Source organism: Lactuca sativa, chromosome 5 (assembly GCF_002870075.4).
Source record: "Lactuca sativa cultivar Salinas chromosome 5, Lsat_Salinas_v11, whole genome shotgun sequence".
NCBI lineage: Eukaryota > Viridiplantae > Streptophyta > Magnoliopsida > Asterales > Asteraceae > Lactuca > Lactuca sativa.
This window is the reverse complement of record NC_056627.2, coordinates 50,543,639-50,615,727: the sequence shown is the minus strand read 5'-3', so window position 1 is coordinate 50,615,727 and position 72,089 is coordinate 50,543,639. Positions and strand designations below refer to the sequence as shown.

The following is a 72,089-nucleotide window of genomic DNA, read 5'->3' as shown; positions in this document are numbered from 1 at the left end:
CTTTCCACACCTATCCAAACTTTCCTCAGCAATCCTTCTGAATCCTCCAAGTCACTTCCTCAAACTGGTACCCTAAATGCTCGCTAACAGCGCAAACAGACCCACTAAAGCATGACCTAGGCTTTCCTAGGTTCCCGTACCCACCCAATCCTCAACTGTTGAAAGATTCCTAGTAATGTCAACTAGCTACCTCATGAATATAGCCACATGCAACAAAGATCAGATAATCCTTCGAGTAACATACCTATCCCTAGAACGGTTGGAATCAGACAAAAGTTGCGCAATAGGGTCAAGTCCATCACTCTGAGATTATCCGGCATGTGTCCCATCTGACTTAGCATATTCACTTAGTAGCTAACTCACATCACTAAGAGTCCCACAAAGCACAAAGCGAACAACATTCTAACCATCATATTCCAATCAAACCTTTATATCCTCTAATTAGGAATTTGTACATGCAGTTCAAAGGCTCACAAAATTAGGCATAACCTAAACAAGCTATCCCATCACTAACTGATTAGTACTATCATGCAGCTCATCAAGCACATGCAGTAGGCATATAAGGCATCTTCCTAGATCCTTAGCCCTAATCTAGCATGCAGTTCTCATAATCATATCAGATCATAACATAACATGTATGAGTATCTTGGGGAAAACTTACTTGATCTCGGTTGATTGCACGCATCACACACTTTGTTCTTTCAAAGTTCTGTTCTCTTCTCAAATTCTTTTCAAAATTCTTTTTATAAAAGGGTGTTACTTTTGAAAATTTTCATACCAAGTCCTTAGTTTGAGTTCAGACACACACGGGAGTGTGCCCGAATCCCTCAAACCATGGCTCTGATACCAACTTGTAACATCCCAAAAATACAGGCCAAAAATTTCATTTTTAAATATGTTATTATAAAACCAACAGTATAATAAAACATCCATAATATCATGTCATGTCAAAACCAAAGTATAAATAATCAAAACATGTTATCATAAAACAATATCATAGTGTAATCCCAAGAATCTCATGTGCGGAAAACCATAGTGTGATGCGCTGCGATCGAGCCGACTCCTTTCCTTTAAAAACGAAGTACCTGAAACCAAAACTGAAAACCATAAGCACGAAGCTTAGTGAGTTTCCCAATCATACCACATACCACATACCATACAATTACATAGCATATATACTGTCGGACAATTCTAGGGGGGCCGACCTACCGGGTCCAGCCATTCTGGGGTGCCGACCTACCCATGTCAAGCCATTATGGGGTGTTGACCTACACGTGTCAAGCCATTCTGGGGTGCTGACTTACCTGTGTCAAGCCATTATGGGGTGCTGACCTACCCTGCGGTCCTAACAACCGAACTCCGGGGACTATTTCATCCCTACTACTACTACTACACATATCATAACATAATCATATTGTCAGGCATATCTTGATGGGGTTCACACAAAATAACATCCTATGTGCTCATGCAAACCCTAATGTTTAGATCTACGCTTCTCTATTGTACATGCAATTCATCCAAGACTTGCAAACCCTAGATTTAGTGTATATAATTCGAAATTAACGTAACAAAACAGATCTAGATGATTACCTCTTCTTGAAAGCTTGAAGCTTCTTTTCCTTGGAGCTTAGAGTCACAAATGTCACTCCTCTAATGGCTTAGAAACACCACAAGCAAGAGGATGATCTTGGAGAGAGGTTGGAGGCTCTAGAATTCGGCTCTGGCACTCTTAGGAATAGGGTTCGCCGATTTCTGAAGCCTAAGGGGTCTATTTATACTTGTGCTGCTAGGGTTTCAGTCAAAACCCTAATTGGATAGCTTAGGCCTTAAGCAGTCCAAAGAACCTTCCAGAATAAAGGCCTTGGACAAAATTTAGATGGATTCCCACTCTAATTTCGTCCACCGATTCTCATCCCAAATCAACTATCACACAATTGACAGTTCCAGTCCCCTTTATTTAATTAATCTCTTTTAGCCACATAATTAATTCTTGTCTAATATTAATTAAACTATATGATTTATCTTTTAATATATTAATCATATAACATATTAATAAATCATAATAACCTCTTTATTCATAAATTATCCTCTCATGTTGCTTTGGTGAAGGCAACCTAAAATGACCATGCACAACCGGGTCAAGTACCTACCAGATATAGTTACGGGCTTAGACACTAATCCAACAGTCTCCCACTTGGATAAGTCTAGTAACTAAAAATGTAAGTAAAATCCGATTAGCAATCGTAACTCTCAAAGACGCTGTCGAACTCTGATCTTATCAGTAACCTGTCCTTTAGATAAGGGATCGTATAATCCTCTGTTCTAGATATCGTGCGGACAATTACATGGAGCATAGTCATACTTATTGTCCAGCAGTTTATTTCTTGATATCAAATTCATTTGACATAGAACTTAATTGAACACATCAATTTAGTCCTGACCGGGCCCGACACATAAGTCAAACCAAATCATCGAGGGGCCCTGATATCGCTTTTACCCTCCTAGGATAAAAGGAACATATAAACTTCGACTTATATGCATTTACTATCCACTAATCAAATCATACACAACAATGCGCTTTATAACATCAAGTTACCAATACGTTTACGCATTATTAATGTACAACCAATCATCAAACAACAAACCATATATCTAGGTTCTAAGATCATATGATATTATCGTCTTGCGATCACTCGTGATAAATTTCATAAAGTGATTCCAGCAAGCGTGGGTTTATTCCAATGCTCAAATCAAGTTCATAAGCACTCATGAACATTGTAGTAAATTTTTGTTATGTCTAATACACTTTAGACAATCTACACACCAATTTCTGACAGTCTTCATTCATACCTACTTCTAACATATGAACGACCATGGACCGTTCGAATAATCTTATTATTCAGGAAGTCAAAACATGCAAAGTGAAACATTAGGTAAACAATTAACATAAGACAGTAACTTTACTCATAAATAATACCCATTTATTTAATCATCGAATGTTAATTAAAATTTATCTATTACACGTTTCTAAGCTATCTAATCTAAACTAATATCGTCCTTCAGCCCAATGCTCCCAGCATGCTGCAAGTGCATAACCCTACTTAGTCCCTTCGTAAGCGGATCTGCTGGTTTATCCTCTAACGATACCCTCTTCACTACGAGGAGTCCTTCTTCCACCCGATGTCGAATAAAGTGATATTTTCTGTCGATATGTCGAGATCTTCCATGATCCCTCGGTTCCTTTGTCAAGGCAACCACTCCTTCATTATCACAGAAAATTTCCATAGGCTCCTGTATGGCCGACACAAATCCAAGGTCTCCAATGAAGTTCTTCAACCATATTGCCTCCTTTGACGCTTCGCTCGCTGCAATATACTCTGATTCACACGTTGAATCAACTACGATCTCCTGCTTGGAACTTTTCCAAGTCACTGCTCCTCCATTAAGGTTAACGACCCAGCCTGACTGCGAACGGTAGTTGTCCATATCGGTCTAAAAACTATCGTCACTGTACCCTCGCACCCTTAAGTCATCACTCCCACCGAGGACTAGAAACCATTCCTTGGTCATCCGAAGGTACTTAAGAATATTATTGACTGCTTTCCAATGCGCTTTGCCAGGGTTCCCTTGATATATGATGACCATGCTCAAAGCGAAGGCCACATCAGAGCGAGTGCAAGTCATAGCATACATAATCGAGCCAACTGCGAAAGCGTATGCTACTCGGCTCATTTCTGCTATCTCGACTTCGGTACTCGGGCTTTGAGTCTTACTCAACTTGGCATTACTTTGGATTGGTAATTCTCCGTTCTTTGAATTCTCCATACTAAAACGTTTTAGTACCTTGTCCAAGTAAGTATTCTGACTAAGTCATATTAGTCTCTGATATGTGCATAATTAGCTATATATTTAGTATAGATTTTCATGATTTATTAGCTAATTATTTACATATTATGGACAAAAGGTACTTAATAGTGTTCAAATTATATTTGCAGTCCAAAAGAGAAGCTCGGAAGCAAAAGGAAGCATGAGATACGATCGGAAGCTCGAGAACTGAAGAAAAAAGGAAAAATGCTAAATCTTGAAGCTACTCGGCGATTAGGGACGTCTACTCGATGAGTACATACGAAGATTCGCGAAGCTACACATGGAGTCCTTGCCGTATACGGATTCCCCAAGGGGACTCGCCGATTCGGTTGTCTACTTGACGAGTAGCCCTGTTTTGAGATATCTATAATTAGAAGCCACAAATCCGAATTGACTCTCTCTCTGGCTTTTGGGAAACTTACTTGGCGACTAAGGAGACTACTGGAGATCTGAAGAACGTGAGAAGAACCTGAATCCTCAAATCTAAGAAGAATAAGGCAACTTAGGTTTAATTTTCCACTTTACCTTTGAATAGAACTATGTCTAGCATGTTTGAATTCGTTTTTAGGCTTTTATCAACTATAATCATGAACTAATTTCATTATTTTTTGTTTCGGGTAGACAAGTTGCTCCTATGGATTAATTTACTATTTTAATTAATTGTTATGTGGTGAATTTTGTTAAATAAGCTTGTTAAAGACCCTTATGCATTAGCCATAACTATTTTTTGTTAATTGCTAAGTAATTAAGCTGTATAAACATCTCTTAATTGCTTATCTCATATAATTTATGTGAACACATTGCTATATGCCTAGGAATAGTGAATATGACACTAGGATTAACTGGAGAATGGGTAAATTAATGTGTGAGCTTGAGTGGTACACCATCATCAAGAGGTTAATTGAATCACCAATTTAATTAGCTAATTACAAGTCTTATTTAACCTGAATAATTAAACTAGGAAATTTGTTAGTTTAATCACTTGATCACTGCTTAAATTAATCTATTTTCTAAGGATTGATAATAACGAATGTGAATCTAATCACCTTACTCGGTAGCCAAATAACAATTAATCCATTACATTACCATAAAAATTAACCATAGGAGTAAATGAGTTGAACCTAAACAGAAACCCTTTTGATCATTGAATTTAGTTGATATTTACGTGTTTTCAGCTGTTAGTTAATTAGTTAAGTTTTAGTGAAGTTTCTAATCTTGAAAAACTAGAGAAAACCCCTCTATTTTACTAATTCTTTTAGATAATTCTAGTAATTAGATTAATTTTCGTTCCCTGAGTTCGATACCCTACTTGCTAACTTATATTACCAATTGACTGGTCCACTGCCTTTTGTGTGTCAAATTCATAAATAAAAAGTAGGTTAAAACTAGTTAGTTTAACACACATCAGTCTCTTACTTCTGTTTTTCACTATCCTTATTCCCATAATATGTCCTTCATAGCGAAGCACTTCCCGAGCAAGGACTTAAACTCCTGCAGTGTCGGGATGTCGTTTCCTATGAGTAGTATATCATCGACATACAATACGAGAAAGCTTGCTATACTACCACTGGCTTTGACATATACACATGATTCATCCTCGCTTCGTAGAGAACCAAACTCTTTGACTTTCTCATCGAAACAAAGATTCCGTTTGCGAGACGCTTCTTTTAGTCCATAAATGGATTTCTCAAGCTTGCACACTCTATCGGGATGCTTCGAATTGACAAAACCCTCTGGTTGATCCATCTAAACATCTTCAGCCAACTTTCCATTAAGGAAAGCGGTTTTGACATCCATCTGCCATATTTCATAGTCATGAAATGCAGCAATGACCAACATCAACCTAATAGACTTTATCTTCGCAACCGGTGAGAAGGTTTCATCATAGTCAACTTCGGGAGTTTGAGTGAAACCCTTCGCAACTAATCGCGCCTTATAGGTGTCGGTCTTCTTCTTGAAGATCCATTTGCACCCGACCGTCTTACGACCTGCTACATTGTTAACCAAATTGCAAACTTGGTTGTCATACATAGATTGAATCTCGCTATCCATCGCCTATTTCCACTTCGCACACTCTGGGACTGTCATGGCTTCCTTATAGCTGTTAGGTTCATTCAAATTCAATAGTGTACTGTCACTAATGAACGTATCCCCTTCTGTAGTAATATGAAAACCATAAAACTGGTGTTGAACTCTAACTCTTTCGTAACGTCTAAGAGGTAAGGACTTGTCAATTGGTTCAACCGGAGTTTCCTCCTCGGGTTGAGCGCCAACATTAGAGGTTCCTTCATCGCTCGACTCTTGAATCTATTCAAGATCGATTTGCCTCCCACTGTCCCCTTGGCTTATGAGTTCTCGCTCACGGAAAACCCCTCTCCTCGTGACGAAGACGACATTGTCACTCGGTCTATAGAAGAGATATCCAAAGGACTTATGCGGGTAGCCGATGAAAATACACCACTCACTAAGAGGTTCGATCTTGCCGTGAGTCTTTCGTCTTACGAAAGCCTCGCAACCCCAAACCTTAATATGTGACAACGAGGGAGCTTTCCTTGTCCACATATCGTGAGGTGTTTTGGCAACCTTCTTTGTAGGGACTAAGTTAAGGATATGGGTGGCAGCCTCTAAGGCATACCCCCAGAATGAGATAGGTAGTGAAGCACGACTCATCATGGAACGAACCATGTTTAGCAAGGCTCAATTACGCATCTCAGCCACACCATTCACCTACGGTGTCCTAGGTGGCGTCAATTGTGAAATGATTCCGTATTCCTTGAGGTAGTCGTGGAATTCAAGACTTAGGTACTCTCCACCTAGATCGGATCAAAGCATCATGATTTTCCTTCCCAACTGATTCTCCACTTCTTGTTTAAACTCTTTGAACTTTTCAAAGATTTCTGACTTGTGCCTGATTAAGTAGATATATGCATATCTGCTATAATCATTGGTAAAAGTCACATAGAAGCGGCTCGCATCCCTTGTGGTGGATCTAAAGGGCCCACACATATCGGTGTGTATGAGATCCAATAAACCCTCACCCCTTTTACAAGTGCCAGTGAAGGGTGACTTGGTTATCTTTCCAAGTAAACAAGACTCGCACACGTCATCATCCCTAAGGTCGAATGACTCCAACACTCCATCCTTTTGGAGTTAGGCTATGCGTTTCTTGTTGACATGTCCAAGACGGCAATGCCACAAGCAAGCTTTATCCAAACCATTGGATGAATCAATGATAGCTTCATTTTATTTACTTCTTTTTATAGTTTATTTTAACATATTTCATTCACAATTTAGATAATTTGCATGCATATTTTCCTTTTTGTTATTTTATGACCACTTTCGGGTACTTTCGAGTTTTGTGAGCTTAATTGCAGATTTTAAGGAGACTAGAGGAGCAGGAATGTGCGTGATCTTTTGGAAGCATTTAGACTTAAAGGGCAATGGGGATTTCGTGCTTGATGGCTGTAGAGGTGATTCATGGAGTGGGCTTGTCAATTGCTTGAAGGCGTGGAAGTGTTTAACTTTAAATTTGAAAGGGCACGGGAGAATTCTTGAGTGTGCAAGATCGACGTTTAGGAGTTTGCGGAAGTTTTGAGTGATTTAGAGAGACAAATTGGGCTCAAATTGAAGAAATTTTGAAGAAAAATGGGCTAGAAGCTGATTGGACTCGAACTGGGCCAATGGATTAGTTGTGGGGGCCCAAGACTTGAAGAAGCCCAAAATTCCGTTGCAGTCACGCGGCCCACATAAGATTCCCTGCGGCCCGCTTGGTTTCCTGAAGGGGGCAATTTCGGGATTTTACCTAGAGCTCTATATTGGGAAGGTTGGTGTGCCTCTTCACCCTTATCTTTTACATCCGATTTGGAGGCATTCTCTCTGGAGTTTTGGAGCAATTTGAAGGACAAAAACCTTGAAGAACTTCATCTTTTCTTCTCTTGATTATTGTCAAATGTTTGGTACAATCTTAACTAACTTTGTTTTCTTAAGTTTAGCCATGTTTGGCTAAACAAATCTTGGTTGACTTTTTTGTTGAATCCTTTGAGCTTTTGTTGAATGTTGAAGAATACATGAACTTGTTCTTAAATCTTTATGGAAATGTTTGTGTTTTAACATATTATCACTACTAGTATGTTTTTATTCATGAGTTTAAATATGTTTGTGGTGATTAGTTGGCTAATTTCTTGATTAAGTAAATGATCCTCAAATTAGCAAGCAACAAATGATTTTTGTGTTGTTTTTGTTTCACACAATCATAAAAACATTTCCTCCAACATGGTGGTGAAAGCATTTGACCCATCTTGGATTTGGTGACTTTTTGGTTCTTAATGCTAGTTGACTTTCACTAATTACATGATTAATGGAAATTGTGACTTTGACTAAGGAAATTGTTATGAGCTTCTCTAACCATTTTAACAACTAAGAGAAGTCTAGGTAATCTCAAACTTCTTGGATTACTATAGCCAAATTAAGGATTTAAATCAAAGTATTGCACCATTGGATTCTAATGATATGTTCATCAAAAGTCAAAGTGATGAAACATTAAGTCAACCATCTCTCCCTTATTGATTTTACATCAAACTCTTATTTTTGTTGAAATTGTCTCTTTAAATCATAGTTAATTCTAGTTTGTTTCAAGTATTTCAAAACACCAAAACCCACCATTTTATTTTTTATTGTTATTTTACAAGTATTTTTACAAAGAGATTTTTCATAGAGTTATAAATTGAACCAATCTCCGTGGATTCGATCCCTTTACCACTATACGCTATTTTAGTGTGTAATAATTAGGGTTATTAATTTTGTTGGCCTCGACAACCACCAATCAATACACAACACATCATTTCCTAAGTTATCTAAAACCATCACATTTTCATATATTCCATTACAAGGCAATGCTTCAAAATAAAAGACACCATTAAGATAAGCATTAATAGAACCCTTTTCATTATCAAATGAATATCTAAAACCTTGTCTATATAAACCATGAAATGAAATGATGTTTCTTGCCATATCTGGCGAATAGCAACAATTATTTAAATCTAATCCTAATCCACTACTGAGCATTAAAGAGTAAACTCCGATCTTAGTGACAGGCGACGATCTTCTGTTCCCCATGATCAAATTTATCTTCCCATGCTCCACGTCCCTATCTCTTCTTAGGCCCTACAAATCAGAACAAATGTAAAAACCACATCCTGTATCAAGTACCCAAGAAATGGAATGTGATGAATCATTAGATTTAATAGTGTAAATACTTGCGTAGGATGGCTTGATCTTCCCATCCTTGATTGCTTGCAGATATTCTGGGCAACTTCGTTTCCAATGCCCTATCTTGTGGCAGTGGTGGCACTCTGCCTCCTTGGGGTTTGAGTTGGGTTTAGCAGAACCAACTTTGGTTCCACTAGAAGAGGTACCATCTTGGGACTTTCCCTTGTGGTGGCTCTTTAAGGGAGCCTTCCTCTTCTTACCCTTCCCTTGCCCAATTACCAAGACAGGGGCAACAGCAGGAGTTGGAGTCGATGCAACATACTTATCTTTGAGATTGCTCTCAGCAGTCCTTAGCAAGCCTTGGAGCTTGCTCAAAGTGACCTCTTCCTTATTCATGTGGTAGGTCATGCAGAACTGGTTGTAGCAGGGAGGCAAGGAGTGAAGGATGATGTCAATTGCCAGCTCTTCATCAAAGTTAACATTAACCTTTAGCAGGCGATCGACATATCTCTGCATCTTTTGCATATGAGCGGTAAGGGACTCTACATTACCCATTCAGGTAGTGATCATCGAAGTGATGATCTCGTACCTTTCTTGCGTAGCGCTCTGGTGGTACCGGTCCAACAAGTCTTGATTCATTTCATAGGGATACATGTCCTCATAGGACTTCTGGAGTTTTGCAGTCATAGCCGCCAGCATGATGCAATGGACCTTCGTAGCATCACGCTCATGGGCCTCAAAGGCCGCGATCTCTTCAAAAGAGGTAGTGTTGACCTTGATTTCCTTTAGCTTCTCATCGATGAAATATTCTTTGTCCTCATAACGAGTGGCCATTCGGATGTTACGGATCCAATCATTGAAATTGGACCCATCAAAGATCACTCTCCCACACAAGTTAAAGAATGAGAACGAGCTGGATGAATTTGAGCCGGAAGCATTGTTGTTGAAGTTCGACATCTGAAAAGGAAAAAGAACAAAGTTTGATTAGAAATGAATCCCCGATTAAACACCCAAATGAGAAATTAGGGCTAGGATCCAACAACATTATTTACAAATTAGAAGAGGGATGCCGTAATCTAACAAGTAAATAATTTGAAGATAAGTGAATGACGATTCACTAATTCTCCACCATGAAAAACGAAAAAGAGATTAAGTTTTAAATGTATTGAAAACTCCTAGATCTTTTGAGATTCATTGAACTTTTCAATGGCATGTTTAAATCTCGATATGCCCCTCAAGTTTGTGATTGGGATGTCGAGGATCACAAAGCAGGTGTGAATAACCATGCAAATATACATGGTGCCCTCATTGTTACAATCACCTATTTGATGTGTCGGTTAACCACACACGCTCTATCGAACTATGACAAACAATGAATCGCCCTTTCCCACCTTTTCTTAGAATCCAATTAGTGTGCCGGCTAACCACACACGCTCCACTAATGTCTTAGCAAGGGTACAAAGTGTAATTTCATGGAATTGCATCAATCCACTGGAAGGTAACTCACCTCAGACTGCTGAAGTCCTGCAGACCCAACCCTAGCTGTTAGATGACAAATTCCTGAGCTGTCAATAATCAAAATAACACCCAATTAATAATTAGGTTCCAACTCATAATCATAAGTCTATGCTTGGGGTAAAAGACTGCTTTACCCCAATCTTAGCTTGATCCAAGCCTAAGGCCTAATCCAAAGGCCCAAAAGTCAACTATGGGTCAAAGTCCAACACATGGCCCAATTTTCCAAATTGGGCACAAACCTTTATAAGGTCTTACCATAAGGCCCAACCATTTAGTCCAGTCCAACATTCAACATTCTAATGGAACAATATCACATAATCATAAAGGCTCAAACTATGGCCCATCTATGGCCCAATTTTCCAAATTGGGCCCAACTCCTCATATGGGCCTTACCTTAAATCCCATTAATTATTCTAGTCCATTTGCTTAATCTTGGATGGCCCATTAATAAATCAATCATCAAGGCCCAATAGGAAGGCCCAACAATAAACCCAGGTGAAATTAGGGTTTCACATAAAATGCCGATTAGGGTTAAGTGTTTCTCACTTAACCCATTAAGGACTTAATCCATTAAGTCCATCACTCTTCTAAATAAATCATATGGTGTGATTGGGCTTAATATACAATTCTATTCCAATGGCACAAATGTGGGTCCCGATAAGTCCAAGCCCATAAATCCAATATTCGGGTTTTCTAAACCCTAATTAGGGTTTCCAACCCCATCTTAGCCTAATAGGCCCAATAACTAGGTCTTCTGATCAATTACGGTTCATTAGGCCCCTTAGTTACATGTTTGGGCTTTTAGGTCCATTAGGGCTTTATTGAGACCATTAGGGTTTATTAGGCCCATTAGGGCTTTATTGAGACCATTAGGGTTTATTAGGCCCATTAGGGTTTTAGTCCCTTTGTCCAAACATTCCAAACGAGTCAAAATCCAAACAAGACACACTGCCACCCAACACGGCGGCCGGTGGTGGTTTTGACTTTCTTTCCATTATTCCATTTTTGTTACAATTTGTCACACCCCAAAATCGGAACGACGGAAACGTTCTGGGGCGGAGGACGTCATGTACAGTATCACAACACAGAATAATAGTAAACAAGCAGACAACATCATCCCTTGCATTAATAATATAAATTAACACAAGTGTGTTCTGTACAGTTTATAAGACACAAAAAAATAATGAATCAAAATAAAATATGAGTCTTGAAAGGCTCCATCTTCTCAAAAGCTAGCCTCGGTACCTATCTATTGACGACCTGAGAATACAAGTTATTTTGAAAGAGTTTATCTGCTTTAAAGTTGGCGAGTTCCTAAGCATTTTAGTGTCATTGTTTGTATGTAAATGTTTGTAAGCATTTGAATGTATGAGTTTGTAAATGTTTGTAGTAATTGTTTGTATCTCTTAGAAAATCCTATATTTTCTACTAAAAGTAGCTTTCTACCAAGGCATCAAGCGTGATGTGTGTTTGTTCATTGTAAGAGTGAGTATTCCTCCCAAATGTGAAATATATTTTGTACATTATTGTTTATGTGAAGATCACAAAGTAAACGTAATGGGGAAAATAATAAGTACTGTAGTTTTATGTTATAGTAACTATTGTTGTACTAACTACCTTAAACTAATTGTTAATTAAGGTATAATGTGATATAATTTGTAACCATACTTGATCGACTTAGTAAAACACGACGCACGAAGACGTCAAAATGGTATGACAATCATCACCCGAAGACCTGCAGGTCCTACTGTAACTAGCAACAAGGTGTAGGACGGTTAGGCCAGTATAAATCTATACACGAATCCATGCTCTCCCTTCAGAAGACTCTGCTTACAAGACGAGCCATGACAAATGCCATTCCCTGAAGTAGTGCCTCACACTTATGTTATAGTGTGTATGTATTGTATGTACTAGTGTAGTGTATGTCCTCTCTGATTCTCATCATAGTACGTTTTGTCGTATATTATATAGTGTGTATGAATAGTATGTACTAGTGTAGGATCCCTCTTTATAGTGTATAGTATGTTCTCTCTGCATAGTGTATAGTATGTATTGACTCATGTATGAACTGACTCTTTGTATGTTTCTTTGTACTAGAAATTAGCAAGTAGTATATCCCTAAACTATACCTAATATAGTTTACTAGAACTGTTGTTTGAATGACTTAGCAAGCTTATACACCTTTACTACCCAAAATTGTTGGAACCGAAGTAAAAGCTTTATATCCATACATATATACATAATATATAATTAAGGATCAAAAGACACTCGGACAAACAACAATGTACTCTAACTCCACAACCAAACAAGGAACATGAATTAAAGCGAGTTATCAGTCCTAAGTCCTTCAAACCTTACATATATAACTATATATGTACTGGACATGGTTTTTTACAGTATATAAGTTTAAAAAAGTGAAAGTAATGGTTTGGTAATTAAGAACAAGTTTCATGATAAGTTTAACATGTAAAAGAGTTTGATAATCATTTTGAAGTAGTTTTGTTGACAAAACAGTTAGAAACATAGTAAATCCACATGCTTGATAGTTATAAAATCACATGTGATTGATAGTCTAACTAAAGTGATTCAACTTGTATCCCCCCATAAAGGCATTTAAAAACATTTAAAAGGTTAATCAAGGGGTATGAACTCACATGTAGTGAGTGATGCGACTGTAAGATCGGTTTAGGAAGTTGAGTGTCAATTGCGGACTTGAGCACAAACGAATCCTATCAACCATATAATGACATATGTATGTATACAATTAGTGTTAGTGACAACTAATTATTGAATTGGGACCACCTTAGGGACTAGTAAACACTTATATTGAAGTGTTACAACCATAAATGATTGTATATAAGGGGTATATGGCTAAACAAGGGAGTGTATGTTCAAAATACACCATTTGTGTGTGTGCGGACGCACACTCCCCATGAAGTGTGTTAAAATGAATTTTAAGGCCCTAGGACTCATCTAGTAAGGTTTCTTTCTTCATACTCTAGGCTTATATGGAGTTTATTTCCATTTTAGGACCTAAAAAGGGTGTGTATGGTTGCACATGGTGTGTGCAGCCAGGGTGTGTGTGCGGCCGCACACTCCCTATGAAGTGTGTTAAAACACATTTTAAGGCCTTAGGACTCATCTAGGAAGGTTTCTTTCTTCATGCTCTAGCCTTATATGGAGTTTATTGCCATTTTAGGACCTAAAAAGGGTGTGTATGGTTGCACATGGTGTGTGCGGCCGTATACATGGTGTGTGCGGCCGTACACTCCTAGAGATTATGAGAAATGGCATTTTTCCTACATATCTTCAAGTGTTGGCATATAACAAGCTACGATAAGTGTATGCATGATTTAGAGGCTTAGAAGTATGGTTAAACTCCAACAAGTTTAGTATGTGTTCTTGGTGTTTTTGAAGATCTAACACCAAAAATGTGTTTTTCATGGATCAAAGTAGGGAAGAAGGCTAGATAAGTTCAAGTATCATCTAATCAAAGGAAGGATTACTTACTTTTATGAAGATCAAGATGAATATTTGGATGGTACTTGAGAGAGAAATGTGTTCCATCTTTGAAGGAGTGGGAAAAGTGTTCAAAAATGACTAAGGGTCATATTTATAGGTGGGAGTGTGTGGCTGGAATGGGTGTGCGGCCACACACTCCATGTGTTGGAGTGTTTGGCCCGAGTGTGCTTGATATGCATCGTGTTATTCCATTTCTATGCTCCTACCTTGATTGTACTAGGTTTATAACACTTAAATAGACCCTAAATAGTGTTTAAAGATAGCAAAACGAGTCTAATTTTGATTGAATTAATCTATTGTACAGGATAGAAATTTCGGGTTGTCACACAATTTACAATTCCAATATCCAAAATAAACACACACACACACACATAACCACCTTATGGTGACCCACGACGACAGATGATGGTGGTGGATTTTCCATGAATTCCGGCCAAACATCACCACATACATCACACACACACAAATTGTTCACGTTCGCAAAGGAACCCCGCCACCCACCTGGTGGCGTAAGGCGATGGCAACATCACAGGAAGGCGGCAGAAGCGGCATTGACGACGGCAATGGGACAGTCGACGATAGCGGCATCGAATGTAGTGGGAGAAGGAGCGAAGAGGGTGGGCAACTCCCACCGAAGACTGCCGCAACTACGACAACCCACAAAGAGTCCCCTGCGGTCCCCCACTACCATGGCGGCTGCTGGTGGCGATAAAGTGGCGGCCATCGGCAACAAAACGAAAGGAAGAAGGAAGAGAACGGTGGCAGCGAACGGCGGCCACAATTGCGCCTATAGCCGGTGGCAGCAGCACAAACAACGACAATCCTGACTATAATGACACCTCACGACGACTTTTGGCTTTGACGACGATGGCGGCGGCGGCTGGAAGGAGAAGGGATCTATAAGGGTGGCGACTGCTCATGTCGTTAGGGCTAGTGTTTAAGGGTCGGTGATGTTATGGCTATATACCCCGCACCAATCCAAACTTCGTCCCATGTTGGCAGGATTGGTCCCTCCCCATAAAATCTTCTTTAACTTAAGTCCAACATTTACCCTTTAGCCTCGATTCCCATAAATTCCATTCATAATTAATCCAACAGTTACTAAATAGCCCCTCCCATACAATTTATTTTAAAATGAAGTCCATAAGATACCATTAAACCCTTAGCTTCCAAAATCTATTCAAATTAAGTCCCCATAATTTACCAAGTTGTCCCTGCCTTCACAAATATTTTACAAAGCCAGTCCGAAACTTACACTATTAACCTCCAACTTCCAAATTATGACAGATAACTCTTCGAAATCAACACCTTGCTATATAATTATAAATTTTAGGGCTACGATTCATTCATTAATTTCGTCTATTTATTTATTAAATAAACGGGGTGTTACAGCTCTCCCCCACTTAAATTAGATTTTGTTCTTAAAATCATTCATTACCATTCCTTACACGCCTAACTACTCAAGTAACATGGTCACCATCCTAGGCACACCCTATCCTTCTCCGGGGTAGCCGTGAGCAATCTTCGCATAGCCCTAAGATCCGCAAGTGAACAAATTCCTCGCAATAAGATCACATTACTTCGTCTGAAATTTGTTGTCTCAAGATGGTCTGAATCCCTGACAGAACACTCATACTGAATCATTATCGTTGAATCTAGTCCATTTATACCTCAATAGGCTACTCAACTTCTGATAGCTCGAGGTTCCCACTGCAAAACTGGTTCATAGACCTAATTATCCCTGCAGATCACTTATACTCGGCATAGGATCAACTGTGTCACAGCCCAAAACCGAGAACGGCGGAAACGTTCAGGGGTGGAGGACCTCATGTGAAGTATCATAACAGTGTAAAGTAGTAAACAAGCAACAACATCATCCATTGCATTAAAAGTAAAGTTTTAATACATGTGTGTTCTTTCATTGTAATAAGACACCAAAATATGTAATCAAAATAAAAGACGAGTCTTGTCTGTGCTCCGTCTTCTCAAGACCTGGTCATCGTACCTGTCTACTGGTGACCTGAGAATACAAGTTATTTTGAAAGCGAGTATCAGCATAAAGCTGGTGAATTCATAAGTATTTAAGTGTCATTACCCTGTTTTGGAAAGCTGTTATGAATGTCATGTAAATCTTTGAATGAAACATTTGATATAAGTATGAAAACCCTAGAAAATCCCATATTTCCTATTAGTATATGAGTAGTCTTCTACCAAGACTCAAATGTTTTGAAAGTAGTCTTCTACCAAGACTTGTATGATTTGCTGTAACAAAGATGGTTTTCCCTTTTTCGACTACTATTAACAATATAGAGTCTACCTCATCGTTTATGTGAATGTATCACAAAATAAAAGTAATAGGGGAAATATAGCCATATAAGTATTATCCTTTTGTAGTAAGATAAACACGACATCGCGACTGCCGAAACATATTGACCTTGAATATCCGTAGATGTTCATTTTCCTCTGTAGCTAACAGCAGGTTGGAGGAATGGTTAGTCCCGTAAAGGTACCCCTAGTATAAGTATTAACCGTAGGCATCCGTAGATGTTCATTACCTCTGTTGATAACAGGTGGGTGCCATAATGGTTAGTCCCGTATAGTATCCTTTTGTACTAGGATAGACAAAACTAAACTACACGTATGATATGTAATAGTATCTAGGTACAAGTATCCATGTAAGTGTATCTCTTCATATAACATTTAGTATAGACTCATGAATGAACTGACTCTGGTGTAATTCCTTGTAATAGAAATAATGTTTTGTATCTCCTAACTATCCCTATAATAGTTTTACTGGAAGGTAATTGATGTCCAAGAAGGTTTATACACTCTTACTACACAAGAGTGTGGGAAAACTAAATGAAGGATGAAAACTATCATATCAATACACACACACACACACACACACATATATATATATATATATATATATATATATATATATAAGAACATAAGTGTATAGATATAGTTTTAATCAAGAAGATGAAAAATGGTTTTGTAAGACATTTAAGAGTTTTGAACAAACAATATATAACAATGACTTGATGTCATTTCAATAAACATTTCAAAAGTAATACATTTGATAACAAAGTATTTTTATAATAGAAAACCATTTTTTGCATCACATTTTGAAGTATGTGAAATCAACTGGATGAAAGCACAGTTATAAATCACATGTGATTGATTCATTAACATGCTGTTTTCTACTTGTATTCCCCCCCCCCCCCCCCCCCCAAGTAAAACATTTAAAATCATTTAAAACATTGATTAAGGGGTATGAACTCACTTGTAGATGGTGGTTTGGATGAACTGAATGATGTAGGATAGCTAGGTGACAAATGAAGACTTGTTCACACCAAATGATCCTAGTTAACATATAATCACACATATATGTATCCAATTAGACTTTAAAACACTAATTGACAAAGTTAAGACATCCTAAGGCATGTAAAACACCTTATATAAGTGCTACAAGTCATAAGGATTGCATCTAAGTGCTAAAGGACCTTGCTATTGTGTTTGGGGTTCAAAGGTAAACTCCTTTGGAGTTTACGGTTTTCATGACCATTACCCAATGAGTTTACGGTATTAAACTCAAGGGTTTACAATCGTAAACTCCTCACTTTTTGACCATAAGTTGTTTTGAGGTTTTACAAGTCCTTTGAAGCATTTCTACTTGATGGTTAGGCCTTTGGAAGAGATTAAGGCATCATTACACTCCTTTGAGGAGTTTACGGCCCCAAGGCCATTTCCTTTTGGTTTTACCACTGTAAACCCATATGGAAAGTGGTATTTTCATGTTTTCAAGTCCTATGCTCATCAAAGAATGGATCCTTGTTAGTTACTAAGGCATAGGAAAGGATATGGGTCATTTATACATACTTTGGGGTGTTTACGGTTTTGGGAGCTCCCCAAACCGTAAACACATATAAATGAGAGATTTTTGTGCTTTTCATGTGATAAACACATCAAGGAAGGATTTAGACATGTCCCTAAGGCTTGTGAACGGACTAAGGCACCCTAAGGCACCCTTTTGCACCTTACTTGGTGTTTACGGTTTTGGGAGCTTCCCAAAACCGTGAACACCTTGTTCTTGGTGTTCTTGGGACATTTCCTTGATGTAAAGATGTATAACAAGCTTTATAAGACTCTTGGATAGAGGTACTTACTAAATGGAAGCTTGAAATGAGCTAAAAGTCCAAGAACACTAGTGTGTGTTCTTGGTGTTTTGGAAATCTAATCAAAACATGAAATTTAATGGATCAAAAGATGTATAATCACTAGTTGTTATGATATAACAACAAATCAAGCCAAGAAGTACTTATGTTTTCGGGAAATCGGGTGAAAGACGGGATGGTAGTTGAGAGTGTTTGGAGTTTGCTATTGAGGTTGCAAGTAAGAAATGAAGTATTTCGGGGAGTAAACTCATGCTTAAGGCATGAGTTTACGGTTTTTGGAGGGATTTACGGCCCAAACATAAAAGTTTGACCGTGAATGTCTTAACTACGTGGTACTTGCGGTTTTGGAATTTCAAGACTCGAGACGACACTTCCTTTCACCCGTTTGTTTAAAGATTAATTATTAAAATAATCAAACGAACTTTAAATTTGCCAAAAACAAATGAAAATGAACTTGACTTATAAATTGAAGTGATTGACTTTAGGGTTTGACCGAATGAAAATTTCGGGTTGTCACAAACTGATCCTGCTGTGAGTGGCTTGTCACTTCCCAATCAACTAGCTATTATGTCCGTACTTGCAACCTAAACACAAATTCTAACACTGCCCAAACGTTGAACTGTCCGAACACTGAACTGCCTGAAGCAGTAGGTTACCTCATGGCTACTTTCCGAAATCTTCCGAGACCTACCTGGTCTCATATCGTTCGCCAATCATCTGAAATATCGGGTTCTGGCCCAGCTGCAAAGCCAAAGGACTCCCTACTTAGTCGCCTCACATGACTACTAAACGGAATCCTTCTTTGGAACTAGTTGCCACTAGTTATCATGCCACTGTGGCTCTAATCAACTTTCTAATCTAACCAATGGGGTCCATACGTCGAATCCTATCATCATCAAATCCAAGGCTAAAAGTGATTGCCACCTAACCGATGGTAACCTTATATAAAAATCAATCTTATACAGTCCATTGCTTCCCTGATCCCATAACTATAGTGGCGCTCCTACAGTCTTATCACTGTCCCCACCAGATCTAATCCATTTGGGTAAATCCAAAATCCAATCCATGGATTTCCATATCCTCACTGCTGCACCCGAACTGGTGGGTACTACTGTTCTTTCTGCGTCCTTACAACACACTCATGCTATCTACCAACCTAATGAATGCTACGACTACACCTGCAGACTTACAACACTCTATCACTATCTGGCTACTAGTGATTGGTACGGCTACACCCGCAGACTTACAACACTCTAATACTATTTGACTGCCACTGAATGCTACAGCTACACCCGCAAACTTACAACACTCTAACACTATCTGACTGCTAATGAATGTTACAGCTACACCCGCAGATTTACTACACTCTAACACTATCTGGCAGATCATATTATATGTTAGTATGATACTGATCTAACAGATCATACTAGCATAACATATCAGGATAACAATCCAAAAGGTTCGGCCTTGGTGCCTTAGACCATTGAGTATAGTGAGGAAAACTCACCTCACAAATGTTGAACCGAAGTGATAAGTTTAAACTCTCGAATCACAACCACGAACTCCACCACCTATATTTACCATTAGACCACTTCCCTAAATTTCCTATTTACTAAAATACCCCTAAAAGTCAAACTGGTCAACCCTTAGTCAAAGTCAAAGTCAAGGTCAACAGTCCATGTTGACCCAACTCGTCGAGTGTAGCTTACTGACTCGCCGAGTCCTTCCAGAACTTGAGAAATATTGAAAACCCCAGTTAACTCGCCGAGTCCATACGTGTCCAATGTCGGGAAAACCCTAACTGACTCGTCGAGTCGTCTTACTGACTCACTGAGTCCATGCAGAAACCAAAAACAGGAACCCCTATTTCGACTTGTCGAGTTGACTTATGCACTCGTCGAGTCCCTTCAGTCTTTTTCTCGTATAGACGTTTTTAAGCCACCCTAAAGTCCCAAAATGCAGATCTAACGTCCTAGGGTATGGTTTCCACATAAAGTTGCAAACTTTACGTGCATGCATGGTCCTAAATGTCAAAACCAAGTGAAATGGAATGTTTAACCCAAAAGGAAGGACCTTAGCTTTCCAAATCTCATAACTTTATAGCTATAGGGACCAAGGGGCGTTTAGATGTGAAGTTACAACTTTAGATCTTGCCCCAATACTCGAAATGACTCCCAAATGTGCTAAAGATAGCCCTAAACCCAAAATCACTACTAGAAAACAACCTTTTACGACACGTAAACCACGACACTCGTTAATTTAGGTTACGCAGACGAGAGTGACATTAAAAAAGTGTCATCTCTTCAGAAAATTTAAGGATTTAGGTCACGCATTATTGCGTGCCCTTAAATTAGTGTCATAAGAAAAAAAAATTAAAAACACATAGGGCGCTGTATCTTAAATGGGCCTCCTCTGTAGGTGTCGCTTTATAATTTTTATGAACACGCGTACCTTAGTTACAAGCGGGAAAAGAAAAGCTTGCTACCCTTTTTGCCCTAAGCGTTTTGACGTATCTTTCATTTTGCTTTCACTGTTGTGCGCGCAACTTCTCAATCACAGATCCAAGGTTACGATTTCATCTCCATCTCTCGACTTCATCATCTCAATCAAGAAAAAAGGCTTCTAATTTCCATTCATTTGCTTCATCTCTGCTATGATTTCACCTGCTTCATCTCGATAGTTTCTCCATTTATCTCTTCTATTTCAGTTTTTCTCAAATTAGGGCTTGCTATTACCAGTCGTAATCTTCCTGATCATCTTCAACTTCTTGTTTAACAGTCGTCATCAATGGCAGATTACCAAATTCGTTGCTATTCGATTCACAATCATCTTTGACCATTTGACTACCCGACCCATTTTGGAGTCTTCAGAATGGCTACATTGTAGTGGAGTCGCAACTTGAAGCATCATTAGGAACCACCATTGATTCAGAATAATACTCGCTCATGGTTCGACAGTTTGGCAGATTGAGACGAGCACGAGGACCATACATGACTTGGGCAACTTCATAAGCTATGGCAGCTTCAACTGCTGACCCGAAAGTTCCAAGCCATAATCGACTACCTCTATTGGATTCTCGAATCTCAGCTACCCATTTACCCCATGTTCGTTGTTTTACACCTCTGAAATTACACCTCGAGTTCTCAGGTCCTCTTTTACCTTTCATGCGACCTTTCTTTGATCCTTTTGCAGGAACTTTACGTGTTGGTTTAGCTTTTTCATCTAATTTATCGATCTTCTTGTTGTATTCCTTCCATTTCGCTAGAGTTTCTGCTACCCCTTTTGGGCCTTCATGTCTAGTTCGTGATTTTTTCTTTCTGGAGGACTCCATTGATGAAGAAACTTGAGTAGAATGAACCATTTGTGTGTTTCTGGGTTTATTTTCATTCCAATTTCCGTTGAACAAGTCGGTAGTTTCTCTATTTATCTCTTATATTTCAGTTTTTTCTCAAATTAGGGCTTGCCAACTGTATGATGAAATGCCTGAGAGAAGAATTACAACCAAAAGTGCATTTTGATTCCCTTTCAAACACTTCAACTAACTGACCATATTACCCTTGTGGTAGTTAACTTTTGTATCATTAGTGAACTGAACTTGGTTCTCTTTAATGTGCAGACAAGGCAAACTGCTCTCTTTTCTGCAACTCAAAAAAAGAAGGTAAAACCTTTTTTCATACACATTTGTATATTTTAACTGTTTATTTCATTGTTTAAATTAAATCATGATAATATTTATTTATTTATTTATATACTTGTTTCTCAAGTTGAGGATCTTGTACACCTATATATCATTTCAAACTACTCCAGTGTACATTGATGTAGATGATGGGAGAACAAGAGTAAGCAAAATATTCCCTTTTTTTGTTCACTATATTTTTGAGTTTTCAATTAGAAGTTATGTTTATACTTTATAATATGATACTGTAGACATGAAATGTGAAAGTGATGTAAATGATGAAATATGAAAAAAAAAATACCTAAGACATCATCAAACAAGCGTTTTTCTTGTGAGGGGTAGCGGTGGCGAACCAACTGAAAGTATATATCAAGGTCAGAATAGTAATTATACATTAGTAAAGAGGTTGATTGGTAAAAGGTGGAAAATAAATACCTTAGCTATATCTTTAGGAAATTGCTCTGATGTAAATTGACCAAAGTAGTCAACATATGCAGTAATTTGTGCCTGGTTATGAAACACAATGAAATATAAAACCACTGTCTAAATATAATAACACTTTTTTAAAAACTGTATAACTTCAAATTGCAAAAAAAGGCACTGATTATACCTTATGTTGTTGCGTATCTAGAGGGGGAGGCCAAAACAGTGAAGATAATCATAGACCATCGGTCCACCTGGCAGATGTGGTAGCCATCTATGAAAAGACTAGAATACCTTCTGCTTTCTACTAATATTAGCAGAGAGGGATATGGTGAAGCTGCGAGCTTTGGTTTTTCAATCTGCTAACAATCATCAAGAATGAGAAGATTGTAATTAAGCATCATCATGTTTCGTACAACTTTTGTTTGTACCCATCACATCAAAAGTTAAAGACTGGAGCGCTTGATCATCACCACCGCTAATAACATTGCAAGAAAAGCAAGATTCACAGCCTTCTCCTCCTCTAACATCTGAAACATGCAAGCAATTCACCCCCTACTAATGTGCATTTTTACAACATGCAAGCCCCATATCAAAGTCTGGATACATGTTGCTGATGCATCTAGCTTTGTTCAGCCAGGAAGCATGATTGATAGGTACATTTACTTGTCTACATAAAAATGATTTAAAGAGGAGACCTTCCTATTAAAGCCACTTCATGATGAGGTACTTCATAATATTTTGTACTTTTTTTACACGCACACTGATATTTTTTTGTTATATGTTTCACACTGAGATTTGGTTCCATCAATTATAGGGTTTTTCAATCTATGTTAACTTTAGATGGATAACTTAGTAATTTATGTATTTATGGTTTATTGATTCTTTTGAAGACAGCCACCAATGGACTGTGCAAGGAAGTTGGATCCACTTGGCAATGTGAAAGAAATGAAGATTACAGAAAGAAGAAGTCCTTTTCTCCAGAGTAAGTATATGTTTGGGTCATAAATTTTTTCAAAATATTTATGTTAGTATTGATTTTTTTAAAGTGCTTCATAGTTTTCATACGAAACTATGTACAGTCAGATGTTATAACTTCATTAAATCCGAGTATCTAATTGTTCTAACATTGCAGGTTATTATAGATTGTGGTTGTGGAGGATAAAGTTGCTTATATCAGTCTTAGGGTGGTTAAAGGTAGTTATAGCAGTTATTAATTTTTATGCTCTTAGTTTTGGTTCTTAAAATGATAGGATATCAATTAGGGTTTCTCTTAGTCGTCAAGGGGGTGGTAAAGGATTGGAGGAAGGGACTTAAGGTCCTTTAAATAGGGTGAAAACCCCAAAAATTAGTGTTTCATCTCCTAACTCCTACTCATCGAGTTCGGGTCCTCCGACTCGTCTAGTAGATCCAATAATCCACGCGGGCTTACCCGCTTCTACACGACGAGTTGGGGGCAACCAACTCGTCGAGTAGGTCCATAAATATGTCGTATAATGCTTTAAACTTGTACCTGGGAGTCGGGGTGTTACAATTCTCCCCCACTTGAACTATACTTCATCCTCGAAGTCTGCTGTAGTGAACAAGTCTGGGTAGTGCTCCCACATCTCTGCCTCTGGCTCCCATGCCCACTCGGATCCCCTCATGTGCCCCCACTGTACCTTTACCAAAGGTACCTCCTTGTTCCGTTGAACCTTCATATTCCTCTCTAGAACATCCACTGGTCTCTCCACATAATTCAGACGCTCACCGACCTGTATATCACCTAATGATACCACTGCCTCCTTATATTGTCACAACTAGCATTTTCAGCTAGGAAATTCTATTCCCATGTAAACATCAGTTATTGTACAAACTTGTACTCTAAGTGAATATCATGCTATATGCTAATATGAAATCATCCATTTGAATCCAAATTTTTTTAGAGGGAAACGGACTTTCGATTTTGTTTACATTTTGTCACTAATTTTTTTTCTTTATCTATTTGCCACTGAACTATTGCAACTGTTCACATTTTACCCTTATGACCGGTAACAATCGGTCATAAGGGTAAATTATGAACAATTTCAATAGTTCAGTGACAAATAGATAACGAAAAAAAGTTTAGTGACTAAATGTGAATAAAATCAAAATTTTGTTACCCTTAAAATCATTATCCCTTTGTCTCACTTACCTATGGTTTAATGAAAGATCATAGACTAGAAAATACTATTATTATTAGATTGTATTTAACCCATGCTTCTACAATTTTATTATTATAATCGGACCTATATAACTGAAATATGAAAGAAAAACTTTACGTAAGAAGCTTGCAAATTTATAAATAAAATAAAAAGGTTTTCACAAAATCTCTTTAACTTTCTCAAACTTATTTGACCAAAAACGACTAACAATGAGGCCCACTATGGAAATATGGATGCGCTTAGCCCCAATAAAACAAGAGGATCCATGATTGAATGAACCCGTCTTAAAGCCCAAGCCTGCAACCCCGTCCGGCCCGAATCCGAAATACACATCCAGATCCAGGACAGGAATTACAACAATAAACCGACCCGGTCCATGCCGTGGAGAACAATCGAACATTACTTCTTCACCGTTCCTCTACCACCGGACTGACTGTCTTCCCGCCATCACAAAGAAGAAAAATGTTGCTCGAATTGCCTCGATTAACCAACTCCCTGAGGGATCCATTCGACGCAGATCAAGCTTATATCAATCGCAAATCCATTCTTCAATCATTCAACAGTCGTCGCAGGTAGTTGATTGCAAACCCTATCACATATGCAACTGTTTTATTCACAATTTGTAAAATTTGTTATGCTAATGAACTGAATATTGAATTGGCTGTAATCAGCTCTGCAAAGTCAGTTGACGAATTCGAAGTTGCTCGAAAGATTGTTCATCGATGGGATGAAGGTACTCTCGTTAACTCGCACTATTGTTTTATATACATACTTACATTTGCTATTATGCAAAATATATGATCACTCCTTTCGTAATATTCAAGTAAAATAGAGGCGTGGATGGATTTGAGAGATTAACGCGCAGATGTTTAACTTGAATTGACCAATCGTAGACTCTTAGCTAAAGTTTTGCTAGCTACGTTAAAACTTTATAGGAGACAATGAAACACTATCAATAGACTTTTATCATGAATTTTGCTATTTAAAACTACCTGGTGTGTACTAAAACTATATGATATGAAAACATTTTAAGTTCATATTTTTATTGGGTACTTGAAATTGGTGTAGCTTCTATTGAAGTCCGCCAAGCATACAAACAATTTGTTGGGGCTGTGGTTGAGTTGATTGATGGAGTAGTGATCAATGAGGAGTTCAAAGAGGTGGCGTTGGCAGTGTACAGGCTTTTTGGTACTCATGGAGAAGAGGAAGAAGAGAATAGAAGGATCATTGAAAAGAAGTAAAAAATTCTTGCCTTTACCTGTAAATACATTCATCAACAGACAATATTTATCTTAAAACACTTTATGTTTCTGCAGATCTGAACTACAAAAACTACTTGGTTATTCTGTTTCGGATACAAAGCTACAGAAAGTTGTTAATGCTGTGCAAAGTCTTTCCAAGTTGCAGCCAGACAACCACAAATTGGCTGAAAACCAAGTCAATGCCAGTGATGATTGTCAAGAGTTTGGTGCAAACTTGGTTTTTCACCACCCAGCCCGGTTCTTGGTTGATGAATCTATTGAGGATGTAGAGATGTGGGGGGAGGATTCAAATGTAACTTCTACCTCACTTCATGGGGACTGGTATGATAACAATGAGGTCACTAATCACCATCCTGTTGGTGGAGTTTTTGATTTAGGATGGTTAAGAGATGAATGCAATAAAATAGTAAAAAGTAGTACTTCTCAGCTTCCTCAAGATGAACTAGCAATGGCTATTTGTCGGGTACTTGATTCAGACAAGGCTGGTGATGAGGTAATGAAGTGGTCAATTCATTGTGATTTTGAAAGGGTTTTTTCCTTTGGATTTCTAAGTTATCCGAATGCTTTTACTTTTGTTTTGAAGATAGCTGGTGATTTGTTGGATCTAGTTGGTGATAGTGCATTTGAAACTGTTCAAGATCTTATCATGGTGAGAAACGAACATTTTTGTTGCATTTATTTACTCATTTTTATCAGTTATCATCAGTGTTCTTGTTATATTTCTCCAATTCAGCATAGGAAGGAACTCGTGGAAGCCATTCATCATGGGATGCTGAACTTAAAATCTGAAAAGGTGGTTTCTGGGTCTCAACCACGCATGCCTAGCTATGGTACTCAGGTATGAATTTATTCATTTGTTCTTTGTAGTTTTGTTGTTATTCTCACATGCATGAAAGTTGGTTGTCAACAGTCCATTATGACATTGTATTTACAACTCAACCAAAGATAATAAATGCCTACACTTCTCATTTGGCATTGTACTTACAACTCAACTAAAGACCTCACATTTCTCCCAATGTCCTTACTTTATACACACATACAACACAACTGCTTACCAAAAACATTGAAATTTACAAGGTAATAACTCTTAAAAGTTTGGTTGTTACGCAACAATTGATACAGGTTACAGTTCAAACAGAATCAGAAAAGCAAATTGATAAACTAAGACGCAAAGAGGAGAAGAAACATAAACGAGGAACTGATCATGGGGCTGATAACGAGTTGTCTGTTATGAGTTTTAGTTCTTTACTTCAAGCAAGTGCAAAGAAAAGCCCCTTTGATGATCTGATTGGACATGGTGAAGGGTCAAACACATTAGCAGTTACTGCTCTTCCTCAGGGAACAACTAGGAAACATCATAAGGGATATGAAGAAGTTTCCATCCCTCCAACACAAACTGCACCCATGAAGCCTGGAGAGAAGCTGGTACCTTCTTTTTTCCTTTTCTAATTTATAATAAATCATGTGTAGTGATTTATAGTTTTTATTGTATTGTTCTTTTAGATTGAAATAACTGAGTTGGATGAATTTGCACAAGCTGCTTTTCAAGGCTACAAATCACTCAACCGTATTCAGAGCAGAATTTTCCATACTACTTACAACACTAATGAGAACATTCTGGTCAGTCCAAAATTGAATAAGTTCATTAATACATATGATGCCAAGAAATAAGATCCTTTGTCCTCAAGCAACCATCATGTTTTCCAGGTTTGTGCTCCAACAGGAGCTGGGAAAACAAATATAGCTATGATTGCTGTTCTACATGAGGTGCACAAATACTCTGATCTCATAGAGATTGATTTCTCCTGTAAAACTTATTTTCAAATTAAATCATACCAAGTGATGCTTACAGATTGGACAGCACTTCAAAGATGGCTACTTGCATAAAGAAGAGTTTAAGATAGTTTATGTTGCTCCCATGAAGGTACAACTGATATTATCATTTAAACCCATTATTCTTTTTAATTCTTACTATCTCTTTTGGACATGCAATCTCTAGGCATTAGCTGCTGAAGTTACCAAGGCATTTAGCCATCGATTAGCTCCATTGAACATGGTTGTGAAAGAACTTACTGGGGACATGCAACTCTCCAAAAATGAACTCGAAGAAACTCAGGTATTTTACAACTTTGGAAATTAAGTTATACAACTGGTGTTTGAGTTTTAATATTGGAATATTTTCTCACAGATGATTGTGACAACACCTGAGAAATGGGATGTAATTACTCGTAAAAGCAGTGACATGTCACTGTCCATGCTAGTAAAGCTCTTGATTATTGATGAAGTACATCTGCTGAATGATGATAGAGGGCCTGTAATAGAAGCATTAGTGGCCCGCACACTTCGCCAGGTGGAGTCAACACAGTCAATGATCCGTATTGTAGGCCTTTCAGCTACTCTTCCCAATTATCTCGAGGTTGATCTTCTATCCTCCTTGATATACAGAACACTAGGGTTGATTTACCTCTGTGCTGTGTAGCTTGATTTGCTGACATCATCCCCAACTTTCAGGTTGCACAATTTCTGAGGGTTAACACTGAGGCGGGTCTCTTCTTCTTTGATTCTAGCTATCGTCCTGTGCCTCTTGCACAGCAATATATTGGAATTACAGAGACGAATTATCAAGCACGAAATGAATTGTTGAATGAAGTTTGCTACAAAAAGGTTTTTTTCTTTTTCTTCATTCATGACTACCCGTTTTTGTACTATCTTTGGTCACTAAAACTTCTTATTCCCAGGTTTCTGAATCACTAAAGCAAGGGCATCAAGCTATGGTGTTTGTTCATTCACGGAAGGACACTGGGAAAACAGCTGATAAACTGGTAATAATTCGTATTTATAAGACAGACTGTGTTTTTGTTAGTAGGCGCATCTCCAAACTTTATTCCAAAGGATTATTGGACTCATTTGATTCGGAATCATATGATAGTGAATTGACAAAGCAACCCTTTACCGGAAAGAGTAATATGCCTAGTGAACTAGTGGCCCTTGTGCATACTGATGTTTGTGGACCATTCAGTATGCCAACCAGGGGATGAAATAAGTGCTTTGTCACATTTATTGATGATTTCAATACATTGACATGGTGTATTGTACAGGTTGAACTTGCCCGGAAGTATGATGAGCTAGACCTCTTCAGGAATGATGAACATCCTCAGTTTCAGTTGCTTAAGGTAAGGACTAAGGACATTGTCAGACTTGGAACAATCCGGAAACAGTCATATCATGATCTAACTTGAGGTGTCACCATCACCTACTTTATTTGCTTCCAGATGGAGGTCTCAAAGTCTAGGAACAAAGAGCTCGTTCAGCTATTTGGATCAGGAGTTGGCATCCATCATGCAGGAATGTTACGTGCTGATAGAGGTTTGACCGAGCGACTTTTTTCTGATGGATTGCTGAAGGTGTTTATTTAACTCTTCCTTTGGCTTTTCTCTTTAATTTTTGTGGTATGTCACTCAATGTGTTACCATTTCTTTTCAGGTCCTTGTTTGTACAGCAACTTTGGCATGGGGAGTAAATCTACCTGCACACACTGTTGTAATTAAGGTTGTTAAAATGTGGAATACCTGTGTGTGTGTGTGTGTGTATTGGTTTATGTTATTTGTTTATAAATTGCAGGAAATAACAACACACTTTATTCTTTTTTTATCAATATAGGCCATAACCATATTTTGTACCCATATTAGCATTGTACTTACATTTCATCTTACCCATAATAGCAACATACTTAACTTTATTACTGGTAATAGCAAGGTACTTACATTTGTTTACACATGATGGCAATATACTTACAACTGTTATGCATAATAGGCTAATAGCAACATACATACATTTCTTTACCAATAACAATAATATGCAACAAATAAAGTACATTGCTCATATTAATAGCGAAATGAAATTACACCACTATTATGGGTAAAAAGAGTATAAGTTCATTGCTATTATGGATACAAAATAAGGTACATTGTTTCATGGGAATAAATATATAAGCAGGTTATTATCATGAGTAAAAACTAGAATACAATTGCTTATATAGTGCTATTCCTTGCAATTTGCCCAATGTTTATTAATCATCACACCTACCTTTGAAACAGGGGACTCAGTTGTATGATCCAAAGGCTGGTGGATGGCGAGATCTGGGTATGCTGGACGTTATGCAGGTGTCATCAATGTTTTCATTAAATTATTTGTTGTTTTTTTTAAAAAAAAAGTTATTATTTAAGTTCTAACGTTGTGTTCTTCATTGTATGTAGATTTTTGGACGTGCTGGAAGACCTCAGTTTGATAAAAGTGGTGAAGGCATTATAATTACATCTCATGATAAGTTGGCCTACTATCTGCGGCTTTTGACTAGTCAACTTCCCATAGAAAGCCAGTTCATTACCTCCTTGAAAGATAACTTAAATGCAGAGGTCACATTGGGGACTGTGACAAATGTGAAGGAAGCTTGTGCATGGCTTGGATACACATACCTTTTTATAAGAATGAAGATGAATCCTCTGGCATATGGTATTGGATGGGATGAGGTATACTTAACTTTTTGGCACATGTATATTATTGTTTGATTTACATTACTTATCAAGCTTATGACTATTATTTATGTGATAATTGCTTTCATTATGATAGGTTATTGCAGATCCTTCATTGAGTATGAAGCAAAGATCACTTGTTTCAGATGCTGCACGTGCACTTGACAAAGCTAAAATGATGCGTTTTGATGAAAAAAGTGGGAACTTCTATTGTACTGAACTTGGTCGCATTGCTAGTCACTTTTATATTCAATATTCTAGTGTGGAGACATACAATGAGATGCTGAGACGCCATATGAGTGATAGTGAGGTAACAAGTTCTTGTCTATTTAGCGGTTTCTTTATTTTTTCTGTCCAACTCCTGTATGGGTAAAGCGGCTGAATGTGTAATGATGTTTGTCTGGATAAAGTGATGTATACACAAGGCATGTTTCTTTTCTTGGCTGAATAAACTGCCTAACTGAGCTAAATGATCATTTTACTCTTACATTCGAACAAACAATTTTCATGATATTCATCAAATTATTGCAAGGAGAGTTAGGAGGGAAAAACATGGAAAATTAGGTAAAAAGTCGGTGCATGAATAAATTACGTTTTTTGGATTAACCCATTAAGTCGTTTTGTCTAAGGTTAAGTAAAAATGAAACAACCATGTATAGCTATCTAGATTAAATGCTTCACCAATTAAGCTCATTAATTCAAAAAGAAACAGTTCCTTACTTTGGTATTTGATTGGTATTAATTTTTTGCAGATAATCGACATGGTTGCTCACTCTACTGAATTTGAAAATATTGTTGTTCGAGAGGAGGAGCAAAATGAATTGGAAACCTTAGCCCGCACTGTCTGTCCTTTAGAAGTCAAGGGTGGTCCCACAAATAAACATGGAAAAGTATCTATTTTAATTCAGGTATAGCCTATTAAAGATCAAGAATAAGTACTCGACAATTAAGTTTATATGATTTGCCTTTATCTAATAACATTTTGATTCTTTGCAGCTATACATATCTCGAGGGTCTATCGATGCATTTTCCTTAATTTCTGATGCGGCATACATTAGTGCCAGCTTGGCGCGTATAATGCGGGCCCTTTTTGAAATTTGTTTGCGTAGAGGATGGTGTGAGATGACTTCCTTCATGTTGGAGTATTGCAAGGCTGTAGATCGTCAAATATGGCCCCACCAGCATCCTCTCAGACAATTTGACAGAGATATATCACCAGAAGTTTGTCTAACCATCTCCATGTTGCTATTTTTCCATATGCTTTTTCTTCATCCTTTTTCTTATTTATTTTTTCCATTTTGTTTCAGATAATTCGGAAGCTAGAAGAACGAGAGATTGACTTGAGTCATCTTCTAGAGATGCAAGAGAAGGAAATTGGAGCTATGATCCGTTATGCACCTGCAGGAAGAGTAAGTACTAAGTACTAAGTGGTGTCCTATAGTTTAATCTCCCAACAATGTCAATTGTGTAAGTTTTTATTTGGATGCATTTTGATTTTGAAGGTAGTGAAGCAATATATAGGATTCTTTCCATCAATCTTGTTGTCTGCCACAATAAGTCCGATCACTAGAACTGTTTTAAAGGTAACTCTTTTGATAACCATTAGTATGGAGTTTGGTATTTATATTTTATATACAGCATATTGATATTGAGATTTGTTTCAGGTAGATCTGGTCTTAACTCCAGACTTTGTATGGAAAGATCGCTGGCATGGTGCTGCACAACGTTGGTGGATTCTTGTTGAGGTTCTTTTTTATGTTTATGTGGATTATAATTTGCCATTTAATAATTCAATGGTAGTAACAAGTCACAAGTGCACTGTATTAATGTGGAACCTTTTATGAAAAAAAAAAAATCATGCAGGATTCAGAGAATGATCATATCTACCACTCGGAGCTTTTTACATTGACCAAACGAGCAGCAAAAGGGGAACCACAGAAGCTTTCCTTCACTGTGCCGATTTTTGAACCACATCCTCCTCAATACTACATTCGTGCTGTTTCTGATTCTTGGTTGCAATCTGAGGCTTTCTATACTATCTCTTTTAAGAATCTAGCCCTACCAGAGGTCATTATAGTAAATTAACATTCAGACATGTTTATGATTGGCAATTCTTGTTGTAAAGTTGATTTTGGTATTCCTTTTTTTATTCAGAGCCATACAACACACACTGAACTTCTAGATCTGAAGCCACTTCCTGTGACTGCACTTGGCAACAAGGCTTACGAAGCTTTGTACAGATTTTCACACTTCAATCCTATTCAAACCCAGGTATGGCTTCCTAGATTGTGGATGTTGTTACTATATTAGCCATGTTGTTATCACTAATTACGTTGTATGCCACTGATGGTTTTGATGGTACTTGGCAGGCTTTTCATGTGTTATATCACACACAGAACAACGTTCTTTTAGGAGCTCCTACTGGAAGTGGGAAAACTATATCTGCAGAGCTTGCTATGCTTCATTTATTCAATACAGCCCCTGATATGAAGGTACAAATTACAGTATTTATCTTGAGATCAGTATGTCCAGTGGCTCACATATATTTAAAAACTGAAGTTCTTGTTTATGGCTCACTTAAATTTACAGGTTATTTACATAGCACCATTAAAAGCCATAGTTCGAGAACGAATGAATGATTGGAAGAATGGCCTTGTCTCTAAACTTGGTAAAAAGATGGTAAGTGTACCTTTAATTTTTGTGGGTCCACATGGAATATAGTAGATCAACACTGGGATACTTAATCTATCACATGTGAAACATGATTTGATATTTACACATGGTGCTCTATCAGGTTGAGATGACTGGTGATTACACTCCAGACATGATGGCTCTGATGTCAGCAGATATCATAATCTCAACTCCTGAAAAGTGGGATGGTATTAGTCGTAATTGGCACAGTCGAAGCTATGTCACTAAGGTTCTTTTCTTACTTACCTCAGAGTTACATAACAACAATGACAATATGACATATCATTATTATTATTGTTATAACCAAAGTATTGCATATTATATATTTTTATGTTGAAAATTGTCTTCAATTCTTTTGGCAGGTTGGCCTCATGATTTTGGATGAGATTCACCTACTTGGAGCTGATCGTGGACCTATACTTGAGGTACATGTCATATTACCCTGCAGATATGCTTTTTTGGGATTAATTCTTTACTGATTTTAAATTGGTCGCCAGGTCATCGTCTCAAGGATGAGATACATATCATCACAAACGGAGCGACCCGTTCGGTTTGTTGGTTTGTCAACAGCCTTAGCAAATGCCCAGTGAGTTTTTTTTTTGGTTCATCACATTTATATGTTTTAACAATTATATATATATATTTTTCATATTGCTCCAATTTTACAATGTTTTTAGGAATCTGGCTGACTGGTTGGGAGTTGAGGAGATTGGTCTGTTCAATTTCAAGCCAAGTGTACGACCTGTGCCTCTTGAAGTTCATATACAGGCAAGGCGACTTTCTTTTCCACTTGTATAAAAGTCTGAAATACACAAGAAGTTTTCAAATATTAACAATTAATCATTTCAATTTACAGGGGTACCCAGGGAAATTCTACTGTCCAAGAATGAATAGCATGAATAAGCCAACCTATGCTGCCATATGTACACACTCACCAACAAAACCAGTTTTAATATTTGTTTCATCTCGTCGGCAGACAAGGCTCACTGCATTAGAACTCATTCAGGTATTTTTATTAATTTTCTTGAAATGAAAGCTCGTGTTACATACTATTTTTATTCATTAAACTCATATTTTATTTTCTTTTGCAACATGAAGTATGCCGCTTCAGATGAACATCCAAGGCAGTTTCTTGCCATGCCTGAGGAGGCGCTACAGATGATTGTTTCTCAGGTCACTGATCAGAATCTTAGGCACACTCTACAATTTGGTATCGGATTACATCATGCAGGATTAAACGACAAAGATAGATCTTTTGTTGAGGAACTTTTTGCAAACAACAAGATTCAGGTAGGACTTGTATTATTTTTTTGAAAAAAATATCAATACCCATGATTGGGAAAACCCTTTTTCATCTACATTTTATGGAAAATTACTGTTTCAGGTTTTGGTTTGCACAAGTACGTTAGCTTGGGGGGTAAATCTTCCAGCTCATCTGGTTATAATAAAGGTTAGTCAAACTTTTAGCATCCACAATTATCAAAGAATTTTTTATTTCTGCCACATCAGCTTTCTACTAACCTTTATTTGACTAAACCCTATCATCACAAACCTTCTCCAATGCATAAACCTTTTTTTAAAACAACTATTTTGTTCACCTCTATTTGAAATCTTCTATAAAGCCCAATCATCAAAATTTTCGATTTTATATTTCTTAAAAAGAATATTACTTGACTTCAGCACTTGAAAGATGATAGAATTATCACGTATGTCGTTAACAAAATATGAAACGATAAAAATATTATATTATTGCTATGTTTTTTTAACATTGATTTTGGGGAGTAGCATGAAATATTTGATAAATAGATTAGTAAGTCAGAAGATAATAAAGATCAAAAGTTAAATATGATTAGGGAAGTAAATGAAATATTACTGGATGAAAGGGTTTAAATGTGAAAAACACAAATAAAATAAGCATTTAAAGAGCTATAAGTGGTCAAGTAAAAGACAGAAAAAACGTTGTATTCTAATGATAAAAAGTAAAAACCCTTTCAAAGCCTAAATCAAATAGTCAAAAGCTATAAAATAACCTCCGATTGGAGGGTCATTGATTTGATATGTTATGTTATTGATATTGGGTTTTTATGACATGCTGCAGGGAACAGAGTATTATGATGGGAAAGCAAAGCGTTACGTTGATTTTCCAATCACAGACATCTTGCAAATGATGGGACGTGCAGGTCGTCCTCAATATGATCAACATGGGAAAGCCGTCATTCTTGTACATGAACCCAAAAAAAGCTTCTATAAAAAGGTCAATTTATAAAATTATAAAGCAAGAGAAAAAAAAAACAAATATATGATATACACACAATGTTGCAATTGCTGACGTGCATATAATTTTTTCTTTTGCAGTTTCTTTATGAACCATTTCCAGTTGAAAGCAGTCTTAGAGACCAGCTCCATGATCACATCAATGCTGAAATAGTTTCTGGAACAATTTCTCATAAGCAAGATGCTGTACATTATATGACCTGGACTTATCTGTTCCGTAGACTGGTAATATTTTTTTAAACCCTAAAACTGATTAAACATGTGTCATCATTTCCATGAATATTACATTTTTTTGACATTATTACACATGTGGCAGATGGTTAATCCAGCTTATTATGGATTGGAGGATTGTGATCCCGAAAGTTTAAATTCTTACCTATCAAGGTAAAAACCGTACTATATCTTCACTAAATTAACAAAATATCACCTGTTTCATTTTTTTTAGTACTAAATACACAATTTTGCTTGCAGTCTAGTGCAGAACACATTTGAAGATTTAGAAGATGGTGGATGCATTAAGATGGATGAAGAAAATGTGGAGTCTTTAATGTTAGGTTCAATAGCATCACAATATTATCTGAAATACATGACAATTTCCATGTTTGCTTCAAATATAGAGTCAGATACCTCTCTTGAAGTAAGTAAAACTTATACCAAAGTTTTATCATTATGATCATTTTGATATTTATTCTTACAGTATATCATCTTACTTTCAGGTTTTCCTTAATGTACTTTCGGCTGCTTCCGAATACGATGAACTTCCTGTCCGTCATAACGAGGTAATTTTATTACGCTCTGTATTTTTCTGCTGACGTGGCTCAACTTGTTGCTGAAGTGGACATATGATGTGGCAGGCTTATTGAAATAACTTCATTAAATAGTAATCAAGTTCCATTTTTGTGAAAATGTTTAAACATTGAAGGGACAATGTCACAACTCAGTTACATTGGAACAAAACTGAAACTTGATTATAATTTAATGAAACTGTTTCAGTAAATCTGCCACATCAACAACAAAAAAACATAATTTTCATACACTTGAACAAAAAAAAATACAAAATTTCACAACCTTAAGGATATAGACAGTGACATGCAATATCTTTTTGGGTTATAACCTGATTGTTTCTATTGTAGGAGAACTATAACGAAGCATTATCTGCCAAAGTCCCATATGCAGTCGACAAAAATCGCCTCGATGATCCACATGTTAAAGCAAATTTGCTTTTCCAGGTCAGCATGATCTCAGACACTTTTCAAAAACCGAAAAAAATTCTACTTCTTTCTTTTACTAAACTTTATTTTTATTTTTTTAAATCCAAAGGCGCATTTTTCTCAAGTGGAACTGCCAATCAGCGACTATTACACAGACTTGAAGTCAGTGCTGGATCAAAGTATACGTATTATTCAAGCCATGATAGATATATGTGCAAATAGTGGATGGCTGGAAAGTTCCATTACTTGTATGCATCTTCTCCAGATGGTCATGCAGGTATTATTATGCCCAACCATTTTGTATTTTGTTTTGCATGTATGGTCAGCTTTTTTAATTTTGACTTTTGTTATATATGTATATCATGTGATTGATGTCAGGGTATGTGGTTTGAGAGGGATTCACCCCTATGGATGTTGCCATGCATGAGTGAAGACCTTTTCAGCTTATTGCAAAAAGGAGGAATTTCAAATATACAACAGTTACTGGATCTCCCGAAAATGAGTATGCAATCTAGATTTGGAAACAGCGCTTCAAGACTACAACAGGTATTAAAAATAATTTAGAGCAAATTACAAGTTTAGTCCCTGTGGTATATATATATCAAACGCTATGGTTTTGTTTTCATCTAGATGTATTGCAATGCTCGTCCCTGTCACTATCACTATCGTGTTAAAAAAGTTTTTTTTTTTTTTTTTTTTAAATCCAAAGAAAAATGACTATTTGTCCCTCATCTTGATCTTCTTCGGTTAAACCCCTAACAAAATCACCAATCTTCTTCATCTTAAACTCTAAGAACAAACCCAAACCCAAACCCACAAATATATCATAACTAAGAAAATCAAGATCCAAATTAAAAGAAACCCACAAATTTACCATTTTTGTTATTTTGATGAAGCCGTATTGATTTTCTTTTTTGCATTAAAATAAATAAAATATGGTGAATATTTGGGTTTCTTCTGATTTAGATCTTGCTTTCCTTTTTGTTATAGTTTATTTCTAGGTGAAGGAAATTGAGGATTTGTTTAGATTTTTCTATCCAATATTAGACAATGAAGATGAGGGCAATATAGTCATTTCTTCAGACAAACTTTGCAACAAAACTAATCTTTAAAGACCACCCGCACAACACTGGAAATAGAACATATGGACAGAAATCATAACTTTTGACATACCACAGAGACTACAATGTGGTATATTAATTATGTGCATGAATGTCTTGTCTTATATTTATGGTTTCAGGATCTACAACATTTCCCGCGAATTCAAGTCAAACTCAAGATTCAAGGAAGGGATGTTGGGGCGTCTCTCAATATTCGTTTGGAGAGATCCAACTCCAATCGTAGAAAATCATCAAGAGCTTTTACCCCTCGTTTCCCAAAGGTACACTCAATGTGTCTGACATGTATTGTAGTGTGACAAAAGTCGCAATTTATTTGATATCTTAACACCCTCATCCTCGTCATCAAAGATAGCCCATAGAAAGCTCGTCCTCTCTAACATTCTTTCTTTGTTTTTTCAGTTGAAAGATGAAGCATGGTGGTTGGTTCTTGGGAACTCCTCAACCTCTGAACTACATGCTCTTAAAAGAGTTTCCTTCACAAACAATGTGGTTACCCGCATGAAGTTGCCACCAACCGCAACCAATATTCAGGTAATTAATTACTTTTGTCCTACACCTTTTCTTCTTCTTATTCCTTTTTGCTTATGTGGATGATTTTTTTATTTGGTAGGGGATGAAGTTGTTTCTGATATCAGATTGTTATCTTGGATTTGATCAAGAATACTCGATTGAAGAGGTTATGGAGTCTTAGCAGCTGGAATGCTGGACACCACCATAGTAAATAGTAAATACCTTAGCTTTACAAATTAATCATATGGACATGAAACAGTACAACTATATAGTGAATGTAAACATTTGAAAACCCTACTTTTCCAAGCTTTTCAAAATCTCACATTTTCATATGGATATGTTGAGCGAGATACTTTTCTTCTTGGTGACTAATTTCATGTTCGAGAACATTATCTTTCATTTGATTACAAAGTGACTACATCTTTGATGAAAGTACACTTCTTAAAATAATAATTGACTGAATATGTTTCTTATACCATAAAAAATGGTTTATTTTTCATTTTTTTCTACAAAAACCTAATTTTTACATATTTTCTAAATGAAGTCGGTTATCAACGACAGGTAAATTGGGTTTATTAAATTAAAAATTTTATATTTTACCTTTTTTTTTCCGTTTTAGACCTATTTTTTTTTTCAAAATAAAACTAGTTTTGACATTTTTTTTATTTCATTAATGAAGCCGGTTACCAGCAAGTAATCCAATATCCTTCTAACTCATGCATTTTAAGCATCAATCATCTTAAAGAAATGAATCTAAAACCCTAGGTTGCATTTTCAAAAGTAGTTCTAGGGCTATTTTTGTAAGGTTTGATAGTGTTAAGGATGGGCGTTTTGACTGAGAAACAAAGTCGGAACCGGTTGAAACCAAATTGTTGTTGTTGGTGAAAACTTATGACTAAACATCTTTTGTAGGATTCAAAGTAAAAATGTTGTTCATGATCTTGGATAGTTTACTATTCTATATTTTATTCTTATATACCTGGTCAAATCAGTATCTCATAAAGAAACACGAGCAATACATGAACAAAACACGTTGGAAAAGGCTTGGTCTCCAAGAATCTCAGGAGAGAAGATAAAGGAAGATCCCAGATTTGTAAGAGACTTGGTCGCTATCATATGTATAAATAGAGGAGTTGAGATCATTTCACACATTCTATACACTTATTAATAACACACAACACAATACACCAAAACTCTGTGTGTGTGTGTGTAATCGTCTTCATTTAATAAAAACTCTAAGGCATAATGACTTTTGTCATGTCACTTCTTGAGGTTTTATGCTGAAGATCTTGAAAATATCAAAGGGCTTTCCTCCGTATATCCTGTTGCATCTTCAGTATTTACTTTTATACGTTTCAAACATCTTAATCTTGTACTTATTTTCAATATCTTTGTATTTGTATGCATTTAATATATTTGAATAATCTAAAATCTTTAGCGGGTCTTAAGCATCTCTACAGTTCTACTTATATTGAACATCTTGAGACTTTCAAACACATGTTTACATATTATTAACATTTATGATATTTCTTTAGTTGTTAAAAACTTACAATAAATTATTTACAAGTTTTTCTCCGCATTCTAGATATAATTAACATTATGAATATATCAAACATACAAAACCGTTAAAATATCTATTTGCATATCTGATTTATTTTCAAGATCTTGACCACATTCAAGATATTCTTCTAGCACTTTTCAATATCATGCCTGACATACTAATTTGGTTACAAAATTATCATGTATACTATTATTAGATTTTGCAATCCTCCGATTTCTGTTTTTGGGTATATCAGTTTCGGGACTATCATGTAGGTATTTTGGTTCCAAGAACCGAACCAAAATAATTGTTTCACTTTAAACTGCCATAACTATTTTCTTATAAATCCAATTGACCTGAACATTTTTTTTCCACATGTACTTACATTGTTTTGTTTACTTTGTTACAAGTTTGATTGACCTTATATTGGCATGGTAATTGGTTCTTGCAAATTACATTTTCGATTATTTTGTATCCGATCCAACCATCGGTTCTTAGGACAACCTCCGAAAACAGACACAGTTTTGTGAAAATAGCCTTGAGACATGAGGTAGATATACTACTAGAAACAAGGTTTTTAGTTACGAAATTAGTGACGGGAATAATTCTCTAGCAAATTTATAGCGTTTAACAATGGATTATCGACGAATTTGTATGTCATTGATGTCTCTCTTTCTAATAGTAATATCGGAACTTCATCCTAACAATAAATAATTCTATTTTAACATTCCATACTAAGTTTTTTGTTTCGTTCGTGATGCTTGAGGATGAAGCCATTTCAGGGGATCCTATGTGGTGGATAAGAAGAATAATGAGAAACTGTTGGGAATATTAGGGTTTGCGGTGGAGATCTGGATATCAGCTTGGATCGTGATATCACTTTCCGAACTGATATTTCTACCCTATGCCTGGGTTACAAGAAATTCAGCCTAGGATAATCCAAGCGGACACCTACGTTTCTAGGCACAGAAAACGTAAACTATTTTGCTAAAGGGTTCTGTGAATGTGTGATGAAAAACGAGAGCTAAAGAACGTCTGCCTTCTGGAAAGGAAGAGTTGTTTATATACTAAACACGATTAGGGTTTCATTAGGATTAGACCGTCATTAGTTGCTTTGGAAGCAAGTAATATTAATCCGGATTAGGGTTACCAAAAACTAACGAGTTTCATGAGCCAGGGGCTCTGCCCCTTTGGAAACCCCGGACCCGGGGGCGCTACCCCCGGACCCCCGACTAGTCATCGAACCGGCTTCTGACTCGATCTTATACATGCGTGCACTCCACACAACCCCATACATGTATTAGAGTACAAATCATGAAGCCTCTTAGCTCACATGTTAGTTCCAGTTACTTAAAATGACATGGTGACACTAAAATCACCAACAGAAACGTCACTTATGGTTTTGTAATCTTCTTTTAGGCGATCGATGTTTAGGACACACGTGAGTTAGGAGGATATATGGTTACCTATTGGTAATGGTAATCGGCTCCATTAATAAAATAAAACATAATAGGTAAAAGTAAGGTTTATTTTGAAAAAAGAAAAAGAAAGAATAAGGCAAAACTAGAAAAAAGAAAAGAAAAACAACAAAAAGTCTTTTATGAAATAAACCCCATAAAAAGAAGCAACTAGTTGGAAGCATGCATTACTTGAACGTATTCACCATGTCATCTAACGAACTGTTAACGAAATTATTTATTAAATTGCCTCTTAAACATTTAGCAATTACAAACACATTCATCATAGAAAAGAAAATAAATAAATCTAGCCACTTTAACTTACAATTTGCCACAAAATAATTAAAAAATTGTCTTATACCTCAAAATATCAATTTGGCAACTACATACTATAACATTCACTGCTTACTGCAAATAGGCTTTTTATGTATGGACCTTTTCTTCTTTTAATGTAAAATTGTTCTTCAAAATATGAAATTGTTCATATTATTGCACAGATCATAGTTTTTTAATACAAAAAACGCCTTGAACCATAGACAGGCCAATTTCACAGCAAATAGTGCTTTTTACAGTGGGCATTGTGGCTAATCATAAACCAAAGTAGCTAGATTTGACTTTTTCTCTATTAATATGTCCAAATCATGATTACGAGAAACTACAATAACAAGATGTTTACTTGTTTTACCCAAGTCAAGTTGTATAAGTGTCACATACACTGCTATCTAAATCTTACTAGAAGAGTGAAAAACAAACATAACTGCAAAGCTAAATATGAGTCTTACTACATCTATTGAGCATGCTACATATCTATCTTATTTACAGAATTTCTTCCATAAAATCTCAAGAATTTGGCACGATTATTCCCAGTCTGCATCGAAAAATCCAGCATCTCGCATCTCAGAGTAGTAAGCATTATCTAAAAGCAAGTCTTCCTCCTGTAACAAATTATACAACCATTAAAAAAAAAACTTGCATATTTGGTATATAAAACCTGGAAATAGGTGAGAAAACATTATGAAGAAATGATTACCTGGAAAAAATCTCCTAGGAAAGTAATGTACAGAAAGGGAAGGTAGAGAGTGTGGTAGCAGAAGCCTATGAAACTATAAAACCTGTACATATATATAAAATGGTAACAGTTATTATGTTTCTTTATTTTGAAAAAAAAAATATGTTTTTTTCATACCAAAATCCAAATCCAACACCACTGGCAGCCAGTGCACAAGCCAACAATGCCAAGCTGTTAACAATGAACATGACTACAACATAATTATAAAATGCTGGTCTTGCTGCATAAGGAAAAAAAAAATGGTGGTCATTTGTAGAAAAAATATAATAACAAAAAAAATGTGAATTATGAAGCTGTGCAGAGTTTGAATGAGTTGACTCACGAGGTAACTTATCTCTCCACTTTGAGTAATGAACAAATAGAATATATCCATAGGTGCATGTTAGCAATAGTTCATCGAATGTCCACATCCCCCATTTTCCACCATTGCTAGTTTCACCATCCATGAAAAGTGGCACATGAAATCCAAACACAAATATCGCCTGTAAATGGAATGGAATGACCAATAATAAAGATTAAATAAACTGGAATGGAATATTGAATTCCAATTCTGTAAAGGTATTATCACCTTAAGGAGTATATCTGCTCCAACAATCAGCCCTGATATGGAGAAAGTATGAGCTAATGTTTCCAACCCACTTGCATAATTTTCCTGAAGTAAGAAAGCAACCAAGCTGATCTCTAGACATAGTGTTCCAGATTCTGTTACCAATGACAATAAATTCCAAGAAATCTTCTTCTCTGGAGTGCACTGCCATGCCTGCGCAAACACAAATTTGGGAACAGAATCACATTATTCAAAAATTAATACACTCGAATCCTAGCCAGCTCAACCAAGTTGTTTTGCTGTTTTCTGCAATCACTTTTATATTATTATCGACGATAATATAGCATCGTCAAAACGCAAAACCAAAAGTTACCTGAAGACAGCACCAAGTGAGATTGAGTATAGCAGAGAACCAAAGAAGAAGATAGTAAGCAATCATAACATGGGAGCGACGATGATTGAGCTTCTTTATGTTCTTTTTGAGATGAAACCCTAAGTAGAGCACAAACAATGCGGCCAGGATCGACAGCGCCGCGGTGTACAATATTCCATGGCAATTGGTTTGATTGTAATACGAATTGGACGAAGGTGATGATGATTCCTGATGGTAGTGTAAGTCGGTTATGGCAGGAACGCTTGGAATCGGGGGATACCCCATTCTTGTCACGAAAAGGGGAATTTGGTTTTTGCAGACATAGATCAAAATTAAACCCTAATCCTACGTGTTCCTGATTGAATTAATCGGAGAATCGAAGAAATGAGAAACCCTAAATTTTGAGAAGAGAGAGGGTATAGATCGAGAAGAGGTTTTGGGAACGGAGAAGCTTCGGAATTGTACAACCAAAACGATCGACAGCTAACACAGATTCGACGGCATCATATTCCAATAATGATAACCAACTATGACTCTCCTTTCGCAAATTTAATAGATTATCTTAAACCATTTTTGACTTAAAATGATAACCAAAGTTATACTTTATGGTTTTACCGCGGGATAATGATTCAGGAGGATAATTAAGTTTTTTATTTGTCCATTTTAGGTTCTTAACGTATTTTTTGTACATATTACGCCATTAAGATTATTATAACCGTTTACAAATAGTCATTTTAACAGGAAGAACCGGTAAAAAAGATTATTTCTAAACAATTATAACAACCTTAATGGTGTAATACACACAAAAAATAAGTTAGAGACCTAATATGGACAAACGGGAAACGTTATTACCCTCCTAAGTCATTATCCCTGTATGAAACTATAAACCCCTATAATAAATTTTTACTTTTTAAATAAGAAACTTGTAGGTCTTGGGGTTGGTAGTTTGAATTCTTTTAACATCAGCCTTCTTTATAAATGGAAGTGGCATTTTGTTAATAACAAGGGAGCTCTTTGGGTTTAAATTATCAAATTTTGTCATGGGGAAGGTGGTGGTTTTCGGACGATTCGAGAATAGGAACTGGAGGGGGTGTTTGGCAAAAGATTGTAGGATCCATTAATCATCTCCATGAGAATAGTTGTATTCCTTTTAATTCCATGTATAGAGTGGTGGGGGATGAGACTCAAACGAGGTTCTAGAAGGATGTTTGGTGCTTGGATATTTCTCTTAGGGAGCAGTTCGGGAGGCTCTTTGTTTTGGTCTTTAATCAAGATGCTCGAGTAAGTGAATAATGAGATTCGGGGGGATGAAATTTTCATTGGTGTCAGGGGATTAGAGGAGGGGCTGAATAGACCCAATTTGGTTATCTTGTGGAGATATTAAATCCTATTCGCATATGGGAAAATGTCGAATAAGTGGTCTTGGGAGCTTGAATCGTCGAATATCTTTACTGTTAAATCAACACAAAATTAGGTTAATGATATGATGCTTCCTATGGGTAGTATGTCTACTAGGTGGAACCGTTTTGTCCCTATCCGTGATGTGGTTACAAAATCCAATCCGACCTTAATTTGTTCTTCTCTCTAGCTCCTTGCTAGAGGTTAACTAGATGATGTGGTTACAAAATCCAATCCAATCCAAACTTTTCTACTTTTTATTCTTTTTAATTTCAACAACTTTATATGAAATACACATATAAAAATAATACTAAAAATCTTAAAAATATAGATTCAAAATAATAAATACTAAAAATCTTAGGAGGGTAATAACGTTTCCTGTTTGTCCATTTTAGGTACCTACATATTTTTTTTGTGCGTATTACACTATTAAGGTTATTCTAACTGTTTACAAATAGTCCTTTTAACAGGAAGAAACCGGTAAAAGATTATTTCTAAACGGTTATAACAACCTTAATGGTGTAATACACACAAAAAATACGTTAGGGACCTAATATGGACAAACATGAAACGTTATTACCCTCTTAAGTCATTATCCATTTTACCAAATCTTTATTGATTAAACTGCACAAATGGTCAATGTTTTAAAACCTAGGTTTTTAGTTGACTCGCTGTGATGACCGGTTCACGGGTCAACCGATTCAACCCGTTGAACCGCCGGGTCAACCAGGTTTATGATCTTTTTCTATTTTTATATATTTTTACTTTCGTGCATAATGCATAAACATATAAAACTAATAATTTGATGTCCACAAAGTTATAAACATTGAAAAAAATTGAAGAAACCGCAAACGACTCGTTGTTTTGGCGTTCGCTACTTGTATTCAACTATCCAAACCCTATTAGAACGGGTCAATCCGGTTTTAACCGGTTCAACATAAGCGGTCGAACCGCGGTTTAGGGGAAACCCGGCCGGTTCAATTCGGTCCGTAATTTTACAAAAAACCGTTCTCAGTTGACCCGCCTTCTACCCCGGGTCACGGTCCAACAAGTTGAACCGTCCGGGTTGACCTGGGTTTTAAAACATTGCAAATGGTTCGTGTGGTATGTCCATTGGACCACTTTCTTTTTAATTTTTTTTATAATGTCGATTTTGTCCTTGGTATTTTTTTTTAGTTTTTGTTATTAATTTTATTTATTAAACAAAATAAAAAAAATGTAAACACCCTCCCTTTGTCTGTCTTATTTTATCTTTGTGAACACCCTTAACACCACATCACCGGTGAAGCACAATCACCACCACAACTACCATAAGCCACCACTGGTAGCACAACCACCATCACCTGATATCGTCACTGGTAAGAGGGAGATGAAAAGACACAACCAAAACTAGGGAGATAGAGAAAGACGTAGGTGGGAGATAAAGAGGCACAAATTCGGCGAAGAAAGAAACCCTTAGATCCACATCTTCGTCGTGGTCGATTTTCATATCGATGTTTCCACATATTCTATGTTTCTATTTTCATGTTGATGTTTCGCTCAGATCGGCGGCACTGCAATGTCCTTATCCACGATCGTAATTCATTTGTTGCCTTTCTCGGTTTGTCCACCACCGACCAAAAACCCTAGATCTTTTAGATTTTGTTTCTTCTTCTCCGTCGGTTCTTCTCTAGGTGACGAAGGCTTTAAAATTGAAGGGTTTTCTAAAAGGGTTTTCCAGATCGAAGGGTTTTCAAATTGAAGCGGTGACAGTGTTGGCGACTCCGATGAAGGTTTTTCATATCAAAGGTTTTCCAGATCGAAGGCTCTGACGCCTCTAACGGTTCCGATGAAAGAGAAAGAGTTTGATGGCTCCGGTGACGATGGGGGATGAAGATGAGTGTGTTTTAAGATCGGAGGGTTTTTTTTGTCTTTGCTGGAAAATTGAGTGAGTTTTTGTCTTTTCCAGAAAATCGATGGTTGTGGTTGTGTTGAACTATGGTAGTGGTGATTTTGACATGTTATGGTGGTACAGACGGTGATGATGGCCTTCAAAGGAGAAAACGAAATGGGTGGCACCGATGAAGTCCTTGCCGGCGCCGGAAAAACGAGGGTTTAAGTGTGTTTTATTGTACAGATAGATAAAGGGGGAGGGTGGGAAAGATAACATGTCAAAGCTAGTGGGAGAATAATTGTTCTGTTATTAGGAACATAGTTGTTATGCTAAGTGTTGCAAGTTGGTAATACTAATTTTAGGATACAAAGATTTCAAATTTACAAATTGCAAAGTTTGGGAATTGTTTCGCCATAAAATGAGTTAGGGGAGAGGGTACTCATACTTCGTTTCAAATCTAAAAGTTTAGATTGAAAGTTTTAAAAGAACTTATTCTTGGACATATATAAATATCGTGTTGAATTGGTTCAACATATGGAAGTATTATAGCAATAGAGACTGAATATATATCAAGTCTCTATGTAAGACATTATTAATCGAGTCTCATATGCTTCAGATATATGATTGATTACATATGCTATAATATTCGCTTGTTCTGATTTTTCCAAATTGAGAGGGAAAAGGACTAGAGCTGGATGTGACTAAAGTTGTTGAACAACTCTCAATGACATTCTGAGGTTATACTAGAGGATTGGTTGCTTGTGGACAGACGCAAGTATAATATTAATTTGGACGGACCATATTGACATAATTCTGAGTGGACGTGACTCTTGTTCAGAATTGATGGTCATGTGGGAATATGGAAATGTTTCCATGGAGGGAATTGTTTATTAAAATCCATATGTGAGTTAGAAACTTTAATGCAAGGAAGGTATTCAAGGAGTGTACCTTGCATTTGAAACTTCGTTACCAAGGAATTGTTTTAGTAACAAAAGGTCCAATGGAACATTTTGTGATATCATTGGCAAAGTCTCTGTGACTTTGAAGCCTCGACATCACAAAAAGGATATTGCATGTAAGGTTGAATTATAACAGATTTAGTAGTAACAAGAATTCGAAATTGTGAAATGAGCATCATTGGAATAGTGTCAAATCGATCTATTCATAAAGGAATGACTGTCACACCCCGAAACCGAAGGCGGAAACGTTCCGGGGCGGAGGACGTCATGAATATCACAACCAATGTACATAGTAAGCATAGTAAATACAAAACATTACATTACATAGAGTTATTACATTTGTTTGAAAGTAAAGAGTTACATGTGTTATACATATATATCATAAGGACAAAAGTAAAGATGAGTCTTCTATACGCTTCGTCTTCTCCAAAAGGTTGCAGTGTACCTGTCTAATGTGGACCTGAGAATACAAGCAGTTTGAAAACCAGCATAAAGCTGGTGAGTTCATAAGTGGTTCATTTTTGAATAAGAATGAGTTTCCTTTGGTTTTCTGAAAAAGTTGTTATCCAAGAAAATCCCATATTTTCTTATAAAAACAGTTTAGTTACCAATCGTTACACAATTCGATTACGTGTTGTTATGTTATTCCAGGAAAATCCCTTATTTTCCTAATTGTTTAGTTATCCATTCGTTACACAATTCGATTTCGTGTTGTTATGTTATCCTAGGAAAATCCCTTATTTTCCCAATAGTTTAGTTATCTATTCGTTACATAATGTACTAATATTTACCATACTTGTAGTATTAGTTAAGTATTCTGATATCTTAGTTATTCTACACACGAATGTCAAGTATCTACACTACTTAGCCGTATTTTCAAATATTTGGATACACTCAGAAACGTACATTGACGGTATATTCGATGTTATGGTGACTTCCAAAAGCGTACTTTCGTATTCGTATTCGTATTCGTTCTATTCCTAACTATACTTTCGTATTCGTTCTGTTCCTAACTGTACTTTCGTATACGTTTTGTTCCTATCTGTATTTTCGTATTCATATTCGTTCCTAATTGTACTTTCGTATTCGTTATGTTCCTAACTGTACTTTCGTATACGTTCTGTTCCTAACTGTATTTTCGTATTCGTATTCGTTCCTAATTGTACTTTCATATTCGTATTCGTATCTTATTAGTATTAATCCTAATTTATGATTAGTAGAAATCTTTCGTAAGATTATAAAATGAAACATAGATTATAACATTTTATAAAGAAATCTACTTTTAGTCTGGAGACTAACTCTGCAATTCGAACTATTGGTTAATACGGTTTTTGATATTAAAAGCATACAAATTAAGAAACATTTGAACTGAAAATAATAAGTTTAAGTACAAGATTTCCTTGTACTTTTGCTTGTATTCCCCCTGAAAACATTTGAAAAACACGGAAAAAAGAGTAGGGGTATGAACTCACCGATCGAAGAATATGCCTGATTGGATGCTAAACGTCAGTTCGGGGCTTGAACGCGTGCGAGGTTCCTATGTAATATGAAAAGATACACATCTGTATCTAATTAGGCTTTGAACTATTAATTAGTTGAGGATATACACTTCTAGTCGTGAAAACACTTCATTTCAAGTGTTTGGAGTAACCCGGATGACATCTATGGACGTATATGGCTTGGATATGGAGTTTACTCTTCAAGAGTAAACTCATAAGAGATTTTAAGGCCCTAATGACCCACTCCCCATGAGTTTACGGCCGTAAACTCATGGTGGGGTACTCTAGGGTGCTAAATGATCTTATATCACTTGGGAAAATTAGCTAGGATCAAATCTAGGGTATATGAATGGATTAAACCAACATATGGACCATCTAATGGAGTTTGCGGCAGTAAACTAAGAGTTTACATTCGTAAGCTCCCCCACACACCTTCCTTTGATGTTTTGGTGGTCCTAGGTCAATCACAAGAGTTTCTAAGCCATTATACAAGCCTTGGGATGAATTTAGGGCATCATTTGACCATGTTATAGGAGTTTACGGCCCATGAACCCATCCTTGAGGGGTTTACGGCCGTAAACTCCTAAGGGAGTAGTTTTTAGCATGTTTAAGGCCCTTAAATTGATTGTGGTTGCTTCTAGACTTTATTCCAAGGCTTATGGTGTGTTTAAGTGGCATCTTAACACTTTAAAATGAGTTTACTCCCCATGAATTGGTGTTTACGTCCCAAGAATGTTCTTGGGCATTAAACTCATGTGTACTCCCCAAATGATAAGTTCAAGGTGTTCTAAGTCCAGTTTAGTAAGCCCCTAAGTCATATCTAAGCTCCAAATGTGGTTTGGAAGGGTTTTATGGCTCAAAAACCCCATTTACATGTGTTCACGGCCTAAGGGTGTTCCAGGGCCGTAAACACATGTTTATGGTCCTATTTCACATATTAATCACGAATTTGAAGGTTAAGGATGTTATACTAGAAGCTAGGATAGTTACCTTGATGATGTGGAGCTTTAATTTGATGATTTTGGACCTAGAGCTTAGATTGGAGGAGAGAGAGTAGAGAGAGAGTGGAAAAGGCTTCAAATAAGGTTCATTCCACTTTATATATGGTTAAAGTTTGGGACATGGTGGAATTCTACCCTATACTGATGTTAAGCGAGGCTTTTGGTCGCACTCGATTAAGTTGTCGTAACCCGATATGGTCGAAACTAAAAATTTTCTAATTAATAGTTTGGGGCGTTTCATGAGTTTCTAGCGTGTTTGGACAACCATTAAGTCATAATAGCAAACTCAAAATTAATGAATTAATTTAGAAACGAAACGAAAACAATTCGAAATGACGAATTTTTAATGACGGAACGGGTTACGATGAACGAACTTTGGGTTGTCACAATGACAATAGAGAAACATAGTACGCATGTTTATAACATGGAATGACTAATGTTTAATTCAAGAGTTTAGTTGATTACTCGAAACATTATACAATGAATAAAGGATAATTAATATGGTGATTAAATAATAAGAGTTTTATTTATATTCAATAGTTTTGAGACCATAGTTAATTAGGTTATTATTGTGTTTCACTTCACAAATAATTGGATTATTCAAACATCCACAGTCGGAAACACTTGTTCTCAGTGGGCTATCAAGAACCCAAACACCCGAGCCTAATAGAAAGGCCCAACTTGAAGCACAAAGTGCGAAAGCCCATTGACTAAGTGCGTGCGTGCGTATTAGATTTTGGTGGGAGTTGGGATACGTATATTCCGTTAGCGGAATTTTCGTATAACAACAACTATCACGCTAGCATTGATCAACCTCCTTTTGAGATGCTCTACAGGAGGAAATGTAGGACCCCGATTTGTTAGGGTGAGGTCGGTCAGCGAGTCATGGGGAGTACCGAGGTGGTGCTGAACACCACTGAGATGATCCAGTAGGTTCGAAGTAGACTTTAGACAACTCAGAGTCAGCAGAAAAGCTATGCCGACAAGCGCCAGTCACATTTGGAGTTCCAGGTGGGTGATATGGTTCTTTTGAAGGTGTCACCTTGGAAATGTGTCATTCGGTTCAGGAAGCGAAGCAAGCTAGGTCCCAGATATATCAGTCCCTTTAGGGTTTTGGCTTGGGTGGGCCGGGTTGCATATCATCTAGATCTTCTAGCGAAGCTTAGCCAGATTCATAGCACTTTCCATGTCTCTCAGCTGCGAAAGTGTTTGGTGGATGATTCTACAGTTGTACCCTTGGAGGATATTTTGGTGGACGACCGCCTGAACGTTAAGAGGCCTGTGGCGATTTTAGATCGGAAGAAGAAAACCTTGAGGAACAAGGTGGTGGAGCTTGTGAAGGTGCAGTGGCTGCACCGTAAGGGGAGCTTGGAGATGCAAGAAGGAGCTGCTAGATCCATAATCCTTGCTTCATTTTCGACATCTTTATGGTAAAAAGTCTCAACCTTGCTTTGTGGTTGCTTAGATCTTCATCTTAGCGTTCTTTTGCTTGTTTTTGTCCAAATGACGTAACACCCATAAATTAGAAGGTTAATTTTGGAAATAAAACCTTATTTCTAAAGGTTAACTCGTCAAGTTTAAGACATAAACTTGACGTGTTGTAAATATGTGGCACACATGTTTTGGAAGATCAACTCGATGAGTTGGCGCTGGAAGAGAAACCTTAATTTTTCGAGTATAACACCCTATTTAAAGGAATTAACTTCTAGAGTTGGCCTTCTTACCAGCCTCCCTTGTTTAGAAGAAACCCTAGACCGTTTTCCACTTGTTCCTTAAGTTTTGTGAGTTTTAGAGTGATTGTTGGAGATCTTTGAAGGAAGCATTTAAGAAAGAAACATCAAGCTTGGAGGAGTAATCTTGGATCCAGAAACCCTACACCAAAGGCTACATCTTGAAGGTATAAAGTCATAACCTTGACATGTAGCTTATTAGATCTCATCTCTTGTAGGTTGGCTTGGTTTTGGGTCTTTGACCGAGTTATCCAAGAAGAAGAGGATTCCAAGGGGTTGTTGGGGGCAGATCTGACCCCTAAATGACCTCTTGAAGCTTAAAGTTTCAAGCTTTATTGGTCCCTATGTCCCATGCTTGCCATATGTTCATTATGAAGCCTAAAATGGACCTTAGAGAGCGTTTCAAGCATGCATGGACGTAAAGTTGGAAACTTTACGTGATTTTGTCCACCCTTAGACATCATATCTGTGTTTTGGGACGTTGAATTGGGAGTTTAAGGGATTAATGGGTCAAGACCCCCTTTAAAGGACTTAGGGTTTGAGTTTGTAGCATCATGGATGATCCTTGGAAGTAATGTTGGAAACTTTATCCTCCTAGACATCTCTATGGATGGGGATCTGAGGTTTGGAGCCTTTGGATTCAAGAAAAAGGGCTTAATGGATTAAGTGGGTTGACAGATCGAAGAACTTGACGAGTTCATGGGTGAACTCGGCGAGTTGGGTTGGGGTTGCCCCGAGTCTATTGAAAAGCAGAGGAACTCGACGAGTTGTAGGAAAACTCGACGAGTTGGATCACAATATTGAGATTCTGAATTGAAATTGAACTCGACGAGTTGAAGGACCAACTCGGCGAGTTGGGTCACCTGGACCGTTGACTTTGGCGTTGACTTTGACCTTTGACTGATGCATTTGACCAAGTTTGTCCTAGTGGGTGTTGGAGTAACCTGGGGTGTATTGGAGGAGAATATGGGCTTAGGATAAGACCCATATGGGATTGGGCCCAATTTGGAAAATTGGTCCATTGGTAGGCCTTTATGGATCTTATAATTTTGGGCCTTTTTGGTTTGGGCTTGGGCCTTGGTTACGAATCTTATTGGGGTAGGGGTAAAATGGTCGATTTACCCCCAATTATGGATTATGGATCATGGTTTGGGACCCCATTTCTAATTGGGTGACATTTTGGTATTGATAGCTCGGGGAGTTGTTAGGGCAGCAACTAAGGATTTCTTGCAGGGAGCTTCAACATTCGATGTGAGTTACCTTCCTGGTATGAGTGGTTCGAAGGCACCAATGTCGGCCCACTAGTAGTTTTTTTTTATAATAGAGATGATTGTCTTTATGATAATTGTCTGGTATGCCAATATCTATTGAGACTTATGTGCTTGTATGCTATGTTATTACGTAGTAGTGGTAGGGGTGAAGTAGACCCCGTAACCGGTCGAAAGAGACCGAAGGGACAAGATAGCACCTAGATATGCTAGGCAGTATGTGATTATGTGCTTATATGCTAGGATATTATGCGATAGTGGTAGTGGGTGAAATAGACTCCGTAACCGGTTGAAAGAGATCGAAGGGGGTAGGCCAACACCCAGATATGCCAGACAGTTACCGGTTGAAAGAGACCGAAGGGGTATGCCAACACCCTGATATGCTAGGTAGTTACCGGTTGAAAGAGACCAAAGGGGTAGGCCAGCACCCTGATATGCTAGACAGTTACCGGTTAGCCCATCACCTGGATATGCTAGGCAGTATGTTTATTATATGGTATGTGGTATGATGGGGGAACTCAATAAGCTTCGTTCTTACGATTTTCAATTTTGGTTTCAGGTACTTTTTCTTCGAAAGGAAAGGAGACGGCATGATCGCAGCGCATCACACCGTGATTTCCACACATGAGATCTATGGGACTTTCTGATGTTGTTTTATTATGATACGTTTTGATTATTGACATATTGGTTTTGATATGGGATGACACTATGGATGTTTTCATACTATTGGTTTTATAATTTGTAACATCCAGATTCTTGGGTATGGTATATTATATATATATTTTGATTTAATCAAAGGGACTCGGCGAGTTAGTGGATTAACTCGTCGAGTAGGGGCGCGATCAGGTGACGTGTTTAAATGAATGGACTCGACGAGTCGAGCTTTGGACTCGCCAAGTCGGCGCTGTGGAGGAAAACCCTAATTGTCCGGGTTTGGGACCTATTTAAAGAGTGTTAGGGTCTTCAATTACGGCTATCCTTACCCTGGAGAAACCCTAAATCATCCTTGAGAGCTTGGAGAGTAAAGAAGAGCCATTTTGAGCATTTTGGTGTGTCATTTCTAAAGAGAATATGAGATTCTAGCAAGAGGGACCAGAGGGGGTTGATGTACTGAGGTTATGAAGCCTGGAGCTTCACTTTGAGGTAACAAATCAGACCATTTCTCCTGTTTGATATTGATTTCATGAATCTAGGGTTTCTTAGCCTTTCTCTTTAAAGGTTTATGGAATGTTTGAGGTCCCAATGTGGAATAAGCCTTAGATCTGGACCATGGGAGGTCCAGAGAGTCCCTTATGTTCAGCTTTATGCAGTCACATAGAGAGTTTGAGCCTAAGTTTCCATTTAGATGGCTATTTCTTCATTTATGGCTCTAATCATGATGCATGGACGTAAAGTTTGGACCTTTACGTGATTTGTGGGTGCTAGAAGGATAGATCTACAAGTTGGTGAAGCAGACCTGACCTCAAAAGGTCAGATGAGTTTGGTTATGGAGGAGACTCGCCGAGTCCATTGGAGGACTCGACGAGTCGGATCGAGTTTACCCAAGTTTCGTGATCAGTGGAGACCCGACGAGTTGGTTGGGTGACTCAGTGAGTCGAGTGAGACCTTGTGAGGAATCTGATTACGCGCGTGGACTCGCCGAGTCGTTGCCTGACTCGACGAGTCTAGTCAAAGTTGGATCGTTGACTTTCGTTGACTTTTAGTGTTTAGTCAACCAGTGGACTATGGGGCCAGGGGAGGGGTAGAATGGTCTTTTACCCTTCTGGGAAGCATAGTACGAGACTTGTCTAGCCTTTGAGAGCCACTGCTGATTTAGAGTTATTTATTTATGTGATTAGGCGGCGGCTAGATCGGTATTTCGAGTTCGAGACTTTTTGAGAATTATCTGAGGTGATTCTTCTCACTATACGTTACCTTGATTGGTAGTTATGTGTGACCAGAGGGTCTTAGGTGCTTACATCGAGTATTATGTTATATGTGATATGCTATGCATCATGTCTTTGTGATTTATGCTATGCGGAGTTTATAGACCGGACCGGAGGGTCCAACGATATAGACCGGACCGGAGGGTCCAACGATACAGACCGGACCGGAGGGTCGACCGATACGGAACTGGAGGGTTCTGCTGAGACACACCGACCGAAAGGTCATATTGTAGCCTTGAGTGGCGTATGTGTTGTATGTGGTATTTTGGGGAACTCACTAAGCTTTGTGCTTACAGTGTTACGTTTTATGTGTTTCAGGTTCTTCAGAATCGCGGGAAGGCGGCAGCTCGATTGTACACACACAAGAGAAAAGAGTGATGAATTCAGATCCTGGAATTTCATAATATTTTGAAAACCTTGTTGATGATTTTTAAATAAAAAGTGTTTATATAGAAAAATGTGCATTTTTATGAAATAAATATGAATAAAATAAATTTAAAATTTTTCGGTGTTACATAATTACTTAATTAAAACTGAAAATTTTGGTCTTGAACTTTAGGACGTTACAAGTTGGTATCAGAGCCTTGGTTTGATGGATTCAGACACACCTTCGAGGGTGTCTGGTGTAATGCTCAATCCAGGTATTATTTATATTTTGGTCCCTTATATGTTGAACTATTGCTTTTGGACCTTGTAATTAGCAAGTTTGAAGGAAGGAGGGACTGTTTCTGCCAAGTCGGGACTTTGGAGGCAGAGCCCGAATGCGGGGCATTCCCCTGAGGAACGCACTGCGTTCACATGCAGAATGTAAACCCTAACTTTTAGGGTTTGGGACCTATATAAAGAAAATTATGTCCCATACCTCAGCCTCATTACCAACCTCCTTAACTCAAAAACCCTAAAAACCCTAATCTTCATCATCTTTGTTTGATCTTGATCTTGTGAAGTCCATTTTAGTAGCTTGGAGCCTTGGAAGAAGGAAGAGGAAGTTTGTGAAGGAGAAGTTGTGTAGCTTGAGCTTAAGGATCTGAGTTATCATCATCATTTAGTACTCACTTGAGGTAAAAAGTTCAAAACTTGCTTCATGAATACTTAGATCTTTTGTATTGGGTTTTTGGACCTTTTTGGTCCCAAGAATGTAGCTTTTTTGTTCCAAATCCATTTCTAGGCTTAGGGTTGCCACCCTTAGTGCTATTTGAGTCCCTAAGACAGAAAAGTTACCAACTTGAGGGTCTTGATGAGCTCATGCATGAGATTAAGCCCCTTTTATGGAAGTTGATTGCTATTTCTTGAGATTGGGACTTTGCAGCATGCAAAGTCACCAAGTTTGTGACTTTATGATTCTAGAGGTCCTAGATGGCTTGGATCTACGTTTGGATAGCAAGGCTTTAAGCATTAAGTGCTTATTAAGCATTTTTGGAACCAACATGTGAACGTGCCGCGTAGGGTTGAGGAACGCCCTGCATTCCAATTTGGGTCCGCGATTTGATTCGGTGGCGAACGCCCAACGCTCCACCAGGGAACGTCGTTCGTTCGGGGCATCAGTGGGACTTCAGACCTTTTTGCCTTGGACTTGGTTTTGGGGTTTGGGCTTTTTCTGATTGGGCCATTTTCTTGGACTTTGCTACTATGGGCCTTAGTAGATCATCATTTAGGCTTTAATGGACTATGTCTTATTTTGGGCCTTGGGTTAGGCACATTAGAAGGGTTGGGCCCAATTTAGAAAATTGGGCTAATGGTGGGCCATTAGCGGGCTTGGGAAGTCTACCTAGTATTGGGACTTTCATGTTATGGTTTTGGGCCTTAGGCATATACCAAATTAGATCAGGGGTAAAATGGTCATTTTACCCTAAGAAGGATTATTGGTTTTTGACTAAGTGTTATTTTGGTAATGATAGTTCGGGGAGTCATCGGGACAACCGTTGGAGATTCCTTACCGTGAGATTATGCATTCAACTTTGCGATGTGAGTTTCCTCTTGTATGAATGGGTCGAAGGCACCAATGTCGGACCATATATGTATGTTAGTATGTCCCGGACTAAGGTCCGATGTCGGGGAGTGCCCGATGTAGGTTTATATGTTTCCGGATTTCGATCCGATGTCGAGCGGTGCCCGAGGAATGTTTGTATGCTTGATGTCTTCATGATTCTTACATGTGTCTGCATTGTATGTTTCCGGATTGCGGTTCGATGCCGGGCAATGCCCGAGGAATGTTTGTATGTTTCTGGATTTTGGTCCGATGTCGGGCGGGGCCCGAGGAATGTTTATATGTTTATGTTATGTGATTATTTATGTGTATTTGTTGATATGCTTATATGTATACCGAGCTCTGCTCGATGCCGGACGGGGCCTGATGGCCGACATTGTACGATGCCGGGCGGGGCCCGATGAAGGGGCATGGCCCGCGATATGTTTATATGTGATTATGTGTATGGTATGTGGTAGTTTGGGGAGACTCACTAAGCTTCATGCTTACAATTTCCAGTTTTGGTTTCCGGTACTTCCTTTAGCAAAGGGAAGAGCTCGGGATGACTGCAATACACACACCATGATGTTTTTAGCCTGGGATGTTACTCTGATATATTTGACAGATGTTTTGATATGAGATACTATTACTTATGTTTTGATGAGATGATTTTGATAACTATGGTTTTATTTAATAATTAAAAATGAAATTTTTGGCCATGATTTTTGGGATGTTACAAGTTGGTATCAGAGCCTTGGTTTGAGGGATTCGGGCACACTCTCGGGTGTGTCCGAACTCAAACTGAGGACTTGGTATGAAAATTTTCAAAAGAAAATCATTTTGTTATAAAAAGGATTTTGAAAAGAGAAAAGGGTGTTGTGTATGCAATCAGCCGAGCTCAAGTAAGTTCTCCCAAATTACCCATAAATGTTTATATTATGATATGAATTACGAATATGTGAATTACATGATTAGGGCTAAGGATCTAGGAAGGGTGCCTTGTATGCCTATTGAATGAGCTTATTGAACAGTATGCTAGTACTTATTAGTTAGTGATATGATGGCCTGATTAGGATATGCTTGATTATGGGTACTCAATGCTCGAATGCTGCTTGCTTTGTGCTTTTAGGAGTTCTAGATATCTTTAGCTAACTAGTAAACAAATACGCTAAGTTACATATTACGAGTACTAAATGATTTCAGAAGGTTAGGTTTAGCCTTATTTTGCAGCTCTTGTTTGAGTCCAACCGTTGTAGGGAGAGACCTTGATGTGTGTTAAACGAACTAGTTTTAATCCTACTAAACTAGACACAAAATAAACACACGAAAGGCAGTGCACCTATCGATTAGTAATATAGTTCAAGCAAGCAGGGTATCGAACACAAGGAATGATAAACAATTAAAATAAATGCTAATATTATCTAAATAAAATAAGTAATAGAAAAGGGTTTTTCTCTAGTTTTGCAAGACTAGATACTTAAGCAATCAAATAACACACAAACTAAGCAACTAACAGCTAAAGCAAATAAACAATCAACTAAATTCAATAATGGAGAAGACTTCTGTTTAGATTCGACTCATTTACTCCTATGGTTGATTTTATGGCAAGTGCAATGGATTAATTGTTATTGGCTACCGATTAGTGTGATTAGGTTCACGTTCGCTATTACTAATCCTTAGGAAACAAATCAATTCAAGCAGTGATCAAGTGATTAAACTAATAAATTTCCTAGTTTTTTTATTCGGGTTAAGTAAGACTTGTAATTAGCTAATCAAATTACTAATTCAATTAAACTCTTGTTGATGGTTTGTCACACAAGGCTCACACATTAATTTACCTATTTTCTAGTTAACCCTAGTTTCACGTTCGCTATTCCTAGGCATATAATAATGTTTTCACACAAATCATATGTGATTAGCAATTAAGAGATGTTCATGCATATTAATATGCTGGTTAATTAACCGAAAATAGTTGTAATTAACACATAAGGTTCTTTAACAAGCTTAACAAAACAAACTCACCAATTTCAATTAATCCAACCACAAAAATCAAATCATAGTCATAAAGTCATCTACCCTAAACAGAAGATATGAGTTTTAGCTCATGATTACAGCAGAAAGTAGCTCAAAATGAAATCTAATAGTTTACACATAGTTCAAACAAAAGATTAAGTAAAGAGTAAACCTAAATGTCCTTTGATCTTCTCAAAATTGAAGTCTAGTGTTGTTCCACGAGTTCCAGAGCTTCCAGCTGCACCTCCAGTCGCAAATTAATCCCCTAAGGGTTCCCCCATTAGTTAGGGTTCAAATGAGAAGCGTTTATATATAGAATGTAACATCTATTTCGAAGACTGGCTTGAGTTTACCATTTAAAAGGCATTTTATGAATGGACTCAGCGAGTTGGGAGTCCAACTCTTCGAGTAGAGTCGTGACATCTTGGACGAGGGTCGGAACTGACTCGGCGAGTCGGAGGGCCCGACTCGGCGAGTCAGAGCTGTTTAGAGAAAACCCTAATTTCAAGTTTTGCCCCTATATAAACGTCATTATCCACACCAGTAGCCTCCCTTAGCACCATAGAAGGACGTTCACGACCGCAAACCCTCTAGTGTGTGAAGTAAGAGCAATTGGGAGCTTATCTTTGAGATTTTGGGGAGGATTCCAAGTTTGAAGAGGAAGTATCAAGGGAGAAGTGTTAGATCAAGCATCTATTTCGTGTTGGGCATTTGTCTGAGGTATTAATCTGCTACCTTAAGCTTTGATTTTTTTTTTTGAGGTTATGGCCAACCTTGAGGAGATGGAAGCAAAATTAGATCTGGACCTATCACAAGGATATGATTCCCGATCTAGACCTCCTTAGGTTCCAAATATCATAAAGTTGCACCTTTTATTAAGCTTATTCCCTCTCCATGCATGAGAACCTTTTTTGAAGGTTAGTCTTGGTGTTATGGCCATGTGAGGCCTTGCATGCACGTAAAGTTTGCAACTTTACGTGTTATCTACACTAGTAGAGGATAGATCTGAAGTTTGGGACCTTGAGTCCCACTAGAAAAGGTCGTAAACATAATGGATTAAGAGGACTTGGCGATTCGTGCAAGAGACTCGGCGAGTCGAGAGGGTTTCCTTGTTCACGACCAAGGGTTCACAGCCAAGGGTGCTTGGTTGGGATTTTACGGCCGTAAACATCGAGGAACTCGACGAGTCGCTCGGGTGACTCGGCGAGTCGACGAGTTAAGCAGGGAACCCGACGAGTGACTGATTGTATTCGACGAGTCAAGGTCAATATGGATTGTTGACTTTGAGTATAGACCTTGACTTTGACCAGCGTTGACCCTGAGGGTATTTATAGGATTTGGCTGAGCAATTTACTCATTGATTATAGGCAGTTTGGGAGAAGCAGCGTGGGTTATATCTAACTTCAGTTTGCTAGTTCAGCCTTTGAGAGGTGAGTCTTCTCACCATACCCATGGGTCTAAGGCACCAAGGCCGACCCATTATATGATTATGATATATGTATTAGTTGTTATGTGTTTTGGTATGTCATGTGAATGTGTGTTTTGCATGGAAGACCTCGGGGGGAGCCTGTGGCATTGGATGTAAGACCATGCGGGGTAGCCTATGGCTGTCCTAGGTAAATACCATGTGGGGTAGCCCATGACATTGGATGTAAGACCATGTGGGGTAGCCCATGGCCGTCCTAGGTAAAAAACCATGTGGGGTAGCCTATGACATTATTACAGGTTTTATGTATGCATGGCTTATGTGATATGTGTGTAGCTTTCATTAGCTAACAAGATATGTGTATGTGTATTGTGTGTGGTATGCTCTAGGGAACTCACTAAGAATTTTGCTTACAGGTTGTTGATTTGTTTCAAGTACATCTGAGCCCAAGGGCAAGGGCAAGGCTTGATGGCGCGACGTGCACTCTCTCTCAGGCGATTTTATGGGACACTCTGATATTTGAAAATAAAGTTGTAATGATTATGGATTTGAAACAACTGTTTTGGAATTTCTTGATTCATGGAAATGTGTTTGGTTAATTAAAAATGAAAATTTTCTTTGAAAATGGGAAGACAAGATGTAGCCGTTGGAGATTCCCATATGGAAATGGGAAGACATCACGATGGATTTTATCACGAAGCTCCCTAGGACAACACGTGGAGTGGATTCTATTTGGGTCATCGTGGATCGATTGACCAAGAGCGCACATTTTATCCCGATCCAAGAGAGTATTTCTGTTATCAGAAGGTGGCGGCATGTCATGGCGTGCCGGTATCAGTGGTTTCAGACCGAGACGTTCGATTTACTTCTAGATTTTGGAAGCGGTTTCATGACGAGATGGGTACTCGTCTCCACTTGAGTTCAACTTTTCATCCGTAGACCAATGGGCAGAGTGAGCGGATGATTCAAACTCTTGAGGATATGCTGCATGCGTAAGTATTACATTTTGGTGGGAGGTGGGATACTTATCTTCCATTAGTGGAATTTTCGTATAGCAACAACTATGATGCTAGCATTGATCGACCTGCTTTTGAGATGCACTAGGGAGGAAATGTAGGACCCCAATTTTTTGGGGCGAGGTCAGTCAGCGAGTCATGAGGAGTACTGAGGTGGTGCTCAAGACCATTGAGATGATCCAGCAGGTTCGGAGCAGACTTCAGACAGCTCAGAGTCGGCAGAAAAGCTATGTCGACAAGTTCCGGTCAGATTTGGAGTTCCAGGTGGGTGATATGGTTCCTATGAAGGTTTCACCTTGGAAAAGTGCCATTCGGTTCAAGAAGCGGGGCAAGCTGGGTCCTAGATATATCGGTCCCTTTAAGGTTTTGGCTCGGGTGGACTGGGTTGCATATCGTCTAGATTTTCCAGCCAAGCTCAGCTAGATTCATAGCACTTTCCATGTCTCTTAGCTGCAGAAGTGTTTGGTGGATGATTCTGCAGTTGTACCCTTAGAGCATATTCTGGCGGCTGACGGCCTGAATTACGTTGAGTGGCCTATGGTGATTTTAGATCGAAAGATGAAAACCTTGAGGAACAAGGTGGTGGAGCTTGTGAAGGTGCAGTGGCTGCACCACAAGGGGTCAGAGTGGACTTGGGAGCCCGAGGAGGAAATGAGGGAGCATTACCCAGGATTGTTCGAGAAGGCGGACTTCGAGGACGAAGTCTGAGACAAGTGGGGGGGAATTGTAATGACTGGTTTCTGGTATGTATTTAAACTTCTAAATTATTCAATTTTGTAGAGCAACTCGACGATTTGGTAGCCCCAACTCATCGTGTTGAAATGTTTTCGACTGCGTGTTTTAAGTGACCAACTCGACGAGTTGGGAGGCCTCAACTCGACAAGTTGTATGGAAGAAATGTGTCACAACCCGAAAATTTTATTCTAGTTAAGTCAACGTTGGTCAAACTTTTTCCTCTCATGATCTTGAATTAGATGGAGTAGTGAACTATGAGTGCAAAAGCCTTGTAATTAGTGTGTTGGTGTTTGGAGGGAAAAAGCCTTAGGAATAGAGATCCTTCGCGTTGACCACCAAAGCTTCGCAGCCATGAAAGGAGCCAAGAACTTCGGACTGTGAACTACCGAGCTGTGAACCTGTGAAGCCGTGAAGACCTTCGGACCGTGAACCCTCGGTTCACGGCCGTGAACTCCTCAGCCTCAATCACTTCGCTATATATATATATATAAGTGTTTGACGCATTTTATCTTCATTTCTTATTCTCCTGGCCGCAAACAACCCATTCTCTCTCAAGTATCATCCTCAAGAACACAATCTTTCACTCTTAAACACCCTTTTTCCTTGCTAATCCTTAGAAGCTTACTAGGATCTTCAAACACTTTCCAAAACACCAAGATCTTCAAGTGTTCTTTAGTTGGGCCGTGAACCATTCAAGTTGTGCCGTGAACCATTCATCAAATTGGGGCGTGAACACCTCAAGACCAGCCGTGAACACCCTTTCAGCCTCCTAACTTGCTTCCAACACTCTTTTGGTGAGTTATTCTTGCATCCTAGGTTGTTTCCTAATCACCTTTGTTGTTAGATCCACTAATTAATTGCCAATATGTATCATTATATGTCATTTAGGACTCGTTTGTGCATCAGGACTTCATTCATGGAACTTATCATCCTTATTCGAGTCTTCAAATGGATCACCCACATAAGGTGAGTTGATACCCCTATAATCTATCTTTTAAATGGTTTTAAATGCTTTTAAGGGGGGGGGGGGGGGGATACAAGTTGAGCACAATTAAATTGTGTTAATATTTACCTGTGATAACCATCACATTAAAGGATTTCTTATGCTTTTGTAAGTGATCAAATAAATTCAAAAACTCTTTAATGTTAGTTTGTTGATTATAAAACTCCATTTTTAAAGTACATGTTTAAGTCAGTAGCTAATTGAGTATTTTCTACAAATCAGGAATAGTTCAAGCAAACATACTAGTAAACTATAATAGGTATAGTTTAGGGATTCAGTACATACTATATTCTAGAACAGAGGAACAATACATGATTCACGTACTTGTACTTTACACTCCCAGTAACCTAGGAAGGGAACGTATCATTAACTCATTGTTTAAAACAAAATATGATAATACACATGGTATAAGGATATATATATATATATATATATATATATATATATGGGGTACATCTACAAAGTACCAGGTTATATATGGGGTATATCTACAAAGTACCAGATTTTATTTAAAAAGATTGCATCTACAAAGTACCGGACAATAGTAAATAAAACATAGCAATATATAAAACTCACAACAGTATCGACTGAGGCGTTTAGAGTACAGGATTTCAATACTTCTAGTAGTCTTCCTAACCAATAGAACAGCACCGTATAACCTTCCTAGTAACATGAACATTTAGTAAAAAAAGGAAGGGGGGTATAATTCTAACTTTATGATTCCTTAGTGGATACATTAGTGATAAATATTAATAGGATCTTACAGGCAGTAGGATGTGTGCTTTCCGCTTCATTTCCTGTTCCTTGTTTGGTTGTGGACTTAGAGCAGATTCACACAGTCTACTGTCTATTCGATCTTAGCTATATATATATATATATATATATATATATATATATATATATATATATATATATGTCACACCCCAAAACCGAGAACGGCGGAAATGTTATGGGGCGGAGGACGCCATGTAATGTATCACAACAATGTAAAGTAATAAACAAGCAACAACATCATCAATTGCATTAATAGTATAATTTTAATTACAAGTGGGTTCTTTCATAATATACAACAACATATTGCATAATCAGAATATAAGACGAGTCTGGACTGCTCCGTCTTCACAAAACCTGGTCGTTGTACCTATCTATTTGTGACCTGAGAATACAAGTTATTTTAAAAGCGAGTATCAGCCAAAAAAGCTGGTGAATTCATAAGTATTAATGTGTCTTTAATTTGTAAAACTTGTAATGAAAGACCTGACATTGTTTTGAAAGAAAGTTCGTATAAGTGTGGAAATGTTTGTAAGTAATTGAAAGCGTTTGAAAAACCCTAGCAATCCCTATGATTCCTATTAGTAAATATGAAATCTTGTACCAAGACATAACTTTTTTGAAAGTAGCCTTCTACCAAGACTCGACTGTTTTGAAAGTAGTCTTCTACCAAGACTGGATTGTTTTGAAAGTAGCCTTCTACCAAGACCCGACTGTACTACTATTATTATAAATATAAGACATTATATCCTTTGGTACTAGGATACTCAAATATAATTCACCTCGTAGGTTATATGAATGACTCACAAGATAAAGGTAATAATAATATAAATAACTCAAGTATTATCCTTTTGTACTAGGATAACTAACAGTGTTAACTGAAGACATCCGTAGATGTACATTTACCTCTGTTGCTAACAGCTGGGTGTAGGAATAGTTAGTCCCTTAAAGTATACCTATAATGGTATCAACCGTAGACATCCGTAGATGTGCATTACCTCTGTTGCTAACAGTTGGGTTCCGGAATGGTTAGTCCTGTCTAGTAAGTAAGTAGTCTTCTCACGAGATCCACTGTAATTAAGTAATTATATGATTGGTAGTCCCTATTCTCCATTTGGAACTAAAGGTGACTTCCACAACTAATCGCTAGGTCGAAATCCATATTTATTACCAAATCATATATAAGCCCAAACTATACCTATAATAGCTTACTAGGGGTATATGAACGTATACCTTTGCTACCCAAAGGTACTGAACTGACTGACTAGAACTATTATGTCCGTATATGTACACATGATATACAACTAATATTTAGACGACCTTCAGACGGATACCCGATACCCTACCAGACCACATCCTAACGAGGAAAAGGAAATAAAGCGGGTTAGCCTTCCTAAGTCCTTTAAACATTACTTATATAACTATACATATATACATGCATGCTTTTAACAAAGTATCTATGTAAAGGTATCCAAGTAAGTGTATCCAAGTAAGTGTATCCATGTATGTGTATCCATGTAAGTGTATTCATGTAAATGTACTCATGTAAGCGTATCTATGTAAACGTACTCATGTAACATGTAATATATTAGCATAGACTCATGAATGAACTAACTCTTGTGATGATTTTTTGTACTTGGAGTGGTAAGTAGTATATCCTAACTATACCTATAATAGTTACTAATAATGTACATGTATAACCTGAAGTATACCTTTACTACCCAAAGGTAGTAAACTGATTGAAAGGAAACTTTTATGTCTACATATGTATACATGATATATAACTAATATTTAGATGGCATTCGGATGAATAACCGATACCCCATAGCCACATCCCAACGAGGAAAAGGAAACAGAGTGAGTTAGCCTTCCAAAGTCTTTTAAACATTACTTATATAACTATACATATATGGGCATGCATTTGATAATATAAAAGCATAAAAGAGGTTTTGTAAAACCTTTGAAAAAGATTAATATCTAAGAAAAGATCGACTTGATGTCAGTTTATAAAACGATTTGAAAGTATTTGTTTGATAGAACAGTTGAAGTATAAAGAAACCTTTGTTTGAAACACAATTGTAAAAGAGTTTGAAATGAAACATGCAGTGTATAATAAACAGTTTAATAAAGAGTTCTAAACATAAAAAACATTTATGAAAATCATTTGAAGAAATCCGTTTGGTAAAACAGTTAACGTATAGTAAATCCATTTGCATGTTAGTTATTAATCACATGCGATTGATATAATAACTAGCATGATTCAACTTGTATTCCCCCCATAAAGCATTTAAAAACATTTAGAAACATTTAAAAGGTTCATTCAAGGGGGTATGAACTCACCTGCAGTGAGCGGATCGGAAGGAAGTATCGGACAAGTGCTTGGTGTCAAGTGAAGACTTAGACACACACAATGATCCTAATTACATATGAAGACATATGTATATAAAAAATTAGTGATTATAACACTAATTAAACATGTATAAACATCCTATTGCGAGGAAAACACTTTGGTCAAGTGCTAGGAGGCTATCGGGTTGCAACAAAGGAGTGCAAGGCCTCTCACGGGAGTTTATGGTCCAATGACCATGTTTGCTGGAGTTTACGGCCCAGGGGGGTTTACTCCTGGACTTAAAATCTCAATTGGTCACCAAAAGGGGCTTAAAACTCTTAGGGCTTAAGTGGTTAAGTGCTCCAAGGCTTTAAACAAGTGTTTGGGTGGGTTTAAGATCCTAAAATGACCTTGTATGGTGTTTACGGCCCTGGGACCACTCCCCCATGAGTTTACAGCTGTAAACTCATGTTAAGGAGTGCCATTTCGTGAAATGAAGTCCTTAGCTCAATGGTGTAAGGTTCTATGCTAATATACAAGGCTCACTAAAGTGTTAGGGTGTCATTTGCACCCTTAAAAGGGGTTTATGTCCCAAGAACATGCCTTGGTCGTAAACTCCTTGAATCCTATGATTTGTTATGCTTTCTAAGCCTTAAACATGATAAACCTAGTGTACAATGAGTTGGATCAAGAGTACTTACGATCTAGGAGCTTGAATGGTCGGTTTTGGCCAAGAACACGAGTGTGTGTTCTTGGTTGAACTTGAATATCTACAAAATGGAATGATTTCACGGATGAAATCATGTAAGATTACTGGTTTATGCAAGATAACAACTAGTTAAGACAATAAGCTTACGAGTTTTGAAGATCGGGGACGAAGATCGGGATGATACTTGAGAGCATTTGGGCCAAGAGGAGGAAAAGAATGAACAAAGTGGCCAGAACTTGACCTTATAGGAGGAGTTTACGGCCCACATGGAGTTTACGGCCGTAAAATCCTATGTGGTGGCCATGAACTCCTAGTCAAGGTGTTCCAGACTTGATCTTTGAGCTATCGATTTAGCAGATAAACCCCGACACTTATTCCTTAAGTGTACAAGGCTCAGAACGCGTAAACAAACTCCTAGTTGTGCTAAAAGATAATAGCACTGAGTTTGACTTTTATTGAAGTGTTTGACTGTACTGGATGGAAAATTTCGGGTTGTCACAATATATATATGTATATACACACACACACACACCAAGTATGTAACATCCCGAAATCAGGTATAACTCCTTGGACCTTCTTCTTTCCTAAAGCTGTCAGTTTTAGCCCTTGAGTAGTTTGTGTGATGATCGAGTACGTTGGGCGTAATATAGAGTACGCCACGCGTACTCTTGAGCGTATTCACGATGCGGAGGTTGCCTAGTACGCGGGGCGTACCAGGTCCATAATGAAACCTTAATTCTAAGTGAGTCCTCTATTTAAAGAACGTTATGTGTAACACCCCGAGTTTAGAAGTGCAAGTTCAGGGTTCTTAATGTGCCCTATATAAAGCACATTATAACCCACCTTCAGCCTCTTTGCTACCCAATTAAGATCCAGAAACTCTCATCTCATGTGTGTGACTCCATTGATGAAGAATTAGAGCTTGGAAGAGAAATTTGGTGTAAGAAGCTTGGGGATTTGGAGGCCATCATCAAGGGGCTTGGGTAGATCTGGAGTCTACATCAGTTTAGACTCATCTTTGGGGTAAGAAGTCACCTCCTTAAGCGTTTTTCCTTATTGTTCATCCATGGTGGTTGTTTTGGGATTCTTTAGCTTGATCGAGATCTATTTTGGGTATAGAGACTAGATATGAGGTTGCAACTTCAGATCTAGGTTGTATTGGAGCCATGAGGGCAGAAAGCATCAGCCATGGGGCTTGATTGAGAGTGTATTTATCCCAAAACCTTCTTGTAGCTTGGTTGGAGCTTGTTGAGCCTTGCATGCACCTAAAGTTGGAAACTTTACGTGTGAATCTGGCCCTAGGAGTCCAGATCTATGTATTGGAAGCAATGAGATGGCCTGAAATCGTCTGAATGGAGATGTCACGTTTGGAATCGGCGAGTTGAAAGAACAAATCGGCGAGTCTGTTGAAGAATTCCTTGGACTCGACGAGTCTGTGCTTGGACTCGGCGTTTCTGGTCGTGGAATCCTAACCTTTTCTGGTTGAGCTGTGAATCGGTGTGTCGAGGGATGACTCGATGAGTTGATAAGGAAGGGAGTCAGAGCTTGTTGGACTCGACGAGTCTTGGGGCAACTCGGCGAGTTGAGTCGTGGCATGGCAGTTTTTGAGCATAGGAACTCGACGAGTAGGGTCAACCAGGAAGGTTGACCTTGACTGAGGACTTTGACTTGGACCAAGGGTTGACCAGTTTGACTTCCAAGGGTATTTTGGTAATTATTGGTGTTTATTGGATTTGGTTAATTGGTAATGTTCAGTGGTGAAGTTCGTGTTGGTGGTCGGAGCAGCATGATCTTATTTCTTCAAGTCGGCAGTTGCAGGTGAGTTATCCTCACTATATCAACAGGGTCTAAGGCTCCAAGGCCGACCCTTTATCGGATGGAAATCCGGGTAGTTGTTGTCATGTTATTGCTTTGCTATGTCTGCATCCTGGTAGTTAGGATGGTATATGTTAGAGAACTGGTTAAGGTTGGTATCCTAGTATATAGGATGATGTTATACTAGTGACCGGTTAGGTCGGTATCCTGGTTAGGATGTTGCTATGTTATGTGATATGCTGGATCAGTTTGATTAGTTGTGAGATGTTATATGATTATATGTTTATGTGCACATGGTTGTTGGATTGGGGTTGGGTTGAGGCGGGCTGCTTTGTGCTGTAGGCCAACATACCCAGGGTGGACCGGTTAGACCGAAGGCCCGACGAGCGATCCGGATAGGCTAAAGGCCCCAAGAGGGCGGACTGGACGTGCCGAGGCTCGGAGAGTGGACCAGACAGACTGAAGGCCCGGTGCGGGCGGGCCAGTCATACTGTAGACTCAGAGAGCGGACTAGGTGGACTGAAGGCCCAGTGCAGGCGGACCAGTCATACTGTAGACTCGGAGAGAGAGTGGAGCGGGTGGACTGAAGCCCTGGTGTAGGCGGACCAGTCACACTGTAGACTTGATATGCATGGCTGTTCTATTTATGATATGATATGATATGTGTATGGTATTGTGGTTGGTATTTTGGGGGTAACTCACTAAGCTTTCGGGCTTACAGTTTCAGTGTGTTGTTTCAGGTACTTCAGGAGATCGTGGCAAGGCGAAGGCGTGATCGTAACGCTCCTCAGTTTTTTGTTGATGTTATGGGATACTCTGATAATAAATGAATTGAAAACCGTTTCGTAATAACTTAATGAATATGGGTTGTTTTTGAAAAGTTTAAATTGGTTGTAAATTTTTGGATGTTACAATATGGCCTCATTGTTGGCCACCATTTCCAGAGACTTGCCCATCCAAAACCCTAATCCTCGTACTTGAAGCTTGAGAGTGCCCTTGAGAGCTTGTTGGTGTGTTCTTGAGCCATAATAGTGGAAAGAAAGCTTTGGAGAAGAAGGAGTAAGAACCCAAGCACTTGGATATGAGCTTAGCAGTGTGAGAAGCTTCATTTGGAGGTATAAAGCTTCAAACTTTCTTACTTTTTCTATTATATGTTCTTATATGGGATGTTTTAGGGTTTTTGTCCCAAAAGTTAATGGATTTGTGAGTTGATGAGCTCTAAGAACCTAGATATGTCCCTTGCTAGTGTATTTCGTGTTATAAAGTCATAAAAATCCAATCTTGGTCATTAAGAGCTAACCATGCATGGTATATGGGATTGAGAAAGAAAATGGATGAAGGTTTTGAGTGCTTAAGGCCAAACCAGCCATTCAAAGGCGTAAAGTCTTCAACTTTATGGATTAGGAGGCTGTAGGGGGTCTAGATCTGCATTTTGAGCCAAGGTCTTAACTGATTAAGACTATAAGTGAGGAAATAGTGAAACTGGGACGTACACTGAGCGTAAATCCCAATATGCGAGGCGTAGGGTGCAATCAACCCGATATCAGCGTAGTAGACGAGTACACCCAGCGTAGAAATCTGGTACGCGTAGCGTACTCGCAAGCATTGACTTTTGTTGACTTTTAGGGTTCGGTCAACAAATGGACTTTTGGATTCAAGAAGGTTTAAAATGGTCTTTTACCCTTCTGTGAGAGCCTAGGGGGGTGGTCTAGCTTAATGAGTGCTGTTATTCAATAAGAATTTCTATTTATGTGTATTAGACGGAGGCTAGACCGGAGATTAGAGTCCGAGATTATTCCAAGATAGTTCGAGGTGGGTCTTCTCACTATACCTTACCTAGAGTGGTAATTATGTGTGACTGGAAGGTCGTAGGTGCTTATATGTGATATGCTATGTTATGAGTTGTCTGGTTTGGACCGGAAGGTAGTCCGGGCTTGGACCGGAAGGTCATCATGGTTGGGCCGGAAGGTCAACCGAGTTGGGCCGAAAGGTCAACAGAGCAGGACTGGAAGGTCATGATGGTAGGGCCGGAAGGTCTACCAGAGTTGTGGAGCCGGAAGGTCCACTGAGACACATTAGCCGGAAGGCATCATAGAGCTTTAGCCTCGAGTGGCTAATTTATATGCATGTGGTATTTTGGGGAACTCACTAAGCTTTCATGCTTATCGTGTTATGTGTTATGTGTTTTAGGTACCTCAGAGGATCACGGGAAGGCACCGGCGTGATTGTACACACACTCGGGACATTGAGCTATGATTGTGGATCTTGTATTTGATATGATGTTTAGAAAACTTTGTTGACTATTATGGTGTTTTATATAAAATGACATGTGTTTTGTGAAATTAAAAATGAAAAATTTATTTGAAAAATCATGTTGTTACAAGTTGGTACCAGAGCCTTGATTTGAGGGATTCAGATACACCTTCGAGCATATCTGGACTCAAACTGAGGATTTGAGAAAAGTTTTTAGAAAGAAACAATTTTTCTAAAAAGAGAAAAGGATTTCCAAAAAAGTGCAGTGTGTACAATCAGCCAGCGCCCGAACGGTGATTTCCTAAAATACCCTTACGTTATGTGTTATGTTATTATGCGATGTGTTATGCAGGCTAGAGTAGGCTAAGTAATTCATATCTTAGGACTAGAGTGGCCTAATATGTGATGCCTTAGCCTAGTAATTTCTGCTGCTGTGAGTTGCTTTGAGTGCATGTAGGTAGCACAGAGTAGCATGTGAGAAGTATGCTAGAGAGTGGGCTGTATTCAGAGTGGTATAGGGTACTTGCGAGTTGGGATCCTAGGAGGAGGACTTGGTGTGGATACGCATACGGTGTGGAAGGTAGTATTGGGCCCATACTACTGAAAGCACCGGATCGGTAAGCATTCCATGTAAGAATCCTTAGGGTGCTAAGGAACAAGTAGGAACGATTGATCAAATGTGAGTAATCTCGGTCGAGTCTCTGATTATTTTATGTCGTATTTTAGAGGCATCATGGTGGGTACGTGCCACTCTCCAGAGAGCAGCGGTGTTAGCGATGATGAGATTCGCAGGATGATTCATGATGAGGTGGTTGCAGCTATTCGGGCTGAGATACCGGAGATGTTTAGGTCTATCAAGACCACACTGATGGAGACATTTGACGAGCGATACGCTGCTCTTACCGATGCTGCGACCACCGAAACCGTTGCTGCTGCTAGGCCACAGGGGGTGACTCGTTGCTGTACCGGGAGTTCAGCAACACGAAGCCACCAGAGTTTGATGAGACTCAGGATCCGATAGCAGCGATGAGATGGATTTCTGACATTGAGGGATGCTTCTATACATGTTCTTGTCCAGAGCATATGATGGTACGGTTCGCGCTGAACCCGCTTCGCTTGGGAGCGAAGGACTAGTGGAAGTTTATGACAGCCGATTTCTCTGCAGTAGAGCTTACCGTGGTGACTTAGGAGAGGTTCACCGCTATGTTTCGAGACGAGTACGTTCCCCCGGTGGAAAG

The 72,089-nt window shown here is 38.0% G+C and overlaps 3 protein-coding genes across 3 annotated transcripts; 1 reads left to right on the top strand and 2 right to left on the bottom strand.

The window, feature by feature from the left end:
- Nucleotides 1–21,024: 21,024 nt before the first annotated feature.
- On the bottom strand, nucleotides 21,025–21,654 carry LOC111908260 (putative dehydration-responsive element-binding protein 2H). The gene is given in 3 exon segments (XM_023904088.2): nucleotides 21,025–21,152; nucleotides 21,155–21,174; nucleotides 21,176–21,654. Coding segments are annotated over 3 exon segments (627 nt in total).
- A 3,308-nt stretch (nucleotides 21,655–24,962) lies between these two features.
- On the top strand, nucleotides 24,963–38,548 carry LOC111908264 (DExH-box ATP-dependent RNA helicase DExH14). The gene is made up of 47 exons (XM_023904092.3): nucleotides 24,963–25,147; nucleotides 25,247–25,308; nucleotides 25,644–25,812; nucleotides 25,892–26,330; nucleotides 26,421–26,486; nucleotides 26,571–26,675; nucleotides 26,960–27,262; nucleotides 27,341–27,457; nucleotides 27,545–27,604; nucleotides 27,690–27,761; nucleotides 27,837–27,953; nucleotides 28,026–28,253; nucleotides 28,349–28,501; nucleotides 28,576–28,659; nucleotides 28,936–29,010; nucleotides 29,110–29,241; nucleotides 29,321–29,386; nucleotides 29,935–30,000; nucleotides 30,094–30,366; nucleotides 30,467–30,679; nucleotides 31,122–31,277; nucleotides 31,366–31,590; nucleotides 31,677–31,778; nucleotides 31,872–31,952; nucleotides 32,034–32,114; nucleotides 32,233–32,436; nucleotides 32,524–32,640; nucleotides 32,739–32,861; nucleotides 32,959–33,048; nucleotides 33,164–33,289; nucleotides 33,423–33,485; nucleotides 33,558–33,646; nucleotides 33,738–33,828; nucleotides 33,917–34,066; nucleotides 34,159–34,350; nucleotides 34,445–34,510; nucleotides 35,159–35,314; nucleotides 35,416–35,559; nucleotides 35,651–35,718; nucleotides 35,806–35,971; nucleotides 36,051–36,113; nucleotides 36,468–36,563; nucleotides 36,655–36,822; nucleotides 36,924–37,091; nucleotides 37,786–37,926; nucleotides 38,066–38,197; nucleotides 38,277–38,548. The coding sequence occupies exons 1-47, from the start codon at nucleotides 25,038–25,040 to the stop codon at nucleotides 38,355–38,357; spliced, it is 6,249 nt and encodes a 2,082-aa protein (XP_023759860.1). The 5' UTR covers nucleotides 24,963–25,037; the 3' UTR covers nucleotides 38,358–38,548.
- A 3,230-nt stretch (nucleotides 38,549–41,778) lies between these two features.
- On the bottom strand, nucleotides 41,779–43,692 carry LOC111908263 (protein CANDIDATE G-PROTEIN COUPLED RECEPTOR 2). Its single transcript, XM_023904091.3, has 6 exons — nucleotides 43,163–43,692; nucleotides 42,811–43,002; nucleotides 42,565–42,724; nucleotides 42,360–42,462; nucleotides 42,204–42,285; nucleotides 41,779–42,108 (listed from the first exon to the last, which is right to left on the bottom strand). Exons 1-6 carry the CDS (start codon nucleotides 43,445–43,447, stop codon nucleotides 42,031–42,033), a joined length of 900 nt encoding a protein of 299 aa, XP_023759859.1. The 5' UTR covers nucleotides 43,448–43,692; the 3' UTR covers nucleotides 41,779–42,030.
- Nucleotides 43,693–72,089: the final 28,397 nt, after the last annotated feature.

Coding starts and splice junctions, on each gene's coding strand:
- LOC111908264 (XM_023904092.3), top strand. CDS start 25,038: ATGTTGCTCGAATTGCCTCGATTAACCAACTCCCTGAGGGATCCATTC. Junction 32,115..32,232: donor GTTGGTGGATTCTTGTTGAG/GTTCTTTTTTAT, acceptor AAAATCATGCAG/GATTCAGAGAATGATCATAT. Junction 36,564..36,654: donor AAGCAAATTTGCTTTTCCAG/GTCAGCATGATC, acceptor TTAAATCCAAAG/GCGCATTTTTCTCAAGTGGA.
- LOC111908263 (XM_023904091.3), bottom strand. CDS start 43,447: ATGGGGTATCCCCCGATTCCAAGCGTTCCTGCCATAACCGACTTACAC. Junction 42,286..42,359: donor GGTGTTGGATTTGGATTTTG/GTATGAAAAAAA, acceptor ATATATGTACAG/GTTTTATAGTTTCATAGGCT. Junction 42,109..42,203: donor TCCTAGGAGATTTTTTCCAG/GTAATCATTTCT, acceptor AATTTGTTACAG/GAGGAAGACTTGCTTTTAGA.